Below are 72,089 nucleotides of genomic sequence, written 5' to 3'. Positions count from 1 at the left end.
TCACCTGTCATATCTGAAAATTGTTCTAGTTCTGAAGCAGCACTTGGCCCCAAGGCAATGGTGTGAATGATTGATCCACTGTTTTTCACCTCTGTAAGGCACCTGCTCATGCTCCCATCCTCTCCATCTGTCAGCAGTACAATTTCAGAACCATAGAGACTAGTGTATTTTTGTTTAATCACCTGAATTGAAAAGAGAATATCAGGTGTTAGCAATAGGATTTCATTGTAAATGTTAGCTGCCCTAGCACAGGTAGTGTCTATGTCAAGGGAAATTGTTATAAGTGTAAGACAAAATCCTTTCCTTACAAGTGTGAATTGTGCTGCAAGTGGAGACTGTGTTATGTGGCAATGGCTGAATTGAAGGTGTCTGAATTATCCTGCCTGTACAGAGCAGGATGGTTCAGGGGAGAGGTGTCTAAGGGTACCATATTCCTTACATCTCTTCCAAGAAGCTGTAATCTGTGCCCCCACTCCAGGTCCTGCTGCCAATAACAGAAAATGCACAGGGCATCTTCCAGAAGCCTGAATATGTCCCTCAAGGCTATGGAAAGCTACCTTGAACACAGTTCTGTTCTGGGCAGTGGCTTGAGAAATCACAGCCTACCATGATGCCATTTTTATGTAACCATGTTTCAGAATGAAACCATGATTAAAGCATAGAATGCTAGAAGATTAAGGTTGAAAGAGATCTCATGAAGTCATCTAGTCCAACACTCTGCTCAAAGCAGGACCAACCCCAACTAAATCATTCCAGCCAGGGCTTTGTCAAGCCAGACTTTAAAAACCATTAAGGATGGAGATTCTACCACCTACCTAGGTAACTCATTCCAGTGTTTACCACTCTCCTAGTGAAATAGTTTTTCCTAATATCCAACCTAGAACTCCTCCACTGCAAGTTGAGACCACTTCTCCTTGCTCTGTCATCTGCCACCACTGAGAACAGCCTAGCTCCATCCTCTTTGGAACCCCCCTTCAGGTAGCTGAAGGCTGCTATCAAATACCACCTTACTCTTCTCTTCTGCAGATTCAGTAAGCCCAGTTCCCTCAGCCTCTCCTTGTAAGTCATGTGTCCCAGCCCCCTAATAATTTTCATTGCCCTCTGCTGGACTTGCTCCAATTTGTCCATATCTTTTCTGTATTAGGGGGCCCAAAACTAGACGCAATACTCCAAATGTGGCCTCACCAGTGCTGAATAGAGAGGAATAATCATTTCCCTCGATCTGTTGGTAATGTTCCTACTAATGCAGCCCAATATGCCGTTAGCCTTCTTGGCAACAAAAGCACACTGTTGACTCACATCCAGCTTCTCATCCACTGTAATCCCCAGGTCCTTTTCTGCAGAACTACCGCTTAGCCAGTCGATCCCCAGTCTGTAGCAGTGCATGAGATTCTTCCACCCTAAGTGAAGGATTCTGCACTTGTCCTTGTTGAACCTCATCAGATTTCTTTTGGCCCAATCCACCAATTTGCCTAGGTCATTCTGGACCCTATTCCTACCCTCCAGTGTATCTACTTCTTCCCCCCAACTTAGTGTCATCTGCGAACTAACCAATGTTGAAATAAACAAAATTTAGAATGTCTTATAAGATTTTATATGATTTTGATCTTCTGCAAGATGCCTTGAGATTCCTGCAAAGCATTCTTATAAGATTGTCTCAATACAATCTTAATTTTTTTTGTAACATAAACATGGCAGGGCTTTGTTAATTTCTTAGGCCCTGAACCTGCTTTTGGTGAACTGAATAGATTGAGCTTCCTAAGTCTCTCACTATAAAGCACATTTTCCAAACCTTTAGTTGTTCTTGTGGCTCTTTTCTGAACCCCTACCAGTTTCCCCAACATCCTTTCTGAAGTGTGGACACCAGAACCAGTCCCCAGAGTCCAGTAACAGTCTCAGTACTTCTGAACTCAGAGGTGATATCACCTCCCTACCAGGGCTGGCTCTGGCTTTTTTGCTGCCTCAAGCAAAAAAAAAAAAAAAAAAAAAAAAAAAAAGGGAGGGGGGGCTGCCAGAACGGCAAAGCAGGGGGAAAAAAAATCCTGTGGCGCGGCCAGAGCAGAAAAGCTGGGGGAAGAAACCGGCATGGCTGGAACGGCAAAACAGGGAGAAAAAAAAACCAAAACAAAATGCGGTGAAGCCAGAGCCAGGGGACTCCCTGCGCTGCAGACATGCCCTGGTTAGGGAGGGGAGGGGGAGAGAGCGGGGGGGGATAGAGAGAAGGGGAGTGACCCGGACTTCAGCAGGGCGCTCACCATGCGACCCCTCCCACCGCGCTGCCTGCCGGGAGGGAGGGCTCTGCGCCTCTCCAGTTGGCGGGGAGGGAAGGACGCGGGCTGCCCTGCTGAGTTTGCTGCAGGGCGCTCCGCTCCTCCACGCTGCCGCCCCCTACAGGGCGGCTGGATGGGCAAACCAAAAAAAAAAAAAAATGCGGCTGTGCCACCCTAGGATTGGGCGGAATGCCACCCCGTAGAATCTGCTGCTCCAAGCACGAGCTTCCTCATGTTCAGTTGGATATCCACCATGATCCCTAATTCCATTTCATAGACACTGCATTCCAGGACACTTTCACCCTAATGTTTTCCTTCACCTCAAATCCTTTGCGTACTCCTTCGCAGATGTTAGTTCCTCCACTAGCTGTTTTAGGCAGGTATGCGATAAGATCCTGGCGTACATTCTCAGTGACTATTTGTTGTAGATTAATTTTAATTTGTGCTGTAGACTGGAATGTGACAATTCCAACCCAGGAACCTGTTTCGATAATCTGTAGCAGGAATATCTCTGCAGCTTGGTAGAGACGATTAATGCGGTTATACTGTAGGTGAAGAAAGGGACGTACTTAGAACTATCAAAGCTTTTCAAGAGAGAGAGCAAAATGCAAGAATTCAGCAATTACTAATGTTCAGTTTGTACAGATACATTGAAATGTACCTGCCATGGAGTAGATGAGAGATTTGGAGGGAAAATATAGGTGGTTTTCCAATTTTCCAATATCTGAGTACTCCAGCTACCCTACATATCACCCCTGCATATTATTTCCAAACCAGTGGTGATGTGTGCCATGTTCGGCTATCATGGAAGAGTATCTGCACACTGAAACCTCCAGGAGATACATAACAGTGTCAGCTAATAATGTGATCTCATGCTCACAAATAAGATTGTGTCACATAATTTATTTAGGTATTTATTAGGCAGCCTCAGAGAACAGTACTCAACCTACCTATGCTTTAGAATAGCCCTTCTATTTCACAAGCACCTGGCACTTTGAAAATGTGTTAAGTTTAGTGAAAGAATTTATTTTAAAAGTAAATATTTGAACAGATTGCTGAAAATCAGCTGAGAAAGTTTAACCTTGGAAGGTTTTCTCTCTATATAAAACTAGCTGTTATTATTCTTGATCTTTCCTATATTAAGGTTAGGGGATGGGCCGATTTTTATCTTTTTATCTCTGGAAATCTAGGTGCAGACCTTAGTTAACTAGTTTGCCTCTCAATAGCTTTGGGGTGAATTTGATGCTAATGACAGTAAAATATTCATAGAACTAGTTTACATAAGCTTTTCGAGACTTCTCATTTACTGTACCTCCACAGCTGCTATTCCAATCTGAAATCTCTCCAGAGGAAGGAATGCCAGCTGTGTCAAAAATTTTGGTTGTTTGATGAGGACAGATAATCATTAGAGAACAGCACACTCATTTCACTTGTGATCCAGAATTTCAAGTATTATCTCTAGATTGGTGCATTTACATCTTGGGCCTCTCAGTCACCAGTTGGGTGGTTTCATAGTATGTTGCCAAGTATCAGAGGGGTAGCCGTGTTAGTCTGTATCCACAAAAACAACGAGGAGTCCAGTGGCATCTTAAAGGCTAACAGATTTATTTGGGCATAAGCTTTTGTGGGTAAAAACCCCCACTTCTGCAGATGCACAGAGTGAAAATTACAGATGCAGGCATAAATATACTGACACATGAAGAGAAGGGAGTTACCTTACAAGTGGAGAACCAGTGTTGACAAGGCCAAGTCAGCCAGGGTGGATGTGGTCCTCTCCCAATAACTGAAAAGTTGCAATCCTTCAATTTTAAAAGTAGCCATTCTTAAAAAAAACCTTCAAAAACAGACTTCAAAGCAAAACTGCAGAGCTACAATTCATTAGCAAATTTAGCACCATTAATTTGGGCTTGAATAGGAACGGGGAGTGGCTGACTGACTACAAAAGCAATTTTCCCCTCTCTTGGTATTGACACCTCTTCATCGATTAATGGGAGTGGACCACATCCATCATGATTGAATTGGCTTTGTCAACAATGGTTCTCCACTTATAAAGGTAATTTCTCCCTCCCCACTTCTCTTCATGTGTCAGTATATTTATGCCTGCATCTGTAATTTTCACTCTGTGCATCTGAAGAAGTGGGTTTTTTTTACCCATGAAAGCTTATGCCCAAATAAATTTGTTAGTCTTCAAGCTGCCACCAGACTCCTCATTGCTTTCATAGCATGTGTCATGCATGACAGACATTTATCACATCATAACATCACTAGATAATTTGAGGAAACTGTCAATCTTTTCTAAACATCAGTCGCAGGAATGGAATTGTACTGGTGTGGCATGTTAGGAAGAAGGAGCATTGGCAGAGCAACATAGGGGAAGCTTACACAGAGTATAGCTGCACTATACGTTTTCAGCTAGTGTTTAGTGCTGTACTTTCAAGAGCACTGAATTCCATGCTGCTCAACTGTAGCTCATCACAAGATGCACCACTTACGTGAGATCCATATCTTTCTTTGTCATAAATTAAATAAAGTCATTATTTGATATTGACAAATACTGAACCACAAAACTTAAATCATATAAAACATTATCTAGTACTCTGTTGGCCAAAGAAATAGCCATATGGCCATTTTAAGCACCCTCCTGTACATTTTGGTTGAATTCATTACTGTGGATCTTCATCAAATATATTAAGAGACCTTTTCAACCTGCTTTAGCCTCATAAATTATGTTTCTGAGAGAGAAGATAAATCCCATGCACCATCCTTGGCAAATTTTTCTAATAGACTTTATCAAAACATCATCATTTGACTCCTCAGTGCAGTTGTGTTGATGGTTGAACTGAAGACCCAAAATGTTTTTTAAAATAAAGCTATATTAATACACATATACTTCATAATAATATATGTGGAATACATGCCAATATAGTACTGTTTTAACCTGCATGAGTTGGGATACTAATGTTATTCCTTGTTGGTAAAATTTTGAGTTACTAGGCAGGTCATTCCAAAGAAGCATTCATAAAATCTTTCTACCACACGAATATATATTCATTATGACAGAAAAAAGTATTTTTGAATGTTTTAGAGAGGTTTCAATTATTTGATGTTGGGGCTATTTTTTACCCCTGCACCCGTAAAGCCAGGTACCTTGTTATCATTATTCAATCTATACAGGGCTCATAAAGACTTATAAAAATTACATACTTTTTTCCCAGGCATAAATATACTACAATTTTAAAGCAAGATCTCTGGGGCCTCCCTAGGGCATAAAAGGGTGTCATGCTCCTCACCGGGATGCTGAAGACCTTCTCTTCCCATTTATATACTGGTGGGAAGATCCTATTTCTAGCCCTGAAGGTCTGTGAGATAATACACTTCAAAGTTGTAATATTTTTGAGAACAGATGTTGTCACTGGCTCAGGGTTGAATGTTTGAAACAAATAAATAAGCGACGAAGAAATATATTGAGGAAAGAATACAACAGAGGTTCATATAAAAAAAGCTCTTGGAAGCTGAGCAGTGGTTTGGACTGTAAGAATAAAAGCTGGGGAGATGGATTTATGGGCAGGACAAATAAACTACAGAGATGTGACAAATTTATCACATGATTCTCACTTCTACATGTTATGACATTTATACATATGAACACACAGCTTATTCAGGGAGATTATATTGGATTTACTGTAAGAATGATAAATTTGAGGCCTGAAACAGATTGAGTCTCTTTAAGGACTCATGTCACCTACAGGGACCTCTGCAAGATAAGAATTATGCTAAATAGCACAAATTTTAATTAAAAAAAGTCTCACTCTGCTTAATCTAGCATCACTTTATGACAACCCAAATTCTTGACTCTTTAGGATGAATGATTATGAGGGGAAGTATTTCATTTTTATTTTGCTATACACAGTGACTTTCATATTTATTTTGAAAATAATTTGTGAGTCACATAGCACAAAACGTGCATGTATGATATATTTTCTGTTTTGGGCAAGGGTGAAAGCAAACAGGTATGGGATGGGACGGCATACTGGTAAAAAGTGGCTGCCAGTACTGGCCCATACCCAGCTGACTTCAAAGCGCTGCCCCAGCAGCAGCGCTTTAACATCGCTGCCCCTCTTGCATCTCCCATCGGCGGCCCTGCTGGGTTCCTACCAGCAAGGCCGCCAACAAGGGGGGCAAAAGGAGCAGCTGCCCTGGGGCCAGCAATTTAAAAAGGCCCAGGCCTCTGGCCGCCTCTGCCTGAGCCCTTTAAACCGCTGCTGGAGCCCTGGGCGGAGCGGGCCAGGCAGCGCAAATGGGCTGTCTGGGGCACGCCCCCACCAGTCCCTCCCCTTCTGCCCAAGGCACCAGCCCCCATATCGGTAAGTCCTGTGTTTTACTTTCACCCCCGGTTCTGGGGAACTACAGTAGTTCTGACATTCTGGAGCTGAAGCTAAAAAAAGAGCAATAGTTATATTTTGTAAGGAAAGAGAGACTAAGTCTGGCATATCATTTTTAGCAATTTGATGTGTTTCCTTTTATCAATCCCTAAATATCTATAACTGGAAAAATAATGACATCAATTTTTCTAAAATAATAAACATGATTACTGAAATGTCGACTGAAGAAAATATTGTGATATATACACACCTCATTGTTTTATAACTGCCTGTTTCTAAGTATTTCTGTTAAAAAGAGAGAGAGAGAGAGAGAGAGAAACATATATGTTAGTACTTACCCCAGCCATGCTCCCAGAAACATCAAGTACTAGACAGACTACTCTGTCTTTGGTCTGCAGCAACGAGAAGGAGGTCTCAAATGGAGGACTTGTGCTATTTATTGGAGAGGTGTTACTGAAGTCAGAAGAGTTCATAATTACTTCCCAGGTGCTTTTGTAGTTGCATATTTTGTTCTGCATATTTGTAGCCTTTTCATTATGAGTACTTTGATCACAGAACTCAACCACCTAAAAAAGCCAATTGGAAGAGAAGAATGATTACTGAAAAGCAAGTGAACACATGTGGTAGCAAATCACAGTCTACTATTGTTCTATTGCTCACAATAACCACAAATACAGAAATTCTTTGCCTGCTCTAAAGGCTACAGACCATATAATCTGTCTATGTCCTGTGCCCTGGAGGAAGTCAAAGAAGCATGTTCCTAAAGAATCTGTCTCAGGGTTTACACTGAGCACAGCACTGCAGCTCAAGTGGCCATACCCACATTAGCTTTAGTCCAGCTAATGTAGCTACAGATAGCACTGAAGATTTGGCAGCCTAGGCTTCAGCGTGTCTGTACAAGCTCACCCAGAACCCTGAATATATACTCACATTGCCAGCCTGCACGGTGTCCATTCCATCATGCCTTTGCTGCTATTTTTAGCCACACTATCTAGATTTTAAATTAGCCCAGAGATGCCTACCTGAGCTTCCATCATACTTCTGATTCAGCTGTAGACATGCAATGTGTCTACTTACCCAGTGTTGTGAGGCTGTCCAAGCAGTGCAGACATCATCAATAAAGTTCATAGATATGTAGTTACTATGGTGTCCCAGTACTTTGATACATAAGGAACCCAACTCACCTGGGACACAACATACTCTACCAGTGGAAGATCATGCAGAAATGGAAAAATTTGCAAACAGAAACTCTCTGCTCTTCCTGACTGTCAGGAATACCTTTAAAGAGGATGAACAGCTTGCTGCCCTCTTATTAGTCCCAGTAGAGCAGAATTTATCTCACAGAATATTTTCGAAGCTCCAGAAGTAAGGTGCTGAGCATCTCTAGCAAGTTGCTGAGCATATTCAATTTCCATTTATTTTAGTGGAGTTGAAAATGCTTAGCACTTCGTAGGAGCCCTGTCACAAAAGGATAAGCCCCATCAATGTTGTAACAGAAAATGCCTCCTGTCTGGGTAACTTTATTTTTACCTGATTCAAAAGAGAGCAAAATTAGCCACAATCTTAGGGTATTTCCATATACCTATGATGGGACAGATACACCCCACACTGGCAATGAAAGGGTTAATGAGAGCCTGTGGACCCAATTGGCCCCACCACACTATATGAACAGCAAACAACAGGCATAGAGAGGGAAGCTAAAAAAAAACTTAGGTAAACTCAGGGCTCCCCAGGAAGGAAAGCAGAGGGGAAGGTTTTTTGGGCAGAGTGATGGGTGGAAAGAGGTTTGGAACTGTGAGTAAAGAAAAATACCCCGTTTGATTCCTGCTGTCTTCACAGTAACAGGACTTTATGTATATTATTTGTAAATAAACAGGATTGCATCAAAGAAATACTTCATTCCATATCAGTTTCTTCTAATGGAAACAACCTAAAACACCCCAAATATTGGCTATCCAACTGGGCAAAAAGCAGTAACAATACTTACAGAAGGGAGGCTTTGCATGTACATTATAGATGCTGGGGCATTTTGTGTTTTATCTGGTACAAATTTACATCCAGCTTCATACAGCTTTGTCTGTTCATCATATTTGCATTCACTTGTCGTGCTCTGGACTATGTATTTACCAGTGACATTAGCTGAACACCTAAAGGGGAGGAAAGATAGTAAGATGCTTAGCTAATAAGCCACATATAATCAACAAATAATAATCTGTTATTTATTATTTGAATCATGAAAGGCCCAGAGTCTCCAGTCAGCACTGGGATTGTATTGTACTAGCCATTGCACAAACACAAAAATAGACACTATCTCTGCCCCCCAAAAGTTTACAATCCAATTTACAAATGGTCAGAATAATAAAATACTGGTAGACTTTTTTTCCAGAGACATCCTCAAGTAATTATGTATAGCTTGTGAATCAAACACCCTCTATGTGATAAGAAACAATACAAGTGCCTCCACTCTTCCATCAATATACCTCAATCCAGACTTGAAGAACACGCTCCAGAGGTGAACTGGTATTACATTCTCCATGGCTATTCAATCACTGTATCTGTGACAGAGATCTAGGAGCCTAGAGCTGACCCAAAACTCAAGTTACTAGCCATTTCCCCCTGGGAGTGGACTTAACTGAGGGCAAGTCTACACTACAGCATTACATGGACACAGATGCACACTGTAGCATGTCTGATCAATACACGTTATGTGGAGGGCGCGCACTCTCCCATTGGCATAATTACTCCCTCTCAGTGCGAAGTGGAAGGTATGTGAACAAGAGAGCATCGCCTGTCAACATAGCACTGGTATGAAGACCATGAACTTGTGTTGCTTGTGGGATGGGGGCTTTCTTGACTCAGGCTGTAGTGTAGACCTGCCCTGAGAGATGGGTGTTTAATGCTCTAATTAGACATGGGGCTGATGTGCTAATGAGAGCAATCAACCCATCAGCTGGGAGCAGTTAAGAGGCAGGAAGGAAGTGCACAAGGGAGGATGCCAGGAGATACAGGGGCTCACGATGATGAGATCTTTCCCTCTGCCACCTCAGAGAGTGGACTATGGGGAACTCTTGTATGTTGTTGCCTAAGGCTGCACTGATGAACTGGTGGAGGGGACCTAATAAATAACACATTGATGCTTATAAACCTGGAAAGTGTCCAGCCAGTTTGTGGTGGTTGAAGGGGGGAGCAGGGAGCCCTGTCACAGTCTCCTTCAGTGGTGACTGCCACTTAGAATGACAGTTGCAGTACAGGAGTTTGATGATGGTGATACTTGTCCATTAGGAATTGGACAGAAAATACCAATTCATTTCACAGTGGTCAACAAGTGACTGGCAGATAGTAATGAGTTTTAGGCAAGACTAAACTGGTTCCAATTCACACCAGTGCCTGAGAAGCAAAAAGTTCTCTCTCTCATATCCAACCCTCTGAGATATCCAGTCTCACTCTGTTTTTTGTTTCTCATTGACAGAGTTGTACACTTAAATCCCACCCTCCATTAGATATGCAGACTCTAGAGAACATTATCATAAGATAGTAACTGCTTTATAGCAGGTCAATAATGGGGTATGTACCTTGACTATGTCCCTTTTTAATATTTAAAAAAACTAAACATGAACTAGTAGGAATGGTTTGGAACTTCCCAGAGGATCACTCCCCAGAGGAACTTAAGAAAACATTCTTATTTACTACATGCTAACTGCTATTTCATAAAGGATCGATAAATCAAAATGTAGAGAATGGTAACACAAATCTGCAATTGCACCTAAATTAAAAGCTCATTGAGTATTAAAAATATGATGGATTATAAACTGATAGTGACTGCAATTCATTGAGACTGATCTCCGGGCAGCAATATCATTAGTTAAACATTATCCTGTAGCTTCTTTTTTAATCCTATGAACAACAACTTGCCAAGACTCTTCGCTCAAAGTACAGACTGAACACAGACAAGTATGTGCCAAATGTCACTGAACTATTTAAAATGACATGAGCTGAAGACAAAATATAGAAACACCGGTACCTTGTTGCTTCAACACTTGCATTTCCAGAATTTATAGACACATAGAAAGGTGCATCATTATTGTATTCATCAAATACCCCCCAACGAAGATGGGCCCATTCATGGACAAAAACTTTGGCTGCGGAAGAGAAGGAGCATGTGTGAATTCTAAATGCAACACTTTAAAATTTACTTTATATTTCAGTAGGTCATTTAAACAAATTTAGGGCACAATCCTGCAATGAGCTCTGCTTGGATGGACTCCTGCACCCACACAGGACTCATTACAGGATCCGGGCCTTAAACCCAAACAGATCACTGTGTTCACATTAACCCTTCCAGAGTATTAACAGACCTAGGTAAAGATCTGACACCTCTGTTTGCAGACAGTAGTGTCTGTCTATTCCTGGTATAAGCAAGGTGTCTAATGTTACCCACGTCCAGGGCCGGCTTTAGGAAGTGCGGGGCCCAATTCAAATAGTTTTAATAGGGCCCCAGGCAGGGGAGACAAAAAAAAAAAAAAAGTAAAAAAAACACATGGGGCTTGTACTCACTGGGTGATGCTCCAAGTCTTCGGCAGCACTTTGGAAGCGGGTTCTTCACTTGCTCCAGATCTTCGGTGGCACTGAAGGACCAGAACAAGCGAACGACTCACCACCGAAGTGCTGCCGAAGACCCAGAGCGCCGCCAGGTGAGTAAAAATTAAAAAGGCGCCTCTAGCCAGAGAAGGGATTCTCACTGGGCGCGAGGCCCGATTCGGGGGAATTGGTGGAATTGGCCTAAAGCCGACCCTGCCACGTCTATTAAAATAATAATTCTTGACTCTTATATAACACAAGGGAAAAGGTGTACTGTATATTAGAAAACCTAGAGAAGTTAGTTTAACTTCAACTCTGAGTAAAACTAAGAATTACTTAGATAGTTGAAGGCAGATAAAGTGTGAAAGGTTAGACAACCAGAATACTTTTCCAGAAACCAAAATATCACATCAAGACAATCTAACCCCTTTCTTGGTAAAGCCATTGACATGAAGAATGTACATAATGTTGTCTAACTAAAACTTTCAACTAAAGATGGGCCAAGGAAGCAGCGCTCAAATCAGATTAAGTTTAAGCCAGAATTCAAGGTTTGAGTTCAATGCTTCACCAGGCTAGAATTTGGGTTTGCATTTGACTTTACTGGATTCCAATGAATTGTTTTAAGGAGATTTTTGTCCCAAAATGCCAGAAGTCTGATGAGATAGACTGTTCTTGCGAGACCACAAACCTATAAATTTTGATCTAATCTAATGCAGGTTCACCTTGGATTTGAAACCAAATAATCTTGCACCTTTACCAGGGTTCAGCTTTGAGGGACTGGTTTTGACTTAGCTCTATTTTAAAAGAAACACATAAATGATTGATTCTAACTTGTGTATGGAACAGAGATAAATAAATTGGACAGTATATTGGTTAAATGGGCGTAGGAGAAAGTCATTGTTAATGACAACAGGTTACACTGCACAAAACTGAGGGGTTTCTATTGGAGCTTTTTTATTTGCTTATTAATGGACTCACATGGGCAATGTGAAATCAAAATGGGAATACTGTTAATTCCTTGTGAATGTACACTTACAAGAAGGGTAGTTGGGAAAATATGACTTCAGAAGTTCCAATAAAAACCTTCAAGTCCTCAGAGTAGGATCCGCTCATGAGAGTTTGGTCTATTCTAGAATCCTCTGGGACTGGTTTTACCTTCTTGTTCCCCAGGTTACACCCACTGCAACTCTCAGATTAGCTAACTGGACTGTAGTGTTAGGACATATGGTATTTCCAAGTCACGGCAATAATTTAAGAGGAAAAACAACCCTCATTTACTGTAAAAATATGAGCCAAAATTTTCAAAAGAGACTGGTCCTTTTAGGTGCCCCATTTCTGAGTGTCCAACTTAAGACTCCTTAAGGGAGCCTGATGTTCAACACTGTGTGAAAAACCAGGTCCTTTTAAAGCGTCGCAGGTTGGGCAACCAAAAACTGAGATATCCCAAATTACTAGTCACTTTGGAACGTCTTGCCCATTGCATTTTTATAACAACAAAAGCAGAAAATTAAGGTCCAGCAGAGGGTGCTACCTCGTGATCCATAGATGTTATACAAATTGTCATTTAACAGGAAGTCTGGAGTGAAATGAATGTATCGTCCCTTTTCCCCACATCCTCCATATTGCAACGTGTAGGGATCATCTCCGTATTTCAAGAAAGGATTAGCCACGATAACGTCTGCCTAAAAATAAAATTGTCCTGTGTTTAAAGAGCATCAGGAAATGGAGGGTGGCAGATGATTTTGTTGAATGGGCTCATCTGCAGCTTTTACTCACAGAACACTCCCATTGATTGTTTCCCTGGGTAAGGATTGCAGGACTGGGCACGGGGGCAATATAAATTCTAAAGAGAGAAATTTATATTCCCTCGTTATTGGAAAAACTTAGGGCTTGTCTACGCAGTACAGGGAGGTGATTTCTGAAGTGCAACACTACATTAAAGTGCACCAGGGAATATTTAGCGCACACCAGCAGGGTCTACAAGGATCAATTACTGAGCAACACGTTAGAGTGATTTAGAAATCATACCTCCATAGTGTGCATTAACCGACCCTGTAGACAAGACCCTATGTCTTTAGCGTATGAACACAACAAATACTTTTGGTTTGTAATGAGCGCTCTAAGTCTTACCTTATCATAGGACTCTGTTTTTACACTTAAATACTCAGGTTTTGGCAGCCAGTGCAGAGGAATTATAATTTTTACAGCCTTGAAAAAAAATCTCTGTTTTGTAGCATTGAACAGGTAAGTAGAAGCCTCTTTGACCATGTACTGGTAGGGAAAGAACAGAAAAGATTTACGAATTACAAATTGAACGGTAGAAGCAATGAGTAGTTTAGCCTTGCCAGGAAACAAGAGTACATAAAGTAACACTCAATATGTGAAGACATAGAAAGAAACCAACCCTGACCAAGGGAAGGGCTGGGACAGATTATTTCCCTCATTGAGCAAGGAGAGACAAAACTGTAACTCTGAAAGATTCTGGAGTGCTCCTAGGACAGTGCAAGTATACACCATCCCTTGCTCAGGGCTTATGATAAAAACCACAATCTATCCCTGAAAATAAAACCTCCATCCAAACATGAAATTTCCTCAAAAAAGTTACACAGGCTTGAGATGCAGGATGGTTCAATCCTGGACCAGTCCTTTTCATTAATCTGTAAAGTGTACTGTAAAGGTGCTTGATGAATCAAATACAATAATAAATAATAACCTGTGGTTTCCTTTTTCTTCTCCCTGGGAGTTCTCATTTTTCTGCTCCACTTCAATTAGGTTCTACTTTCTTCATGCCTCTACAGTGGGCACTACTTTGTCACTATTTGCCTGTTCCCCTCCTCCTTGCTCCTTCCCCACCGCTCCTGAGTAGTTTGGGGGTTACTAGTTAATGGCTATGCCTGCCTCAGTTTATTCTTCCCTTTACAGCAAGTCAATGCTCAATGGCCAAATCATGTGATCATGGAGCAAAGATCTACACTGAGAACTTAAAGAATAACTAAAAACAGAAATATACGTATATATACACACACACCCATACATATACACACACCAAGGGTTTTTAAGAACACAGTGAATGCCTGCAAGGACGGGGGAAAGGAGGGATAAAAGCAAATGGCAAACATTATATGGAGGTTCAGTAATTGGCAATTAAATATCCATGTTCTGAAGATTCTCTAGTCTAAGGTACACACTGTTTGGAAAGAAGTAATTAAGAAGAAGGTGATACGTAGAATCAGCTTGACCCTGAGCCATAATATTCCTGTTAAACTTCAAGGGATGAGTACACTCATTTCATTAACAGCAGCACTTGAATAAAAATTCAAGTTAAGAACAAATTTAGTAACCATAGAATTGATCTAGCTCCCATGAAAATCAAAAGAGAAAATCTCATATTGTCATTAATGGGGGCTGGAACTGGTCTTTTAAGATTATGGCTAATCTAGAGGTAGATCTAACCCAGAAGTCTGAATATCACAGAAAGACATTACATATACCAAAGTTCTTACCTGTATGTTTCTAATGATATTGTCGTCTTCTGGTAACTCAGGGTTGATTGCAATAATAATATCCTCATAGCCACCATTTTTCAGCTGTACCATAGAACCTCTTACTACAGGTAGCAGAAATAAAAGAACCAAGCTCTTGAACACCCTCATTGTCCCTTTCCCCACAATTTTTGTTACAAAAATGGTGGCACAGCAGTGCTATTTATACAGTTGTTTATGGGCATTTTTATTTGTACATTTTGTATATTTTATGGCAAGTATATATGGATCTGCTGTATAAATAAAGTTTGTATAACTGTGCTCCATGTGATGGTGTCAGGTTATATATTAATACACTGGGGAAATTCCTGAAGACTGTAATAAGCTAAATCTTTATTTCCTTATCCATGTACAGAAGTGGTGCAAAATATAGTGAGTAGTTATCACGAGGCAGATATTACTCAGCAGTCTCAAACTTTATCATCGAGCCATCTCCATCTCCCTTTCAGCCTTCACATACATACCCCACTGGCGTTCTGTGAGTGCTCAGGGTACAGGTAACTAGCTCCTTTCTCCCATCTGAGTGTCCAGTAAAAGGCTTCAAATGCCAGGGAAGCTGGGTCTCCCAGAATGACAGGGGGAATCAGAACACCATTGATATCTATAGTGGCAGGGCTAGCTATTAAGTTTCCTGCTGCCCCAAGCGAAAAAAAATTTGGCTGTCCCAACCCCGGCTCTGGGCTCCGCCCCCCCACACCTGCCGCCCCAGTCCTGGGCTCCCCCCACCAACCCGCACCCCCTACCACCCCAGCCCTTGGCTCTCCCTTCCCCCATACCGCCCCAGCTCTGGGCTCTGCCCCCCAACTGCATCCTCCTTCCGCCCCAGCCCTGGATAACTGGTAACGCTCCAGGGCAGGTCATTCAGCAGGAATTTTGGATGTGCACAGAACACAGACAGGATTGGTTCCCAGATGGTTACAGAACTGCAGTAAACTGGAACAATTTCAGCTTGTGTGATTGGAGGATATCTGGGTGCATATTATAAGACTGTCCTACATAAATGAGGAAAAGTTGAGATCCTTTATTATTCTTTTGTTCCACTCTTTGTTTCTATGGGGAATTTGCCAATGCAATATCACTGTCTTCCTTTTAAACAAATAAAACTAAAAAAAAGAGGCAATGGCTGTTGAAAATAGCAATTCAAGTCCTAAAAACTACTGGGAAGCATTTCTTGCTCAATTTTATCCTACTTTTTCTACAGCAAATTACACTGGATCAGTATATTTGATTTGGAAGAAATGAAGTAAAAGCTGCCCAAAACTGAGCTTGAGCACTCCTGAATTTTGAGGGTATTCAAATCTGGAAACAGGTGCTAGATTCCCTTTCTGAATATTAGCTAAATCTGGAAAGGAAAAGTCAATTTCTGCTTCCATGACTCAGAAGTGGAAATCCTCCTACGTGCCTGGTACTGTATTTAAAGCTGCCCGGTTCAGTAGAACCTCCCTCCCTTACTTTTCATTTTAAATTCTAGTGGGATCCACATACCTCCCTTGCTAGGCTTCAGGTAGAGAGGGGCACTGTCCATTTAGACCACCCAATTCCTTCTTTGGGGGCTGCAAGGTGAGGTCACACCAGTATCCCTAAGCCAGTCTGGGGATGTCTTCTGAAGGCTTTGGCCCAGATATCCCCTTCTACTCCTTGGGCACACTTGTTCCCCGTTCACAGTGCCACCCCGCTCTAGCAGTGAGCTCTCCATTCACAGCAAGCTGCAGCATGAGGTTTCAGCTACCATACTCCCTCCCCCTCCCTTTCCTGTTGATAGCGGCCAAGGGAATGCTGGAAAATGTAGTTCTTTCTCTGCTTCAGGGCTAGCTCTATAGGCAGGGAGCTAACCAAGGAACTACAGCTCCCAGGGCCCCCTGTTGGTTGTCAGCTCCCAGGCTAGATCCCTGCCAGCTGCCGCCCCTGTAAATGGTGTGCCTCAAGCACCTGCTTGCTTTTCTGGTGCCTAGAGCCACCCCTGTATAGTGGTCTGGGGAGCAAAATATCTCCTTTTCATTGTAGAAAAGAGGCCTGACTTTCCAAAGAGTCTGGCATCATGGACCTTTCCAGACCACCCTACGTCAATATTGATGCTTCTGCTGCAGTAATCAACAAATCTTTGGAGGACTTCTGATGATGAACTCTGAGGCCTAGTGTGGTGGGCAAACCATACACTGGTCCCATCAATGGCTCCAGTACAGTTTGGGAACCCCAGCCATGCAAAATCATTGATGATCGTCTGTGCAGTGCCCTAGCCTTTATGACCTGTGGCAGCAGCATCCTGTTAATAGCTGCACACACTTCCATGACAACAGCCCTGACAGTTGACCTATAGACACCAAACTGGTTATCTAGTAATGGATAGCAATCTGGGGTGGTGAGCTGTCAGATGACGATGTACATATGCTTCTGCAGGCTGAGGGGAACTCTTGGTTGGTTGCTGCAGCTCCAGGGTGAGCTCCACTGTGTTTGGCTCAAACAACCTTTTGAACTTTACCATTTACTCATACTAGTTCACTTCTAGCCCTCCTGGATTTCCTTCTGAGTGGAGGTTTGCATCCCTTCTGATTGATTCCATTGATTCCCCAAGTAGAATCCATGCACAGCCCACATCTACTTGCCACAGTTTTACTTCCCTCTCCGTTGGTCCTTTGTACAGTTCACCAAGTAGCATTCCAGCCATGGGCATGACATTCTCCCCTCCCCAATAGATTAAAGCACTACCCTAAACTTAAGAACATCATCCAGTCCTACATAGAAAGTTTTATTGCAGCATAGCTTATAAATCCAACTGTACAATTCTATTTTCCATTTCAGTGGAAGCAGGAAATATGGTTCTGCACAGATTTCAGTTGTGAACCCTGCACGCAAAAAGGCTTAGATTGCTCTTGTAAAAACAGATTTAGTTACATCTTATCAGTAATGTCAGTGTGCTTTAGAAAGAATATAAATGCTTTTAAAAAGCCATTTTAGACAAAAAGTAAACTCAAATAAACAGGACCAACCATAAGCATGCATGTGACTTTAGCAAATATAGTAAAAAATAAAAGATTTCCAAGCTTAAAATGGTGTGACTTTCCTTTCCATTCCCCACTTTTCATCTTCCATTCTTTCACTCTTAATCATTTTGACCTCCTCCCTTATATCAGTTTTGTGACCTTGTATCTTTCTCTCCTTCCCTCTGGATCCCATCTTCCAGTGTCTCTAGTATTTTCCCCATCCCTCCTCTACCTAACATAATCAGACTGTCTCACAGCAATAATATCAAATCATATGCAAGGCACTTGACCCCAGCCTGGCAAAACTATTAAAATAATTCCCCTCATTGTGTGTAATGGGGCTTGTCTCTTTAAATCATGCACACAAAATCTTCAACCCTTACATGTGTTCACTAGGGCTGCCTCTCTTTCTGGAAACCAGCAGCTACAGTCTCCATGATGGTGTTTGCACCAAGAAAAGAAGGAAGCTTAGCACAGCTAGTCCCACCCCCACCCCAATGTGGTGGAGGCAGGTTGAGTTAGGAGCAGGAAGGGAAAGCTGTGTGGAAGCTCTGCTTAACCAAGCCTTGGAGTGAAAGGCAAGTTTTCCTGGGTGCCCCACCCCAGTGCTGGAGAGCATGATGACTGGGGGAAAATACTCAGTCTCTGTGGCTTGGTATGTGTTGTAGGGGGATGCTCAGAAGTCCCCCTGACAGCAGGGTGGGAGCAAGGATGAAAACAGCTCCCTCGGGCCTTGGCATTTCTCTTCCTTCTGAGTCTCCCCTCATTTTAACCCCTCCCCATTTCTTCTCTTAACTGCTTTCTCTTTTCCCTCTTACCTATTTCCTTAGCCTCAGAGTAACCCAGAATCCTATTTTTTCTCTTCTTCCCCTCTCATCCTACCTGCACGTACAGTAAAAGTTGGGGAATTCTTAAAGCCATCCTGACCTAGGCTTGGATTCAAGTTGTTCAAGTGTCCATCAGCCTTCTCTTGACCTACAGCTCCAAGGAGAACAGATCTTCAGGGTCACCAGTCCCTCCTCTGGCTGCCCCATGTCCTTCATGCTTCCGAGTTTCTTTCTCCATGTTCCAGCTGAGCTCTTTTATTCCAGACTCCTCTGCTTTGGTCCATTTCAGCTTTTCCCCCTCATTTCTCCACTTGTTTCCTTTCCTTCCCATCACCTCTTTTCACGTCTCTTTTCCACCCCTGCTGCTCCTCTGTCCCTCTTCCCACCTGCACTAGCCCAAAAGTGTTCAAAGCACCAAACCAAATGAACCTCTCTTTTTTAGACTCAGACTGTAAGGTCAAAAGGGACCATCATGATAATCTAGTCTGACCTCCAGTACATTGCATGCCACAGAAGCTCACCTATCCACTTCTGTAATAGACCTATAACTTTTGGCTAAGTTACTGAAGTCCTCAGATCATGGTTTAAAGACTTAAAGTTACACAGAATCCACAATTTACACTAGTTTAAAGAGCAAGTGACCCATGCTCCATGCTGCAGAGGAGGGCAAAAAGCCCTCAGGGTCTCTGCCAATCTGACCTGAGGGGAAATTCCTTCCCAGCCCAGATATGATGATTGATTGAACCCTGAGCATATCGACAAGACCTACCAACTAGACACATGGGAAAGAATTCTCTGTACTTACTTAAAGCCCTCCCCATCTAGTGTCCCATCATTGGCCATTGGAGATACTTGCTGTTAGCAGTCACAGCATGGCTCTATGCCATTGTAGGTAGTCCCATCATACCATCTCCTCCATAAACTTATCAAGCGCAGTTTTGAAGCCAATTAGGTTTTTTCCCTCTCTGCTTCCCTTGGAAAGCTGTTGCAGAATCTGATGGTCAGAAACCTTTGCCTAATTTCTAGCCTAAACTTGTTGATGGACAGTTTATATTCATTTGTTCCTGTATCCACATTGGTGCTTAACTCGAATAACCACTCTCACTAACTGGTATTTATCCCTCTGGTGCATTGATAAAGAGCAATCATATCTCCCCTCACCCTTCTTTTGGTTAGGCTTAACAAGATAAGCTTTTTTCGTGCTTTTATATGCAGTTCAGACTGGGCTTGTCAGCAAACAGCCACACTACTCCCACTTCAATAAAACAAAGAATAAAAGTAAAAAGTCTGTTGGAGAACAGTACAGTAACTCCTCACTTAAAGTCATCTCGGTTAACGTTGTTACATTGCTGATCAATTAGGGAACATGGTCATTTAAAGTTGTGCAATGCTCCCTTCTAACATCGTTTGGCAGCTGCCTGGTTTGTCCACTACTTGCAGGAAGAGCAGCCAGTTGCAGCTAGCTGGTGGGGGCTTGGAACCAGGGTGGACCAACAGCCCCCCATCAGCTCCCCACTCTCCTAAGTTCCCTGTGCTGCAGCTGCCCAGCAGGCTAGCAATTGTCAGGCAGTTCAGCTGTCCCTTCCCCTACTGCCATGTACTGCTCCTGCTCTCTGCCTTGGAATTGCTCCCAGAGACTCCTGCTTGTTGTGCAGGGGGTGGTGCCCACTTCCCCTCTGCTCCTGCACCCCACTTACCCCTTCTCCATACAGAGCAGGGAGGGGATACCAGGGTCACCCAGAGTGGGGGGCAAGAGGAGCAATTTGCCCCAGACCAAGGCCCTGCAGGGGCCATGCAATCCCTGGCCCGGTGGTCGTCCGAGTCTTTGGCAGCATTTTGGCGGCGGGGGGCCCTTCAGTGCTGCCAAAGATGCAGAGCGACTGAAGGGCCCCCCGCTGCCGAAATGCCTCCGAAGACCTGGACTGCTGCCGGGTGAGTACAAGCACCTCAGCTCCCCAACTTTGCCCCAGGCCCCCTGAATCCTCTGGGCGGCCCTGGGGCACAGAGACAGAGAGAGACAGAAAGAGCCTGAGGCAGCAGCTGCTGTCTCAACTTCCTGATCCACTTAAAAAGCCAATGCATTTAAGAGTGTGTCAGCTTACTTAAAGGGGCAGTGTGCATCTCTCTCTCCCACACACAAGGTGTGTCTGTCTCTGTCTGCTATGCTGTCTCCCCTCCCTCCTGTTCATGCTGCCTTGATGAGAGGCTACATTAACAACCTGTTAACTCTTGAGGGCTCAGCCGAGTGCTAGTTCATCATTTAGCAGCAAGGCATTTCCTGGGAAATATTCCTCCCTCTTCCATCCTCTAACTTCACCACCTCAACCAAACTTCACAATCATCATAGCTGTGAACAGTATTAAATTGTTTGTTTAAAACATATACTGTGTGTGTATATATATATAGTTTTTTGCCTGGTGAAAAAAATTTCCCTGGAACCTAACTCCACCCCATTTAAATTAATTCTTATGAGGAAATTGGATTTGCTTAACATCATTCCACTTAAAGTCGCATTTTTCAGGAACATAATGACAACGTTAAGTAAGGAGCTACTGTATCTGCCATCTCTGATTTACATGCTGAATCAGTTCTGCCTCTGCAAATACCTGACTCCGAGGGTGTGTCTTCACTGACAAAAAAAAAACAAAAAAACGTGTATGGTTTAAAACAGGATAACTTATGTGCGTTAAGTATCCCACTGTAAAAACATAGTGGAGACAAAGGTCTTTAGTTTTACTGTGGGGTAAACTAGGTGAGTTACTGTATGCACAGGTGGGGTAAAGTGCTTAGCTTGTGCTAGATACTATAGGATATGACAGAGAGAAAACTCTCCTGTATTTGTTATCTCCCCATAAAAAACAAAAATTTTAAAGGTGCAGCAGACAGAAAACAAAACCATATTAGCGACATAGCAACATATACCATGCTGCGGAGCCGTTGACTAATCAAATGGGTAACAAAAACAGCATTGTATTAGATTTGAATTTGGCCAATTGTTTTCAGTGGTGGTAACATTAGAGGTAGATTTGGCTTAGTATGTGAAAGGCTACATTCTTTACATTTGTTTGAGGATGACAACAACAAGCAGACCAATACACTGTAACATTTAAGTTTTTCTGAAACATTTTCAAGTCTTCTTCAAATTAACACCGTTGAATTTTATGCATGCTGTAGCAGGGTGCTGGTGAAAAACCAGCAAATTAGCCCCTGCCCTGTCAACTCCAATCAAGGGAAGCAGATTGAGACTGATGGAAAAGCCTGATGCTGTCCTGAGGATTGGCAATACCTGTTGGCCTGACAAGCCAAGGGCTATAAAGGCTGAGAGAGGGCCAGAAGGCAGAGGGTAGCCAGGGAGAAGTCAGTCAGGGAGGGAACTGAAAGCCTCCTAGCTGAAGGCTGACTCTGCCTGTAAATGAAGTGACTAAACCTGTAAAGCTTGTATATAGATGGACACTGGTGATGGGACAATGTTAAGTAAATAAAAAAAGGGTGTTGCACCACCCTGAAGCCTCTCTGAGCCTTATTGGGGAGAGCAAGCGGCCCCAGGCAGAGGGGCAAGTTGTGAACCCTGTTACAGTGCACAAAGCACAAGTTTCTTTATGAACAGTGGATAAAAAACAAACAGATCTACAAGAACAAATGATGGTTGTGTGTGAAACTTCACTTTTTGTACATACAATTTTTTATGCAAAGTAATAGGTACAAATGTAGAGGCTGCCTTTTGCTCCCTTTGACATTTTGGCAGAGGTATTATAGTAATGTACATACAGTGATACAGTTAAAAGCTCATTGTTTGCACTATAAACCTTGATTTCTAGTAAAAATGGGCAAAAGAAGTGGCATGTGGACTAGGTTTCAGTTATCATTTGAGTTGAGACTGACTCATGTCTATCTTTAAGGTTCAATGGTTCCAAACTCTTGCAAGTATTTTTGCGAGTTTGACTCCAGTAGGCTGAAAACAGATTTGCCGCTGCATGTTCTGAGAGAACAAGTTCCTTAGGTCATAACATTCCTGGAAAACATCTTTCACTCATAGACTTTAGTCTCAACTAGCACTAGCACTGCGTTTATCTGTGAATCAGCAACGAGGTGAGGACCAGCATGAAGTTTATTCGTGCCTCAGCACATCCTCCACATGGGAGCACTTCTACACCAACTGTTAGCTTGCTGTGCCCTCTGGCTGCCATGACATCTATAAGAGCTGAATTATAGACATTCACCACATAGGCCACTGTACATCTTCTTTTGCATATAGATTTAAGACTTCATCTCATTCAATTTAATTACAGCTTTTTCATCATTATGTATAGATTATGTAATCAAGTGGCATAAAGCTTTAGGTGGCATGAGTTAGGGTGTATCTATGTAGTACATACAATGTAGTTTTAATTTGATCTGTCCATTCAAGCATGCAGTATCATACTGCTACCAAATCACCATGGTTTCTACAGATCTGCAATATGGGTTTCCAGTAATTTTTATACACTCATTTTCAGTGCTAATTAAATTATTTTTGCATATTTCTTGAAAGTAGCTAAACAAATACTAGAAAAATAGGTACACATCATTCAACATTTCATCTTAAGTCACGGTAGCTTTGTTGCAGTTTCTGTAATAATCACTTTCTTCCTTTTATTTGAAGCACCTATGTTTGCACTTGTAATAAAGCAAACAGCTGTTAACAGCCGAAATCCTATCAACACTATTACTGAAACACCACACTCAATATTAGCAGTGAGATAATCCACTGGGGGAACAAACTTCACAGCTTGGGCTACATTAGATATTTCAGAGTGCAGGGAGGCTTTAACAATGGCCCATACAGCCACATAGTTTATAGTATATTTTCTGTTGCAAAGCCTTTGCTCTAAATACAAATATTTCCTTGTACCCAGCATGCTGAGGTGTCAGAGTGCAGGTATGCACTGGAATAGCATTATCAAAGTTGTCTTAGTTCCAGAGGACTTTCACTTGTTCTTATTTAGAAACTTGCAGCTGAAAATGGAAATATTTCAGAGATTATACAGCATGTATTTAAACCTGTAATTAAAACTGTTGATCTGTTCCTTTAGAAGCAGTCAAATTGTTAGCAGCACAAGTGAGCGCCTATTCCAGTCACTCAATTCACCCATCTGAACAGTGAAGGTTGCATACTAGACAGATCCCATAACAGAACACTTGCTCAGCTAAATTGAGGGAGACTTGAGGAAACACTCGTGAACTTTAAATCTCACTGAAGACAAAGATTCATGATGTTGAATTTAATAGCCAGAATGGGCTAATTCTGTCCTCATAGAAAGCCTCACAGCCCTACCAACTTCACTCAGTTCAGCCTAGAATGAGGTAAAAATGTAAGTAAAATTATTGAGTCAAAGGCTTTCACTCTTCACTCCATTCTCTCCTTTCACATTTGGAGACCACATGGCTCCCTTCTGTGGCTGCTCAGAAAGCAGTATGACAATATTATGAAGGTAAGGCCTCCCATCACAGTTGCAAGCACCACTTTTGCAATTTTTTAAAATCCATTGGCCTAATCAGTCTAAAATCACCCCAAAACCAGGAGTTAAATCCTGGCCCCATTGAAGTTAATCATAGAACTGGAAGGGACCCCAAGAGGTCATCTAGTCCTGTTCCCTGCACTCATGGCAGGACTAAGTATTATCGTCTAGACCAACCCTGACAGCTGTTTAACCTGCTATTTAAAAAAGATCTCCAATGATGGAGATTCCACCACCTCCCTAGGCAATTTATTCCAGTGCTTAACTACCCTGACAGTGAGGAAGTTTTTCCTAATGTCCAACCTAAACCTCCCTTGCTGCAATTTAAGCCCATTGCTTCTTGTCCTAGCCTGGAAGGATAAGAAAAAACATTTTTCTCCCTCCTCCTCCTTGTAACAACCTTTTACATACTTGAAAAAGGATCATGTCCCCTCTGACTTCTCTTTTCCAGATTAACCAAACCCACTTTTTTCAGTCTTCCCTCATAGGTCATGTTTTCTAGACCTTTAATCATTTTTGTTGCTCTTCTCTGGACTCTCTCCAGTTTGTCCACATCTTTCCTGATGTGTGGCACCCGGAACTGGACACAATACTCCAGTTGAGGCCTAATCAGCGCAGTGTACAGCAGAAGAACTATTTCTCATGTCTTGCTTACAACTCTCCTGCTAATACATCCCAGAATGATGTTTGCTTTTTTTGCAACAGCATTAGACTGTTGACTCATTTAACTTGTGGTCCATTATGACCCCCAGATCCCTTTCAGCAGTACTTCTTCCTAGGCTGTCATTTCCCATTTTGTGTGTGTGCAACTGATTGTTTGTTCTTAAGTGGAGTACTTTGTATTTGTCCTGACTGAATTTCATCCTATTTACTTCAGACCATTTCTCCACTTTGTCCAGATCATTTTGAATTTTAATCCTATCCTCCAAAGCACTTGCAACTCCTCCCAGCTTGGTATCATCCACAAACTTTATGTTTACTCTCTATGCCATTATCTAAATCAGTGGTTCCCAAACTTCTGCAGGGAAAGACCCTGGCGGGCCAGTTTGTATACCTGCCGTGTCTGCTGGTCTGGCAGATCATGGCTCCCACTGGCTGCGGTTCACTGATCCAGGCCCATGGGAGCTGCTGGAAGCAGCAGCCAATACATCCCTCGGCCTGCGCCGCTGCTTTCAGCAACTCCCAATGGCCTGGAGCAGCGAGCCGCGGCCAGTGGGAGCCGCGATCAGCTGAACCTGCGGGCATGGCAGGTATACAAACTGACCTGGCCTGCCAGGGGCTTTTCCTGCAGAAGCGGCAGAAAAAGTTTGGGAACCAGTGATCTAAATCATTGATGAAGATATTGAACAGAACCAGACCCAGAACTGATCCCTGCAGGACCCCACCTCATTATGCTCTGCCAGCATGACTGTGAACCACCAACAACTAATCTCTGGGAATGGTTTTCAACCAGTTTTGCACCCACCTTATAGTAGCTCCATCTACATTCTATTTTCCTAGTTTATGAGAAGATAATGCAAGACCATATCAAAAGTTTTACTAAAGTCAAGATATACCATGTCTACTGCTTCCCCTCCTCCATCCACAAGGCTTGTTACCCTGTCAAAGAAAGCTATCAGGTTGGTTTGATACGATTTGTTTTTGACAAATCCATGCTGATTGTTACTTATCACCTTATTATCTTCTAGATGTTTGCAAATTAGTACAGAAATTAAGTACAGAAGTTAAGCTGACTGGTCTGTAATTCCCCAGGTTGTCCTCATTTCCCTTTTTATAGGTGGGCACTCTATTTGCCCTTTTCTAGTCTTCTGGAATCTCTCCCTTCTTCCATTACTTCTCAAAGATAATCGCTAATGGCTCAGATATCTCCTCAGTCAGCTCCTTGAGTATTCTAGGATGCATTTCATCAGGCTCTGGTGACTTGAAGACATCTAATTTGTCCAAGTAATTTTTAACTTGTTCTTTCACTATTTTAGCCTCTTCTGATCTACCTCATTTTCACTGGCATTCACTACGTTAGATGTCCAATCGCTGCCAATCTTCTTGGTGAAAACCAAAACAAAGAAATCATTAAGCACCTCTGCCATTTCCACATCTTCTGTTATTATTCCCCCTCTCTCCCCCCGCCCCCCCACATTGAGTAACAGGCCTACCCTGTCCTTGGTCTTCCTCTTGCTTCTAATGTGTTTGTAGAGTGTTTTCTTGTTGCCTTTTATGTCTCTAGATAGTTTGATCTCATTTTGTACCTTGGCCTTTCTAATTTTTGTCCCTACATACCTGTGTTATTTGTTTATAGTTGTCCTTTGTAAGTCGACCTAGTTTCCACTTTTTTAGGACTCTTTTTTTGATTTTTAGATCATTGAAGATCTCCTGGGTAAGCCAGGTGATCTCTTGCCATACTTCCTATCTTTACTATGTAGTGAGATAGAGACATTATTAAGGGCACAACAGTAAACTATGAAAAACTGCCAGCTGTCTTCTATTGTTTTTCCCACTTAGACTTGCTTCCCATATGAAGTACTTGAGACTTAGTATAAAATGATAAGGGTTTGATATTTGCTAAACCTTTGTAACAATTCTGAATGTAAGATGATTGATTATGATTCTTCAGTGCCATTGGGGTACATGGCACGTTACACATGTAGAGACAGGAGAACTTCCAGCATCTGCTTTTTTCACAGGCAAAATATATATCCATATAATATGTATTCCTTCTAAGGTTCCAGCCACATCACAAAAGCAGTTTTCTAGGAAATAATGGTATAAAATCTAAATTAAACACTAATTTAACTACCCCATTTTTTCTGCTGTGTTGAAAGGGCAAAATTTAGTTAAAACAATTTCTGAAATGCATCCAAAACTAGTATCATCCAGCTGGGCAGATCTTATATTTATGAAGATCTCTTGCAAGGATGTCAATGCTTTAATGCCCTTTAACACTGTTTGAGAGAATGTGATGCAGTTATTTATTTCAATATATCCACAATAGCATTTGTTACATGCCTAACCCCGCAATACTCCATTTTACCATTTTCTTTATAAGCGGATATATAGGTAGAATGACTCCATGGCAATGTGGGGTGTGGTCTGACAGTTTTGTTAGCTTGTTGAACATGTACTTTCAAGTTGTATCTGCCATTTTCAGAGAAAGAATACCTGGAATAGGCACCATCATTCCTGATAATGTCAAACCCTAGACATACACAGAATTAGCAGAAAGAAATTACTGCATTAGTTAGTTCTTCATTTGTTACAAGGAAACTCAAAGGCAATGACAAGGGAAAATTCTGCTCTGACTTAAATCTCATGCAACTCCATTGACTTCGGTGCTGTACAAAAATCAGAGAGTAATTTTGCCCAGGCTCTTTATAAAGTGACCAAGAGAATGCAATCAGAAACTAGAAATCTTGCTCATCACCCTGAGGGATACTGAATTTCATGCTGATTTCTCAGCATGGGAAAGTCAAGGGATTTTCATCCCTTGAGCTGATTGCTTCCCAGCATGGATGATCATACAACTATATTATTAAAGTCAAGTGAGCCAAAGTCAGACCAGTGTTAATTATTGGCTGCACATCGCTGTTGGCAGGTCACTGCTTGATGTGAACTACGAACACAATAAAACCCTATTTACAGCCTGTCCTTTAAGGCCTTGCACATCAGCAAAAGACAGCCCACAGCACATTTGTTCCCCTGGCTATACACCATTAAAACCAGTGCAGATGTCAAAAAGCCAAGTGTGTGTGATTCAGCAGTAGAAGTACTTGAATAAATTGCATATAACAGATGGCAAGTCAAGAGTACCATTCTCATTAAAATCCTTACTTTTCCTGAGTGCCTCACACATAATTTGTGCTTTCAGAAATTGCTGAAGATGATTCAACTGCCACAGGAGTGGTGCCAGCGTTTCTGGCACCCCAGGCAGAATTCAGGGGGCAGCATTTTGTGCGCCTAGGGTTGCTTAATGGAAGTGCCGGCCCTGAACTGCCACACACTGCAGAAGCAAGAAGCTCCATGTCATTTCTGAAGCAACAGCTAACCTCACTGAGGAACACTAGGAACAACCACCGAAAGCCACCTGACTGCCATGCTTGGGGCAGCAAAAAACAGAGCCGCCCCTGTGAATCAGCTGGCTGGACCTGGAGTCAAAACTTTGAGACCATTCCTAGCTGCCACATTTCTGCCATCGCAGAACGTTTGGAATGAAAGAAGTATTTTTATCTACAACATTTATTTTAAATTGGCTTTGTAAATTTTATCAAATCTTTTAAAATCCTTTTGTTGCTACACATCAGACAGAAAACTAAAAAGGAAGAAAATGGACCCTCCGGATAGCAGTGAGGGTTGCGGGATATGGAGGTAAATTCTACTGTAAAGGAAATTAAAATAAAATGGGTTTAAGCTTTAAAGTGAGTCTTTTAAATCTAAAGATACCAATTCCTCAGCTCAGTGAGTAAAATAAAGGTCATGAAATTACAATGTGGAAGAGTCGTCGTCACTCTGTTCAATGATTCCATATGTGAATACAATTTTAATAATTCATGTGTCACATGTTGGTTATGATCAAATGACAAAGGAGATAAGTTAATTTCTTCTTTAGCAATTCCTGGCATTTGAAGACAAGCTACCTGCAACATTATCAGCCTCAAAATCTTTGTTGGTGTAGTTTTTTCCCCACTGGGACCAAGGAGAGTGATCTTTGTTGTAACATGGCATACTGCTGAACCACCAAAGACAGTATCTTTTCCCATTGTGCTATCAGTGGTCACTGTCTTACTGATCTACTTATAGCTCTCAGTGCTTTCACCAGTACTTTCAATCTATCAGAAAAAAAAATAAAAATTACTAGATATCTATCTGTCCTAAAAGCACATTTTGCCCCAGATAAGACCTTCCAGTTTACCTTTAAAAATAACATCCGATACTGAAAAAGAGAAAAATACATATTAAGAAATTTGTCTTCATAATAATGTATAGTCCTGATTTTCCTCTTGCTCTGAGTATATTTCAGCAGTAATTCCAATGAAGTCAGAGAAATTACACCAGTGTAAATGAAAGGATATTTAGGCCCACTGGCTTTCTTCCCATAATGGTGCACCCAGTTCCCTCTACTAGATGGAATTTCTGACAAGATCAAGTGTATGTTGGGGTGGATACAGTGGATTTGGACTTTCAGACAGCCTTTGAAAAGGTCCCTCACCAAAGGCTCTTAAGCAAAGCAGGCAGTCATGGGATAAGAAAGAAGGTCCTCTCCTGGATCAGTAACTGTTACAAGATAGGAACCAAAGGGTAGGAAATAATGGTCAGTTTTCACAGTGTAGAGAGGTAAATAGTGGGGTCTTCCATGGATCTGTACCGGACTAGGGCTGCTCAACATATTCATAAGTGATCTGGAAAAAGAAGTAAAACAGAGAGATGGCAAAGTGTGCAGACAATACCAGTATAGTTGACTGCAAAAGTTATAAAGCTGACCACAAAAAGTTACAAAGGGATCTTACAAAATTGCTTGACTGGGCAACAAAATGGCAAATGAAATTCAGTGTTGATAAATGCAAAGTAATGGACATTGAAAGACAATCCCAGCCCTACTTACAAAATGATGGGATCTAACTTAGCTGTTACCACTCAAGACAGAGATCTTGGCCTTATTGTGGCTAATTTACTGGAAACATCTGTTCAATGGGCAGCAGAAATAAAAAAAAAATGAACAGAATGTTAGGAACCATTAGGAAAAAGAATGATAATAACTCAGAAAATATTATAAAGCCACTTGTAAGTGATGCAGGACTCACCACTGCGGCACCTCCTGCTAGTCTCTGTCAGGATTTAGCTCATCCAGCTTCCGGAGTGCCCTCTGAAGGCCAGGGAACCGCCTTACCACTGGCCCCCATGTCCCTGCCAGGACCTCAGTGTCCCTTTAACTTCGAGCTGCCCCCTGGCAGTACCCCCCCAGTTCTGGGTCTCCCCTCCCAGAGGAACCCCCACCCACTATCTCCACTTCACTTCAGTCTTGGCTACTGCCCAGTCTCCATCTAGCCCCCATTTACTGGGGCAGGCTGCAGTGTAAGCCACTCATCACAGACAAAGGGGTTCGGACCTGCTGCCTCTGCCTACCCATGGGCTGCCATGTTGCAACCCTGTACCTATTCCGCCTATAGTCAGGCCTGCAGCCTGGGGCTTTCCAGGCCAGAGATCTCAGCTCCTTTGGCCCTTCCCCAGCCTCGTTCCCAATCTAGATGTCTTGTTTAAGTCCCTGCAGCCAGAACCTTCACCCTCTACAAGCAGAGGGAGACTGACTGGGCCATGGCTCACAGCCTCTTATAGGGGCCAGCTGGGCCTGATTGGGAAGTGGCCCCAGCTTTTACTGCCTTCTCCAATCAGCCCAGGCTTTCCTTCCCTGCCTCAGCCCACTCCCAGGGCTGGCTTTAATCCTTTCTGGGCTGGAGCGGGTGACCACCACGCTACATACTATATAAATCCATGGTACACCAACACCTTGAACACTGCATGTAGTTCGCGTTGCCCCATCTCAAACAAAGATAATAGAATTGGACAAAGAACAAAGAAGGGCAACAAAACTTATTAAGGATATGAAACAGCTTCCATATTAGGAGAGATTAAAGAGACTGGGAATATTCACCTTACAAAAGAGACCACTTCTGAATCCTGTTCATGAAATACAAAGATGTTTTCTACTATATTGGATTTATCTATACAACCATAACATCACAGCTATCAATGCAGCTGTAAAATCATATTTTAAGTACATGACAGGGAAGTTTCATAGTAGATCTGGTATGTACTGTACAAAACAGAGCTCTGTTTTACAGGTGTAAATTTACTTCTACTTCAACAAGACTATATGAGCCTGATAAATTTTTGCTCTGTGTGATATGTAACATTCAGCCATTTTGTCCTACATGTTTAACAGTTGAAGCAAAATGCACAATATAAGCAAAAAAATCACCCCATTGCCACCAATCCCCTAGCCACCCCCCTCCTCTGCCAACGACAGCCCCGGGATGCAGGGACAAACTTAGGGCCCAGTTCAGGAGCAGGAACCGGGCTGTGAGTGGCCGCTGAGCATGGACCGAAGCCCAGCCACCAGGCCCAACAGCGGCCTCCAGGGCCACCACCACAGGCACTGCCCAGGCCTGACCCACAGTCTGTGCTGTGATGACTGGTCTCAACTTGTTCCCACGATTGGCACCTGCACTGCACAACTCCGGTTGAGTGACCAGATGTCTCAATTTTATAGGGATAGTCCTGCTATTTGGGGCTTTTTGTCTGATATAGGCAACTATTATCCCCCATCCTAATTTTTCCTACTTGCTATCTGGTCAACCTAGGCTCAGGAAGGTGCCCGTGTCGGCAGCCAACTTGTTCATACAGATTAGTCTAGTGTTGGTCTTTATAGGATGTGATGTTGCATTAACAATAAATAATTTTTTTTAGTTGAAACATAACTTTGTAAACATATTGCCCTTAAGGTGCTTACCCACCCACAGCAGCAGTAATTACTGGCTAAGCTTGATAAAACTGTTTTGCCTTCCCTTTGCCTATGGTCAATCTAATGCATTAGGATAGGAAGCAAATTCCTAGAAGAGGAAGTATCCGAAACAATCAACTCAGTCTTCTTATGTCCTTTCAATAGTGGGATTCTAGGAAGGGGATGGGAAAACAACCCCCTCCCCCCCCAAAATAAAACTTTTACAAAGTTGCCATTGTGCAAAACAGTTATTGATCAAGACAGGACGTGAAAGCTATTGTGTAAGTACTTGCTCTGCTTGACTGCAATTTACCATGCTTTACCTTTTATTTTAGCAAGTTTATATCTTTGCGGATTGAATACTGCTTTCAAACGCTTTTTCTACTGTTGATTTAGCTCTAGTTTGTTGAAAATATTTTTAGTAACGTAATGTGTCATTGGTTCATGATTGTTTTTCAAACCTCAGAGGAGGCACACGCTCCTGTAGAGACTATAGTGTATGGAGAGTGAGAGGAGCAGGGTTCTGTACCTAGTGCTGTCACCCTGAGACTTTCTGAAAGTCAGTTAGGCCAAAGTTCTCAAACTTGAGCACCTAGATAAAAATGGACTTACTTTCAGGTGTACAGTCCCTATAGCTGCCATTAATCAAGTGGGAGTTGTGGTTGCTCGTTGCCTCCACAGACCAGACCACTTATATCTCTACATATGGATTGAATAGCCAATTTTGTGTGCCATTGTTTGAAAGACTGAGATTTAAAAACTCAGTTAAAATGGGGGCTGAAAGCAACTGCGATCTCTGGATAGCAATCGCTGTAGATTGAAGCTAGCCCCTCATTATCAGCTCAGTATTCCAGTTACCTCGTCTCGCCCCAACACCTAACTTCTCTGAGAAGTAACTGATCTTCCTGAAATTTTGCATTCCTTCTCTCATTCCAGGACAGAGTTTTTCTGGGAAGTTTGATAAAAAAAGATAAATTAGTTAAAGCATTTTAAAGTTATGGTATTTTGAAAACTTCCCAAACATTCACTTCTTTTCGACATCCAGAATTGCTTGGCTGATAAACTCAAAATTTGTTTTATGGACCTTGCTGAGGAGAGATGCCTTTTAGTTTTCAGGGGCGCATGACAGATGTAAAGATATAAAAGACCTGTTTTTAGGTATACAGGTCACAATCCAATACCCCTTAAAGTCAATGGGCGTGCTTCCAGAATCCTTCCATTAACTTCAGTGCGTATTGGATCTGGCACATAAAAGCAACATCCATTGAATAATAGTTATAAATATTTATAGTACAAGGGCTTTTTAAATAACTTAAATGTTTATAAATATGAGCAGCCCTTTTTCTGACTCCAGCCCCTGACTGTGTGAGAAGTAGGGGCATGACCTGACAAGCAGGAGGCCATGAGACGCAAGGCTTTTACAAAAGCTAAGACCCTTAGATTCAGTTTAATTTCAATGGAAACCAATTTAAAAAACAAAATGTTCTGCAGTGTTTGTAACCCCAACATCGTACTAGCACAGGGGTTCTCACATTCTTTATAATGTGGACCCTAACTCCTGCTATTTCTACCTCCCCTCCCCACCCATGATCACATAACATCCCTGTGGCAACTACAGCAATTGCTTACATAAAAGAGTCACACTGAGAAAGTAGTTATGTATTTGTACTTTCTTTCAATGTAATTTAGCAGATACAGATGAGAGGAAGAACCACCTCCTTGTGACCAGCTGCCAATTCACAGACTGCCAGCCAGCACTCTGCAGAATAGCAGTGGTCTAGGGACCAGAGTTTGAGAATTGCTGTGCATGAAAATCTGAAAGTAAATTTAATTAAAAACTGACTAGTCTGTTTTCATTGTCTCCACTGAGAAAAATACAAAAACTGAACAAGCAGCAAGAGTAGACCCTGGGCTCAATTCTAGTCTCATAGGACCTATCACAGTACCTCTTTGGTGTTGGCCTGCAGCCCTTTTCCTGGGTTCAGTTCTCAATCTGTCCAACTGGGCCTGGCACAGTATCTCAGTTATAGCCCCTCCTGGGCTAGCTTTCAAAGTGTCTCTCAGCCCCTTCTGGGCTTGCTCAAATATTGTCCTTGCTCTGAAATGGAGCAGTGCCCCAGGGCTTCTTCCCTGCAGATTCTCCACTGGTTGCCCCAGCTCAGCCCCTCTCTACTGTTCTGTTCCACCCCTTCCAGGGGTAACAAAGTTCAACAATTACTGAAACTCTTCCAGGACTTTAGCTCCTTCTCTGGGCTCAGAGCTTAAGCCACTTCCCTAGTGGCTGTAGGGGGGAAAAACCTATATAAAGGTTTCTCAAACAGAGGTCACTGCTTCTGTAGGGAAAGCCCCCGGTGGCCCGGGCCAGTGTGTTTACCTGCCCCGTCTGCAGGTCCAGCTGATCCCAGCTCCCACTGGCTGTGGATCGCTGCTCCCACTGGCTGTGGATCGCTGCTCCAGGCCAATGCGAGTTGCTGGAAGCGGCAGCCAGTAAGTCCCTTGGCCTGCACCACTTCCAGCAGCTCCCATTGGCCTGGAGCAGTGATCCACGGCCAGTAGGAGCCACAATCTGCTGCACCTGCGGACAGGACAGGTAAACACACTGGCCCGACCTGGCTCAGCCCCCATAGGCTTTCCTTACAGAATCGGCAACCCCTGTTTGAGAAACCCTGCCCTATATCTAGCATCAGCCTGCTGCTTCCCTTTACCTACAGGCTGTGTTTCCCTGGACTGTATCCTTCTCAGCCCTAGTACCTTCCTTGCTTTTCTGTCTCTAGCCAGCATTGAACTGTCCAGCCCTGCAGCCAGTCAGGAGCACCAGTCTTACTCCTCTGGCTCTAGCCAACAACTGATCTGCTCTGTCCAGCAGCTCATTTTTATATGAGCCTGATGGATTATGATTGGCGGCTCCCTACAGCCTCTCTAGACAGCTTGGAGGAAACACCTCTACTGTTCCCCTTCCTGCGGCAGGGTGTGGTAGGACCATGAGGCCTCCAGCAGGGGGCCTCAGTTCCTGCTACACCCTATCACACCTCCTTTGTAAAGTGCTTTGAGATCTACTGATGAAATGCATTACACAAGAGCTAAATATTAATTAATTAATATTATTACAAGAGTGTGCACGAGCATACTTAGGAGCACTTTCTACCTCTATATAAAATATGTATCTTTCACTCCACCACAGGCTGCCCTTCCAGCTAACCACCGCTAACAGGCGGTGGCAGTCCTGGTGAGTAGTCATGGTCCCAGCCCACATGTCCTTTGGAATGGACAGCACTGCCAACACTGAGCCTGAACCAAAGCTCATTGAAGTCAGTGGATCAGTGGATCAGGTCCACTGTTAACCTCTCCTATTGCACTCAGGAAACATAAGCAGCCAAATTATTGATGCCTCCCCTAGAGATGTGTTGGAGGTGAAGTTGGGGTTGCCAACCTTCCAGGGTTGTCCTGGAGTTTCCAGGAATTAAAAACTAATTAAGCTTTAATTAAAGATTATGTCATCTGATGAAGCCTTCAGGAGTACATCAGCCAAGCTCTTTGAGCCAAGATTGTCACTTACAATGTGTGTGAACATGAAGTCCCAATTGCAGTTGGGTCCTCAAGGCATTTGTGCAATATAAATGAGAAGAAAAAGAAGAGCCAATCACTGCTAGTGAATGAAAACTTGAATCTATCATCTTTGATTGTCCCACTAAATAAGTATTTATATGAGAGATCAGAGCATCATTGAAGGAGCTGTTTTGGTCTATTGGGTAAATATTATGTGATTTTTGGAAACGTAACTGGAGAACTTTTATGTGTCTATTTTGAAAATCCACTAGATTTTAGTGTAACCAAAGCATCAAACTGCTAGGCAGCTCTTAACTGGAGAACTAGAGAAGGGATGTCTGCGGAACAATATTTATGGACACAGTACATCTGCGGACTGCTATGTTTTCTTGTTACGCTAGGAAATATTAACAGGAACAATTTCACCATTGTTTACTCTGACTCTGTGACATAGTTCCTACCAATATATAAACACTTCTGAGAATGAGGAGCTGGTAGTACCCTCCAATTTAGAGGTAGGATGAGCAGGCAAAATGAAGTGCTACTGAATAGGTAGAAAGCAGGTAAAACTAGGGCCACTTGTAGGGTTGCTAATTTTGGTTGGATGCATTCCTGGAGGTTTCCTCTCATTACATAATCTTTGATTTCTGGAGACTCCAGAACTCTCCTGGAGGGTTATCAACCCTAGCCACTTGATGAGGTTAATACCTTTGAAAGCTGCTTTGTGACTGTAATTTTTCTCTTTATATCTCCCCACAAGAGGTCTTCCTAGCTTTTCTCCAGAATGTGACGACTATTCTTTCAGACACAGAGGAGTGGTTCTGGCTCTCTCCAGGGACCATCAGGGCTGCTCTCAAATCCACCAGAGAGATTGTTGCAGAGTGCTACTAAGTGCTCCCTCCCTAGGTTGAGGGCATTTTCTCTTTATAGAGCTCCTAGCTTTTGCATTGTCAGGAATGAAGGACCAGTCTCAGACACAGATCTCCAGATAGTGATGACAGTTTAATCACCAAGTCAAACACTCCTAGGCCCACAGGCCAATTTTTCTATCAGGAAACAGCTCAGATATATGTGATTGGGCAGGTCATCAGATGAGAAATCCCATGTTCATGGAACATTTCTCATTAGGGCAGATATTAATTGACAAATAAAAAATAAAACACAATCCACAATTCCCATGATTTGTTCTGTTTTACTGATCTTTATGCCTAATACATTGCACCTCCAAGCCTACTGTTTACTACACTCTGCTAATCACCCTCTTGTGTCCCATTCACCTATACCCAAAACACATGAAGAAAACCACCAACATGCACCAGAAAAACAAAACTGGGGAGTCATATTGCCTTTACATGTAGAAGAGCAACTAAGAGAAAATCAATTTCTGAATTTCATTTCATGGCATTAAAAAAACCATCTGGGAAATATAGAAATTGCACTAACCAATCAAACACCCAGATGCCTCTCTCAGACAGGGCTTGTTTTCACTAGTGATTTGCAGTTAATATGTTTGTAAAAGTTAACCTGGAGATTCCCCAAATGTTTGTTCCAGGCAGGGCCGGCTCCAGGCCACAGCGTGCCAAGCGCGTGCTTGGGGCGGCATGCTGCGGGGGCGCTCTGCTGGTTGCTGGGAGGGCGGCAGGCAGCTCCGGTGGACCTCCCGCAAGCATGCCTACGGAGGGTCCACTGGTCCCGTGGCTCCGGTGGAGCATCCGCAGTCACGCCTTTGGGAGGTCCACCAGAGCCGTGGGACCGGCGAGCGGCAGAGCGCCCCCCGCGGCGTGCCGCCATGCTTGGGGTGGCGAAATTGCTAGAGCCAGCCCTGGTTCCAAGCATAGTCCAAAAGTGGTAACTACCTTGAGCTGTCAGTTAATTAACTTATACAAAATCTAAGTGTAGGCATACCCATGTTCGCCAATACATCTATATTACTAAGTATACTTCAGTGGAAGCAGCAAGAAACCCCATACTGGACTGTGACATTTCCCCAGGTGTAATCTAGACGGTTGAGTAGTTGTGTCTCCTTAGCTCTCCAATTAGGGTGCCTTTTGCACTGCTTCACTGCACGAACAACTACTCTGGCCTGTTTATACACAGCCTCTAGCCTGCAAAATCACTCCCAGCTGAATTATATGCATGCTTCTAGCCAGGCACTCCTGAACTGTATTGCAGAGTGACACCAGTGAATTCCCAATCCAAGACTTGTCCCCAGAAATGCGCATCTTATACAGCTCAGCTTTTTCCTTCTGTACTGTACAAGCTTATAGAAAGTCCATCATTTCATAAATGGAAAATTATATGCATAAACCCTGCTATCTCAAATTAAGTTTCTCAACCACTTCAATCCAGACATACACTGGTTTAGATAAAACAAGCTTATTAACTACAGAAAGATAGATTTTAAGTGATTACAAGTAATGAGGCAGAAAAGTCAGAATTGGTTACAAAGAAATAAAAGGTAAAAAGCAAACTAATATCTAAGTTAACAAACTAAGTAAATTTAAAGCAAAAGGTTTCTCTCACTATATGCTTACAGCAGTCTGGTTGGATTCCTTCAGCCAGGACTCCTCCCCCCAGTTCAGTGATGCTTCTTTCATCTTTCAAATGTTGTTGATGCCATGAGTAGAGATGAGGGCAGAGAGGTTATTTTAGGGCTCTGTTCCACATTTTTATATCTTTTCCTCTTCTTTGACAATCATCTTAGGCTGAGGTTCAGGTAAAGCCAGTTTGTTTACATGGGAACCCCCAACTGTTCCATTTCCAAGATGTAAAGTTCTTACTCACACCCTTCTTCCTGTCAAAGAATGGCCACTTGCCCTGTTGATAGTCCATTTGATTGCATTGACACCTGGCTGAGGCTTCAGTTTGCCTTTTGTTTCTAAGGAACTGGTCTGGGCTGCTTTCCCAGGCTTGGACTATCCCTTAGTAACATCATACTTAGAATCTTATATCTTTACATACAGTGTTGCCACACATATTTTACCAGAACAATAATGATCTGCAAATTATCAGTTTTCAAATTATACCTCACAAGGCATAGTTTGTACAAGATTTATCATAGTTTTGTAAAAGTGGTGAACAGAAGGGTACACAGTGTGTCACATGGACAATTATGGAATAATTTAACCCATGGAAAAGTTCCTCCCTAGCCCTTGTTTGTGATGAGCTGATAACCTGAAGCATGAGGGTTTATGTCCCTTATAAAATAATTTCACTCCATCTAATGTAACTATGGATGTTTTCATTACCCATAGAATGGATGATCCTTTCCCATTTTTGGAGGGTCATATCACACAGCATGATGTTGCATGTTGGGCTTGCAGGATATAGGAAAGATGGGTGAAAAGCCATCTGCTGAATAGCTTTTCCTCCTTGATGCTGCGGGCAATTGCTTCTACATATGATGTGATAGGTGGCATTCATGCTAATTTGGCATGTATTGTCTTCTCTTCTACTATTTTGCTTTTGTTCTTTTGTTAATAGTTTAGAGTTGAAATGTTGCGCATGTGATTGGTGATTATATTAGGAAGAAAGTGTTTTCCATATGCTTATTTGTGGATACTGTATGGCCCTGATTGTGATAATAATTAAACACCTGCATAACTCTCCTCCCATGAGTAGAGTTGTGCATGTACTTAAGCATTTGCAAGATCTGGGCCATCAGAGGTATATACTTTGTTTCCTACTCACTGAACATAACTGAGAGGATGTGAAGGTATGTATGAAAATGACAGATTACAGATCTATCTAATTTCTTATTAAATCTCACCTTTTCTGAGAGCTAAGCAACTGGAAGACAAAAATAGAAAGACATAGTTTTTGCTACTTTTTAAAAAAGAAAGCACAATAATATTGCAAAATTCTTGCAAGATTAGAATTAAATTCTACATCTAGATTGTAATTTATATTCATGTCTTACTCTACTGAGTACATGCTTTTAAATTCAGTATTTAGTCTATGTACATGTACTGTAACATAGCAAACTCATTGAAAGCAGAACAGAAATACACATAAATGTACATCTATTTTAAAGTCAATTGACTTAATTTTCAAATGTATTACAAAATTATATAAGTCTCTCCTTAAGTATTTTAAAAATCACAAACAGAACAAATCAAGATAGAGTCCGACTGAACTTTCATTTTACAATTAGTTTTAGCACATGCTGAGCTCAGGGCCTCCCCTTCTATTTTTCTTGTTTAAAATGCAAACAGTTACACTTACAGCTATTGATACAGCTATTACAGACCCAGCTACTATTAACACTATTGTTAAAACATTAATACCTTCATTGATAACATCATCATTAGGAGCACCATCAGGCGAGGATTCCTTTGGAGGGACAAACAAAGCTGCTTGTGCTATATTCGACATTTCTGAGGTCAGAGAGGCATTATCAATGGCACGTATTGCAAAATAGATTATGGTGTCATTTTCTGTTGTGACATTTTCTGGTTTAAACTGAAATGATTCTTTGGTGCCGGCAGGTTTAGGTGCCAGACTAGAGATATTCATGGAAGTAGCATCATCAAAGGTGTTTCTTAGGTCCAGAAAACTTTCTCTCATTTTTATTATGTATCTGTTAGCTGGAAAAAGAGAAGAATACAAGTAAGAGTGTGTTAGTATGCCTATTACACTATCTGTAACTGCAAGCATAGTACATGATTTGTAGAACAGTTTTGTATCTTTATCAGAACTCCAATGATACTCCATTACCATCCCTACCATTTTCCCCACCTTCGCTATTGATGGGCCTGCTTAATTGACTCCCATCCTTCCTCTGAAGAGCTCTGGACAGGAATCCTGTTAGAACTTGTCTGTTTCACAGTTTAATTGAGTGAGCAGCAGGAGACCAAACCCAAAACTTCAAGATAAGTCTTCCACATGGCAGTGCAGAAAACTGCCACTAAGCTGCCCCACATCCAGGGCCAGCTCTAGGATTTTTGCTGCCCCAAGCAAAAAAATTTTTGGCCGCCACCCTTTTTCTTTTCGTGCCCCCCTGCCCCCGGCCCCGCCACAACTCCACCCCTTCCAAACCCCTTCCCCAAATCCTCAGCCTCGGGCGTGCCGCATTCCCCCCCATTGCTTCCTGGGGGCCCCCCCATGACCTCCCACCCTAGCTCTCCTCTGCTCTGTGTGCTCCCCCAGGTATGCTGCCGCTCCATTTCTCCCCCCTCCCTCTCAGGCGAGGGAGGACGGAGAAGCGGAGCAGCGGCATGTTCAGGGGAGCAGGCGGAGCGGAAATGAGCTAGGGTGGGGGGGCACAGGAAGTAACGGGGGGTAGAGGAACCACTCCCCGCTCCAGCTCACCTCCGCTCCACCACCGCTGCCTCCCCTGAGTACCCCGCTGCTCTGCTTCTCCTCCCTCCCAGACTTGCTGCGTGAAACTGCTGTTTCATGTTCAGCAAGCCTGGGAGGGAGGGGGGAGAAGTGGAGCAGCGGTGGCATGCTCAGGGGAGCAGGTGGAGGTGGAGCGGAGGTGAGCTGGGGTGGCGAGCTGAGGTAGCGGGGGCACTTTTTCCCCATGCCCTGGAGTCGGCACCTATGATGGCCAGTGCCAGAATGCTGCCCCTAGAAATGTGCCACCCCAAGCACCTGCTTGTTTTGCTGGTGCCTGGATCCGGCCCTGCCCACATCCATGCCTCCCCTCCCTACCCGCTCCCCCTATCCCTCCCATGCCCATCTACACAACTTCCTTCAATTGTCTCTGGTGAGTATGCAAGTCAAGTATAAGATCAAACAGTACATTTAAAAAACACAGCAGTACAGGGATATATCCCTGCATCCTGTTCAGCATTCCCTCTCTAAAAGCATAGACTAAGAGATAGGAAAATGCCTGCTCCATTTGCCAGCATAGTTAGAATATCAGGGATGTTGCTGCAAATGTGTCTGGCTTCCACAGTTGTTATTTCAAGGCTGTTTGGTTCTGTTCTGCTGGTGGGTTTTCCAGGTCTTTGTTTGAGTTGAGTTCTACCTCCTGCCCCACATCTTCTTTTCTATCTCTGCAGAGCTGGGGGAAGGGGTAATAAAAGAGTGCTATTCCAGCTCTACACCATCACAGGATCCTCCTAAGTGAGGTTATTCTTCCATTGCTGGCTACTCTAGCTATACCGTTGTTATGACCAGGAGGAGTAGCGCAAAGTTGCCACATAGCAGAACCTAGACCAGTGCTTTGGGGATTTAATGGAGTTGTTGGTTTATTCTCTGGTGAGCTGGTTGACAAGAGCTGTAGGGGTATGTAAAGTTTTTAATCTGAGACTGCTCTCTGTGTGACTGTAAGACTTCTATCTTAACCCCTCTCTGGCTTGTGCTGATGTACACAATTGAGTCATGGGACCTGGCTACAACATACTTAATATGTGTATTATAGCGGAGACCTTGGTGTGTCCCCATAAATGGATTAAAGTCTTGGACTGTCCATGGTGTAACTGTGTCCCCTGACTTACGTATAGTTGCAGAGTAGACAGGGGCTAAGCCTTGGAAGAGTCACTGGTGACTCTAAACATATTGGTGAGTATGTTTTTGATTTAATTTGTTTGTCTTTTTAAGCTAGTATTGGCTGGTTGGTATAAAAGTTTTGCATTTCTGCCACAAAAGTGTCAGGGTTTGGGAATATTTCATGTTTCTCAAACATTTTTTTGAAGATTAAGAGGGACTAACATTAATATCATATTGAACAGGGAATTTACTGGTTATGCCAAGGCCTGATCTACACTAGGAAATTTTAGAGAGAAAATCTAGCGGAGGCCAGGCCAAATGGTCACATTTTTGCAGATGGGAAAGACAACTTTTGTCATCTGCTTAGCTGGCTCATTGTATGTAATTTCAGATAACTGACAATAATGTATCACTTCCAGCTGACTAAAACAAAACTTCCAACTTACCTTGTCCCACATCAAAGTCATTCCCAGGAGCTGTCCAAGACAAACGAATTTTATCTTCTTCAGACTGAGCCTCAAGGTCAATAATTTTACAGGGTGGGAACACATCAGTAGTTCCTCCTGAAGGAACATTTTCCATTACAAAAGAACCTCCTGAGGCAACTCTATTGAAACTTCCTAGCTTTGCTTGAATTTCATCATCAGTAACTTCAGGTCTCGGTGCATTCATTTTAATTTCACCTGTCCCAAAAAAGATAAAAAATTACTCATAATATTTGACCATTACAAAACTCTAAATCATAGCACACTTTCTTTTTATCTAGCATTCCTTCTTGCTTTAATCTACCTTTTTCTTTAGCTTATTCAAACGTAGTGCAAAAATTAGTGAGGCTCAGACAGAAAACAAAGTGAATTTCAAGACCTGCATCTTTGCACAAAACTAAGGCAGACCCTAAAAGCAAACCAGATTTCAAGGATAGTTGAAAGTAGCAACAGTGCTTATTATCAGTTAGAGTATTTAAGGTATTAAGCAGGTGTCAGTGGAAAGTGGTTATGATGAAGTAGCTTCCACCCCACTCTTCCTTGGTATTGCAGGCAGTGAAGAATTACAACCTTGGAGGCATTTCCTTGCTTTGTGGATTTAAGTTGAACATGTTTTTATGTAGACTTTTAAAATTCAGTATAGTCCAGGGTTTCTCAAACAGGGGTCACCACTTCTGTAGGGAAAGCCCCTGGTGGGCCGGGCCAGTGTGCTTACCTGCCCCATCAACAGGTCTGGCCGATCACTGCTCCGGCCCAATGGGAGTTGCTGGAAGTGGTGGCCAGTAAGTCTCTTGGCCTGTGCCGATTCCAGCAGCTCCCATTGGCCCTGGGCAGCGATCCGCGGTCAATGGGAGCCACAATTTGCTGGACCTGCGGACGGGGCAGATAAACACACCGGCCCGGCCCGCCAGAGGCTCTCTCTACAGAAGCAGCGACCTCTGTTTGAGAAACCCTGGTCTACCCAGAATCAGATTAAATGACAAAAAGTAAGTTATTATTTTTCCCCAGAGTTGTTAACCAAGTTCCATCTGCAGGGCCAACTGTTCAACTGTTCTCTTCAAAGTACGTCTCTAGTTACACCTGTACAATCCCACCGATGGCCACAGTGTTGTATAGATGTAAGGGAGCATGGCATTTGGCCTGCAGATTATGGAGACAATGCACAAACCAGAAAGAACACAACTTGATATTCAGAACCTCAGCATCTGCAGGGCTGGGAGTTAGAACAGCCATGTTGCTAACCTCTAACTAGCCAAATTTGTTCTGGAGCGATTGAGACATAACAGTGTAGAATTCAACAATACTATTTTAACAAAGTCACTTCAGAATAAGCTATATTTGAACGTTGAATTAGTTGTATTTTTTGCACTTAATTTCCCTGGGGCTTTTAGTCAAAACCGAAATGCAAAAATAAGGGAAAGAGGAAAAATATACTAAGTTACACACACCCTCACACAAAGTGTTTTCTACTTCATAAATGTTCCTTACCATTTTCTATGTAGCCTGGAACATACAAGGCTTGACTCTGCCTATGGCGACGTCTGACAATCATATCTTTCCCTTGGACACGCACTTTTAAGTTGTATCTGCCATTTCCTTTGAAAGATGTAAAGTACTTTGAATAGATTCCATCATTCTTGGTAATATCAGCACCTTGACATACAAATGTTAATAATTAATTATCCAAACAAGATACCTTTTGTTAAGAAAGATCTTTTCTTACTGTTCAGTTCATAAACATACATTGGACCTGCTCTTGCTTCTACTGAAATCAATAAGAGTTTTGATATGGACCTAGGTGAAAACAGGATCGATCCCATTGTGGTGACATAAGCTCATATATTTAATGGGAGATAACAATGTAGCATTGAAAAATGTAGCTGTGTATTTACTGTTATTTTAAATAATAACCACTAGTTTACTATTTCTAAACTACTTAGTAATTCTCTGTAGTTTTCTGTGGTCTGTGGAGCCCTTCTTGGTGATCTGCAGACTAAAACTCTTTGAGATTGAAGCAATGGTGGAATGTAGGGTTGTGGAGAGGAGAGAGCCTGCAGTCTGAACTACATGGTTCAGAGAACAGAGAAGTTGGAGAATGATCACATCACCTCTGTAGGCACAGTAGATTTAAAAAAGGAGAATAATAATCTATATAATTCATCCTTATGAAGGAGATGTTTTTAACATAGCTACACTGCCTATAGTATATAGCATGTGACAAGTTTAGAAACAGACTCTCACTCTCTTGTTCTGCCTCCTGCATCCCCTCTGTAAAATACACATAATTTCAAACAGTGAGTACAGCTGAATCAGGCCCACAAGACCCCCTTCGATCCCTGTGCTGGCTATTTGCATCAAGGTAACTGCATAGGAGAGGAAGAAGACTCTGCACAGCCACTACACACCCTTCTTCTTGGCGCAGTTTCTCTCTCCTCCTTCCTAACACACCCAACAGTGTAGCTGTGTCAGCATGTCAGGGCACACGTGCTCCACCACTTTAGACCCAGTGCAGTTTATTCCCATTCTGAAGCAGTGGGAAGACCAGAGTCACAGTCTCCACTCACTTGCTGCCCCTAAGTCTGTGCTTATGGTATAAGCATGACTGAACCCTTAGTGATAAGCTTGGAAGTAGCATGCAGAGGCCGATTCTAAAACACATACCACAAAATGGGGATTGTACAAATTTCTAGACAAAAGGTAAGGAAACTGTGGTGAAGAAGAGAAACCACCCAGAAGCATGGAAGGGGTTAAAGAGAACCTTTGGGCCCAGCTAGCCCCGCCCTGTTATACCTGCAGCCAATGTCAAGCCTGGAAGGGAGAGAAAAAGAGGGATCCTGGCTCAGTTTGGGGCTGACTAGTGAAGAGACAGGAGCTCGCTGCCTCCCTACCTGAGGGAAGGGTCACTAGGCTGCCAGCTGAGGCAGCCACCAGAAACCAAATATTCTCTTCCTGGCCAAAGGAGCTGGAGAAAGAGGTCTAGGAGCATGGGGCCTAAGAGAAGCCCAGGGGAACAAAGCTCAGACACCTTGTCTGCCTGGTCTGGAGGAATCTGCAACTGCAGCAGGATGCCACCCAGAGTCCACAAGGGGGCGCTACTAGAGACAAGCCACCACAGGAACTTGGACTCTAGGGGTCACACCTCAAATTGAAGGGACAGCAGTGGGAACTAGCCCAGAACTACGGGTCCCCTACTCAGGGATTGACTTGCACAGGACCCTGGGCTGGGATCCACTGGAGTGGGAGGGCCCGGGTCTCCCTAAACTCCTGCCTTAAAGACTGAGGCACCTAAACCACAGAAGCAGGGGACAGAAAGTCAAATACTCCAACCTCCAAGTCCCCGGTACAGAAACCTCTAATAAGATTACCTGAACCATCATCAAGGAGTTTGAGCTCCACTGCAGATCCAGTCTGTGGTTCAACAGTGGCCATCACGGTTGCACCAAGAACAGGCAAAAATCCTTGACTAACTTCTGCATAAATCACCATTGGATTAGGGAAGTTGTTTGTATCCTTATTCATGTGGGCTTTCACAGTCACTGGAGGCACAGCCAAAGATGCCGCTCGAGAGGTTACTATCATTGATATGACTTGAGAATCTGTGTGGTTATTTTGAATCCAATAATACCAATCCCCCACCTGCAAGTCAAGTATATGGAGTATAAAAATATAATATAAGACTCCATTAGTCTAAGGACAGTTTTGTGTTTCCCTTAGTTAATTATTATCTTAGTTTAGCGGAGATTTTCCAGGGCACAAAAGGCAATTAGGGGACCAGAGCTGAGGTAATTTGGGTATCTTACTCATGATTCTTCGTGCTCTCAAATGTTTGGTTTCTTTTAAATTTAACCTTATGTCTGAATTTGCTCAGTTCTAGTGGTGGATGTTTGAAAATTATCATATTCTTGGAAGGACTGGAACCCGTATATTATTGATATGCACCCTCAACCTTAACTTAGTGTTTTGTCTGGGAGTCTTGTATACTTGAGACGCGTGTAGAGCATAATAAAAAATTAGGAGGAGCACAAATGACAGTTAGACAACCATTGCAAGTCAATGGAGTTACACCAAAGATAAAATTGGTTCATTAGGAATATATATTTATAACTTCTAAAAAGAGAAGTGGCATTTTAGATTATGAAAATGTTAACATGTTCGGATAATAAAAGAGTTTAGTCTTTACCTCTGCAGTGCCTGCTATACTCAGTCGAGCTGTTCGGAGGTTTAGATTACTAACTGTGAAGTTTGACGTTCTATATTCTTTTCCTTTGGGGTCCCGCAGTAAAATGTCTGGTGGAGATGTGATTCCATCCCATGTAACTACAAAGAAGGTGTCTTTTCCCACAGTGCTATCTACAGTCACTGTACCATTCATCCACTGCTTGACTGCGACACTCCGAGCTGTACTTTCAAGCTGGAAGACAAACAAAATATGTTTTATGGGTAGTTAGCAGATATAAACTTAAAATACCAGTAATTTCAGAGCGGTTCATTTTCCTCTTAAAGGGCCGAACAAATCAATATTTTGCATATTCAGAGGGCACCTTGACTGGCTGGTGGACAACTGGCCCACTGCTGGCAGAGGGGACAGAGGAGGATTAATGCTGGCATCACCCTGAGCAGATCTCTGCTGTTCTATGCAGAGCTCAGGGTTGTGCAAAGGAGGCAGGAACCTTCTGCCACTGTGCCTCCACACCTGGGGAACTAGCAGGAGGGTGAAGGCCACTTGGGCTAGCCATTGAAGGGAGTGGAATAATGAATCCCGGAGCACATTTTTGGTAATGCCCATTTGCAGAGTACAATTGCTTAAGAATGTGAAAATATAGTAACCAAGGGTCTCCTTCCACTGTTCTTTGTGGTCTGTCTACCTAGCTATCAAATCACTTCTGTGCAGGAGATCAGTGCTACATTTCCTCTGCAGCTGTCAGCCTGCTTCCAGAAGGACAGCACAATGAGAGAGCCATACAACCACAGGTAGGGACAACAGAGAATAATGAGAGACACAAACAGAAATAACATAAACAACAGGGAGACACACAGAAAGAAGAGAAACAGGGTGTCCTTTACCAACATTGGTATTGTACGTGTGGGCCACCAGAATTTACAGATGAGCTACCAACAGGAGTTTTATAGTGGCCCACTGGACTACCAGGCTGCAAGTAGATTTGCTCACTCCTGTTTTACGGATTACAAAAACTAAAGATAGGAAAGTACTTTTTAATAAAATATCTTTCTGTTTAGGATAAAAATTGGAGATTAGATACTGGAAGGCAATTGCAAAGATCACGTGGGTGGACATTTGTGTCAGGTGCTCAGATTGTACTATAGTGATGAGATTGGTATAAATGCTTAGAAAGTGTGATAAATTCTTTTTTAATAGCTGATGTTACTATCCCAGAAAATAAAGAAACATTTTGTTCTCTTTCTCCTGATGTGACAGTGGAGCTACTAAAACAGAAGACCTAATAATTCAGGATTTCAGCTATCTCCAGATGGAGTGTGAACATGTCACCTCCTCTCTCCATTGTGCGACAACAGAGCTAATTTTGATTCCATTAGGAGTCTTGTTACATGCTACAGAACTGAAATCACTGATACCAAGGTCTAAGCTTTAGATCTGTTTTGGGCTAGTGGTGCACTAGCACCAAGGCTCCCCTACTATCAGCTAAAATCATGAGAGCTGAAGTCACTAAAGAGCTGAGATCTCTGAGAGCTGCGTTAAGTAGGGGAGGGGTCTGAAGACAAGTCGGTGAGCAGCTAGCAGGATGGCTAGCAGAGAGGAGCGGCTAGCGGAGAGGCGTGGTGAGCAAAGCAGATAGCAGAGTGACTGGCGGAGAGATGCGGCTGGCAGTGAAGACTGCAGCAGAACCCCACGGAGAGGCGTGGCAATCAGCCATCAACCCAAGCAGTGAACATGTAAGATAATAATAATAAGGGAAATATACCCATCTCCTAGAACTGAAAGGGACCTTGAAAGATCATTGAGTCCAGCCCCCTGCCTTCACTAGCAGGACCAAGTACTGGTTTTGCCACAGATCCCTAAGTAGCCCCCTCAATGATTGAACTCACAACCCTGGGTTTAGCAGGCCAATGCTCAAAACACTGAGCCATCCCTCCCCCTGCTAGATAGCCCCATACCTCCCCCTGCTTCCACCCAGGCTGAGAGGTAAACTCTGCAGAGGAACTTCTGAACTCTGTGGGCTACACTGACCATCAGAAACAGCGTGTGGGGTGACTGTTGGAATGTTGGACTTAAGACGCTGAGGGGAAAAGGACTCTGCCGAACTTACTTGGGGGTAGGTCTTTTGCTCATGGTTTGTGTTATGAATCCCGTTTGTGGTGTTTCCCAAACATAATGCTGCATTGTTTCCCTCCTTTATTAAAAGGCTTTTGCTACACTCAGGCCAGGTCTACACTGCGACTTTAAATCGGTTTAATGGCCGATATACCGATTTAACGCTGTATCCGTTCACACGACGTCGTCATTAATATCGAGTTAAACGGCTCCTAAATCGATTTCGGAACTCCTCCCAAACGAGAGGAGTAGCGCTAAATTCGATAGTGATAACTCGGATTAGGGTTCATGTGGATGGAAATCGACGATTGGCCTCCGGGCGGCATCCCAGAGTGCAGCACTGACCGCTCTGGACAGCATCTCGAACTCGGATGCAGCGGGCAGGTAAAACAGGAAAAGCCCCGCGAACTTTGAATTACATTTCCTGCTTGCCCAGGTGGAGCTCTGATCAGCACGGCTGCAATGCAGTTTGAAATCGAAAAAAGAGCTCCAGCATAGACCGTACGGGAAGATACTAGGTCTGATCGCTGTATGGGGAGACAAATCTGTTGTATGCAGCTCCGTTACAGAACACGAAATGCAAAGCGTTTGAATAAAAACTCCAGGATACACAGCGCGGTGTGACAAGCGTAACGGGAGCCAGAGAATCAAATGGACGCTCATGAAGGGAGGGAGGGGGTACTGAGGACTCGAGCTATCCCACAGTCCACAGCAGTCCTGAAAATTATTGCATTCTGGCTGAGCTCCCATGTCGTAGGTTCAAACAGCAGTGTCTGGCGTGGTCAGGAACAGCTCCTCAGTTATTTCCCCCCACCACCACGTGAAAAAAAAAAGGGAAAGAGTGCTGTGCTAGGCGTTTGCTCAATGCACTCGCGAAAAAGGCGCCAAAGGGTTGTCTGCTGCCTTCACAAAAGGGAGGGGTGAGGCTGTACCACAGCACACCCGGGCAGTGTTTCTGCCCATCAGGCACTGTGCTCTCAACACGGAAGTGGGAACTATGGGATAGCTGAGGAACAGCTCACCACAGTGCACCGCTCCTGAAATCGATGGAGCTTTGGACCATAGACGCAACAATCGAATTCGTTGATCACAACTGTGGACGCGCTAAACCGATTTTATTAGATCTGTTTTGTAATATCGGTTTAAGCTAATTCGAAATAATCGTGCAGTGTAGACATACCCTCAGACTCCGTGCTTGCGAGAGGGGAAGTATTGCCTCTTAGAGGCGCCCAGAGGGGTGGTATATAATTGTCCCAGATTACTGGGTGGGGGCTCGAGCCGGTTTTGCATTGTAGTAGTGAAACAGAACCCCTAGATACTGAACCCGGCCCTTGTTGCTGCCAAGTCTGACGGGCAGAAGGGTTACATTTATGAATGTATATATGACATAACTAGAATGTGTTTTATGCTACATATGCTATGTAACATATCTATGTAAAGGTTATGATCTACTGAATACATTCCTCCTATTTGTATGCATGAATCATTTTTGTACTTGAAGTTAGGAATATTGGCTCTATACTTGCTTGATTTCTATTGAGAAAGGAATGTGCACATTAAATGCCCAATAAAGAACCACTTAAGCCAACAATGAACTTGAAGATGCCAAACCACATCTAAGCTTTCCCAGGAAAGTGGCTTGGCAGGTAAAAACTGAGTCATGCAAGGACATGTGACTTGCCCATGTGACTCCAAAACTCCATCTTGGACCTGGACTTTGCATAGGAGAGAGGAGGGGGTCTCCACCCACAACAGAAAGTCTATTTAAACCCCTGGGAGACCCCTCCATTTTGTCTTCAGCTGGCTGAAGAGAGAACCTCTCCACCCCCAAGGATACCTGAAAGAAACTGGAACAAAGGACAGTAACTACAGGGGGTGTGAGTAATTGCTAGACCCAGACTAGCAGGAGACTAGTCTGTAAAAGGAAGCTTACTGGAACTGGTGAGGTTTTATTTGTATTCAGTTTTTTGCACATAGACTTGCGTGTTCTATTTTATTTTACTTGGTAATTCACTTTGTTCTGTCTGTTACTACTTGAAACCACTTAAATCCTACTTTTTGTATTTAATAAAATCACATTTTACTTATTAATTAACCCAGAGTATCTATTAATACATGGGGAGAGGGGGCAAACAGATGTGCATATCTCTCTATCAGCATTATAGAGGGCGAACAATTTAAGAGTTTATCCTGTACAAGCTTTACATAGGGTAAAACTGATTTATTTGGATTTTAGACCCCATTGGGAGTTGGGCGTCTGAATGTTAAAGACAGGTCAGGTTAAACCTAGGGGTAGTGGGTCAGACTGTGTTGGAGCGGACGGGCATGTCTGGCTCAGCAAGACAGGGTGCTGGAGTCCTAAGCTGCCAGGGCAGGAAAGCAGGGGCAGAAGTAGGCTTGGCACATCAGTTGGCAGTTCCCAAGGGGGTTTCTGTGATCCAACCTGTCACACTATTCATTCCCTCTGAAGCATCTGTTGCAGGCCACTCTTGGAAGACAGGATACTGGGCTAGATGGATCATTGGTCTGACCCAGTATGGTCATTCTTATGCTCTTAACAAGAGCTCTATACATTTGTAGAGAAGCTAAGTAGTCCATGAACAATGCTATGTTAGTCGCTGGGCATGATTCAGATAAAGTGCAGAACTGGGTCCATAGCAGAGATTTAACAAAGTGAGGGATGAGTTGTTAAGTTACAGAGAGCACAACCCAAGAGCTGTGATAGAAATAGGAGGAGGGGAAAACTCAGTACTACTAGCCTCAATTATTTTGAAGAAATCGTTGCTGAGTTGAGATAGATCATGAGAAGTGTCAGGAAAGCTGGGAATCAAAATGTTATCTATTGTTTAGAAGAGAACCAGTCAGGGTATTTTCCTTTTTATTGATAACGGTGTTAAGTAAGATGCTCTGGAAGACAAGATGACTTGTTTACAGCATTTCATACAGGAGTGGCTGAACGTTCTGTGTTATTTCTGCCTACCTCTGTCTATAAGTCCCTTTTGAATAGCTAATTGTGAAAATTTTTAATTCTTTGTTTCACTGGCTATTTCATTTCATTGCTAATATAACAGACCACAAAAATTCCCACAGCCATTTCCAAATATCGCTTTATACTTCAATTTTAAGATCAGCCACTGGCAGTGCAATAGTTATGATTACTTTAGTGACTACTAAAATTACTACTATAGAACAGTAACTGATTAATAATGTGAAAAAAAAATGAAACTCAGACCTGAATAGATTATTCAGAAATATTTCCACTTCCTGATGAAATTCCACTGAATGCATCAATAAGGCCATTGGAGTCAACTGTATCTGTGGCATAAAACCTTAAGCCTCCTGAAATGTGATGGTTAAAATAATCAGAATAGTCATTTACTGTAAAATAGTAGGTTTTTCTTATGTGCCTTATTCTAGTTTGACTGTTGCTATAAAGCACAGTGTTAATTTGATAAATTAAATCTTGTTCCTTTACTATCCTTTGTTCATGGGAGAGGAAGGGAACCACTAGTGCTGGGTAAATCAATTAATAGAAACACTTAAAGAGTTCCTGCAAAAAGCTAGTCTGACCTGGGAAATGATATCATCTGTTCACATTTTAACTCCATCTCGCTTGGTCACGTCTAACACTTCATCCAGCACACTGTGCTGATTCACTTACAGGCTGTTCTTGGTAAATCTGGACTTCCAGCCATGCACTACCTGTAAAGTGCAATCCATTCTGAAAGACACCTCTGTAAAAATAACATTGTAGCATTCCATGATTATTGCTTCTCAATGACTCAGATCAAATCTGCTTTGTTTACCAGTTAAAGGTTTGGGCCACTTTCATATGTGCTTAGTATCCAATGGGAATTTCTGCTGCTCAATGTCCTTGGAAATCTGGCATTTGTTTCAAACAGTGAGTCCTGGCCACTGAGACTGGGCTCTGAAAGATCAGCTGGGTTCTTTCTGGCTCACACATCAGTCATTAGCACTAAAGATTCTGTGATCAGAACTTAGTGAACTATTCTGTTAGAGTACACAAACCAGAACTGAATTCAGGTTGTTCTCTCACAACCATGTTGGCCGTACAGTGTTAACAAGAGTAAAAAGCAGTACAATCTTACTGAAGTCCCTGAAGCAAGCAGATGTGACTCTGAATACACAAAAGGCGCATCTCTGTTGACTAAGGAGGTGCAATTTATACATAATCACTATTCGGAGTAAAGTTACAGTCTAAATCAACACATGGAATTCCCATTGGTAGGTGCCCTGTACTGCAGCATCACCCAGCACCAGAGGTGAAAGTAAGCTGGTATGGCATACTGGCAAGAGCCAGTTTGCTGTACTGGGGCAGTCTGGCTTCCCCAGTGGGCAATTTAAAGGGCCTGGGGCTCCCAGCAGGGGCTGGAGTCTCAGGCCCTTTAAATTGCCACCAGAGACCCACTGCTGGAGCTCTGGGGTAGGGCTGCGGGGCTCTGGGAGCTATTTTAAAAGTCCAGGGCTCCCACTGCTTCTACTGCCCCAGCCCTTTAAAGAGCAGCAGGAGCCCCACCGCCACTACTCCAGGGCTCTGGTGGCTCTTTAAAGGGTTGGGGCAGGCGGTAGAAACAGGGGAGCCCCGGGACCTTTAAATAGCCCCTGGAGCCCAGGGTTAGTGGGGGGCTCCAGCTGTCTCTGCCACCCTGGTCCTTTAAATAGCTGCAGGAGCCCTGCTGCTTCCCCAGGGCTCCAGCTATTTACAGGGCTGAGCGTATCTTTCTGTTTAGAGAAACATCCTGCAGTAATATAATTATCAAACGTTGCTATTTAGCAAGGTGTTAGCAGGTTACAATTTTTTTAAGCAAGGACAGATAAAGATAATAATTGCTCCCAATATTGTTGTGTTTATTTAGGTGAAAATAAACATTCTGTAAAAATGACTGGAATTAGGTGACTAAATTTGCTTTCTTCTCATATTACAAGCTGTAAACCACTCTAGTTTTACATTTCATGCTTCAGGTATGCAAGCCAAAAGCCAGGTTAGTTTAGGAAGTTACTCACCTGTCATATTTGAAAATTGTTCTAGTTCTGGAGCAGCATTTGGCCCCAAGGCAATGGTGTGAATGATCGATCCACTGTTTTTCACCTGTGTAAGGCAACTGCTCATACTCCCATCCTCTCCATCTGTCAGCAGTACAATTTCAGAACCATAGAGATTAGAGTATTTTTGTTTAATGACCTAAATTGATAAGAGAATTTCAAGTATTAGCAATAGGACTTTATTGTAAATGTTATCTGCCCTAGTACAGGTACACAACAATTTTCCTTGATGTATATGTGTGCAAGTGTAAGGCAAAATCCTTTCCTTACAAGTGTGAATTGTGCGGGAGGTGGAGGCTGTGTTATGTGGCAATGCCTGAATTGATGGTGTCTGAATTATCCTGCCTGTACAGAGCAGGATGGTTCAGGGGAGAGGTGTCTACGGATAACATATTTCTTACATTTCTTCCAAGAAGTTGTAATGTGTGCCCCCACTCCAGGTCCTGCTGCCAATGACAGCATATGCACAGGGCATCTTCCAAAAGCTTAAGGCTAAGGAAAGCTAGCATGAACGCAGTTCTGTTCTGGATAGTGGCTTGAGAAATCACAGACTATCACGCTGCCATTTTTACATAACCACGTTTCAGAATGAAACCATGCTTAAACCAATGTTAAAATAAACAAAATTTGCAATTTTTTATAAGACTTTATATGATTTTGATCTTCTGCAAGATGACTTGAGATTCCTGCAAAGCATTCTTGTAAGATTGTCTCAATGCAATCTTAATTTTTTTCTAGTATAAACATCACAGGGCCTTGTAAATTTCTTAAGCCTTGCACCTGCTTCTATTGAACCAAATAGATTGAGCTTCCTAAGTCTCTCACTATAAAGCACATTTTCCAAACCTTGAATCGTTCTTGTAACTCTATTCTGAATCCCTTCCTGTTTCCCCAACATCCTCCCTGAAGTGTGGACACCAGAATCAATCCCTGGATTCCAGTAATAGTCTCAGTACTGCTGTACACGGAGGTGAAATCACCTCTCTGCTACTCATTATTCTCTCCTTATACATCCAAGGATCACATTAGCTCTCTTAGCTATATCACTGTACTCAGAGCTCATGTTCAGCTGGATATCCACCATGATCCCTAATTCCATTTCAGTGTCACTGCATTCCAGGACACATTCCCCCCAATGTTCTCCTTCACCTCAAATCCTTTGTGTACTCCTTCGCAGATTTTAGTTCCTCCACCAGCAGTTGTAGGCAGGTATGTGATAAGATCCTGGCGTACATTCTCAGTGACTATTTGTTGTAGATTAATTTTAATTTGTGCTGTAGAATGGAATGTGACAATTCCAACCCAGGAACCTGTTTCGATAATCTGTAGCAGGAATATTTCTGCAGCTTGGTAGAGACGTTTAATGCGGTTATTCTGCAGGTGAAGAAAGGGACATACTTAGAACAGTCAAGGCTTTACAGCAGAGACAGCAAAAAGCAAGAATACAGCAATTACTGATGTTTATTTTGTACCAAAAAATGGAAATGTACCTGCCATAGAGTAGATGAGAGATTTGGAGGGAATATATGGGTAGTTGTTTAACTTTTCCAATATCTGAGTACTCCAAACTACCTGATGATAGCCCCGGCCATATTCTTTCCAGACTAGTGGAGAGATGTGCCATGTTTGGCTATCATGAAAATGTATCTACCGCCAGGAGATATATAACAGTGTGAGCCAAACAGCATTCTAATAATGTGATCTCATGCTCACAAATAAGATTTTGTGTCACATAATTTGTTCGCAATTCTGAATCTTCAGCCATTTACCTAATCAACCTACTTATGCATTAGGAAAGCCCCTGCATTTTACATATTTACTGGCACTTTGAAAATTTGTTAATTTTCATGAGAGAACGTATTTTAAATGTAAATCTTTCAACAGATTGCTGAAAACCAGATAGAAAAACTTCCCAGGGTAAATTTTCTCTTCTCTATAAAACCAGCTGTCATCATTCTTGATCTTTTTAAGATTAGGGGTTGGGCCCATTTCTATCTTTTTATCTCTGGAAATCTAGGTGCAGACCTCAGTTAACTACTTGTTTGCCTTTTCATGGCTTTGGGGTGAATTTGACAGTAAAGAGAGTAAAATACTCATAGTATTAATCTACATAAGCTTTTCCAGACTGCTCTTTCACTGTACCTCCACATCTGCTATTCCAATCTGAAGCCTCTCCAGAGGAAGGAATGCCAGTTGTGTCAAAAAATTTGGTTGTGTGATGGGGACAGATAATCATTAGAGAGTACCACTTTCACCTGTGATCCAGAATCTGAAGTATTATCTCTAGAGAGAAAAGATTGGTGCATTTACATCCTGTGTCTCTCAGTTCCCAGCTGGGTGATTTCATAGCATATGTCACATATGATAGACATATATCCTGTCATAACTTCACTAGATAATTTGGGCAAATTGTCAATCTTTGCTGAAGATCAGTTTCAGGAACGGAATTGTATTGGTGTGGTACGTCAGGAAGATGATCTGTTGGCACAGCAATATAGGGCAGTGCTTTTCAAACTGCGGGTCGCAACCCAATACTGGGTCACGGAATGTAAGGCACTGGGTCGTGGCAGCTCTGGTCAGCACTGCTGACTGGGCCATTAAAAGTCCCATGGGCATTGCTACCTGCCTAAGGCAGGCTAGTCCCTACCTGTTCTGACACTGTGCTGCACCCCGGAAGCAGCCAGCAGCAAATCTGGCTCCTAGGCAGGGAGGCCATGGGGCTCTGCGCACTGCCCCCACCCCAAGCACTGGCTCCGCAATCCCATTAGCTGGGAACCAGCCAATGGAAGCTGGGGATGGGGAGGGGTGCCTGTGGGCAAGAGCTGTACAGAGCCACTTGTGCACCTCCACCTAGGAGCCGGACCTGCGGCTGGCTGCTTCCAGGGCACACCACAGTCTGCGGTGCCAGGACAGGCAGGAAGCCTGCCTTAGCACCCCCCACTGCATGCTGATCGGGAACTGCCCAAGGTAAGTCTGCACCCCAACCCCCAGCCATGAGCCCACCTCAAACCCAGAGCCCCCTCCTGCACCCCAAACCCCACATCTCTCACCCCACGGCAGAGCCTGTGCCCCCAGCCCAGAGCCCTGACCCCCCCTGCAAACCAACCCCCTGTCCCATTTCTGTTGGGTCACAGGCATCAACAATTTTCTTCAACTGGGTTGTCAGGAAAAAAGTTTGAAAACCATTGATGTAGGGGATGATAACACAGGGTATACCTGCACTGTAACTGTTTTCAGCCAGTGTTTAATGCTTTACTTTCAAGAACACTGAATTCCATTCTGCTCAACTGTAGCTCATCACAAGATGCATGTGGCAAAGTACCTTCTCCTCCTCAGCAGGCTCATTCCTTTTTAGCCTTGGAGACACAGACTTGGGCAAAGCAAACCTTTCTAGGTAGCACATGGTCTGGCTGATCCTTCCCTCAGTAAGTCCCTTGTGCTTGTTTTCTCCCCTTCTGGGGACAGGGCACAGCCATCCTTGCTGGAAGAGATCAGAGCCTTGCTGCACCTAATTTGTTGGCAGCTTCCCTACTTCTCTCACTCTCCTCCCCCTGCTTCCAGGCCAGGGAGAGTTTAAAAAGGTCTCCAGCAGTTGGAGCCAGCTGAACCTAATTAGTTCCCTGGTAACCTCTGTTCCAGCCAAACCTTATTTCCCCCTGGTTATTTCTCCTCAGTGGATTAGGAGAGGTCTTTTAACCCCTGGGACTAATTATTACCCCTCCCTTTGTAGCCATTTGTCCTGGGTTTGCCACAATGCACCACTTACTTGAGATCCATATCTTTCTTTGTCACAAAATCAATGAAGTTAGTATTTGATATTGACAAATACTGAACTACAAAACTGAACTCATATAAAACATTATATCATATCCTATAGGTCAGTGGTCCCCTAACTTTTCTCTCGCTCTCCTCCTTTACCAGTAATAGAATATGTCTGTGTCCCCTCGGGCCACAAGCGGACCCACGGCCACCGGACAGGAGCCCAGGGCCCAGGGACAGAGCAGGGCTGAGTGGCTTTCCCTCCCTGCCCCCTCATGGGGGCTGGCCCAGCCCTCACCCCAGACATTCCTCTGTGTCCCTGCAGTGGGGACACGCCCCACAGTTTGGGGACCACTGCTGTAGGCCAAAGAAATAGATATATGCCAGTTTAAGCACCCTCCTGTAAATTGTGATCAAATTCATTATTGTGGATCTTTATCAAATATTTTAAGACATCTGCTCAACCTGCTTTAGCCTCATAGATGTCTTTGTGAAAGAGAAGATAAATCCCATGCACCATCCTTGGCAAATTCCTTACCATATACCAAGGATTTTTCCAACAGACTTTATCAAAACATCATCATTTGGCTCCTCAGTGGAGTTGTGTTGATTGTTGAACTGAAGACTCAAAATATTTATTTTTTAAAGAAAGCTACAGTAATACACTTTATACTACATAATAATATAGTAGAACCTCAGAGTTACTAACACCTTGGGTATGGAGGTTTGTAACTCTGAAAAATTCATAACTCTGAACAAAACGTTATGGTTATTCTTTCAAAAGTTTACTACTGAACAATGTCTTAATACAGCTTTGAAATTTTACTATGCAGAAGAAAAATGCTTCTTTCCCTTTATTTTCTAGTAGTTTACATTTAATATAGTACTGTACTGTATTTGCTTTTTCTGTCTCTGCTGTTGCCTGATTGTGTACTTCCAGTTCTAAATAACGCTTGTGGTTGGCTGGTCAGTAACTCGTCATAACTCTGAGATTCTAAAGTGTATATGGAATACATGATAGTATGGTACAGTTTTAACCAGCATGAGTTGGGGATACTAATGTTGTTCCTTGATGATGAAATTTTGAGTGACTAGGCAAGCCGTTCGAAAGAAAGGGTGATAAAACCACATCAATATATATTCAGTATGACAGAAAAAAAAGTATTCTTGAATGTTTGAAGAGGTGTTTCAATTTTTTTTATATTGGGACTATTTTTTATCCTTCTACCTTTAAAGCCAGGTGCCTTTTTTATCATTATTCACTCCATACAGGGCTTATAAAGATTTCTAAAAATTACATATTTTTTTTTCAGACATAAAATATCTTGTCCTCCCAGAGAAATATCAGTGGGAAGGTCCTATTTCTAGCCTTGAAGATCTGTGAAATGTCAAACTTAAACGCTGTAATGTTTTTTGAGAACAGATGTTGTCACTGGCTCAGGATTGAATGTTTGAAACAAAAATAAGGGATGAAGAAATTCTATATATTGAGGAAAGAATACAACATATATTGATATAAAAATAGCTCTTGGAAGCTGGGTAGTGGTTTGGAATGTAAGACTAAAACCTGGGTAGGTGGATTTATAGGAAGAATGCAGCTGAAGATTGTAAAGGTACAGGATAAATAAACCGCAAAAATGTGACCAACTTATCACATGGCTATCACTTCTACATGTTATGATATTTATACATATGAACAGACAGCTTATTCAGGGAGGTTATATTGGATTTACTATAAGATTGATAAAGTTGAGGCCCAAAACAGATTGAGAGTCTCTTTAAGGGCTCATGTTACCTACAGGGGCCTCTGCAAGATGAAAATTGTGCTAAATTTAGTACAAGTTTTAATGCCTCTGGTTAATCCAGCATCACTTCATGACAACCCAAATTCTTGACTCATTAGGATGAATGATTATGAGAGAAAGTATTTCATTTTTATTTTGCTATACACAGCGACTCTCATATTTATTTTGAAAATAACTTCGGAGTCACATAGCATGAAACGTGCATTTATGATATATTTTCTGTTTTGGGGAACTACAGTGATTCTGACATTCTGGAGCTGAAGCTAAAAAAAGAGCAGTAGTTATATTTTGTAAGGAAAGAGAGACCAAGTCTGTCATATCATTTTTAGCAATTTTGATGAGTTTCCTTTTACCAATCCCTAAATATGTATAATGGGAGAAATAGTGGCATCAATTTTTCTAAAATAATAAACATGATTGCTGAAATATTGACTGAAGAAAATATTGTAATATATACACACCACATTGTTTTATAACTGCCTAACAATTTCTAAGCATTTCTGCTAAAAAAAAAAAAGAATGTATATGTTTATTCTTACCCCAGCCATGCTCCCAGAAACATCAAGTACTAGACAGACTACTCGGTCTTTGGTCTGCAGCAATGAGAAGGAGGTCTCAAATGGAGGACTTGCGCTATTTATTGGAGAGGTGTTACTGAAGTCAGGAGAGTTCATAATTACTTCCCAGGTGCTGTGGTAGTTACACATTTTGTTCTGCAGATTTGTAGCCTTTTCATTATGAGTACTTTGATCACAGAACTCAACCACCTTAAAAAAAAGCCAATTGAAAGAGGAGAAAAATTACTGAAAAAATAAGCATACACATGTAGTAGCAAATCCCAGTCTACTATTGTTCTATTGCTCACGACAACCACAAATACAGAAATTCTTCTCCCACTCTAAAGGCTACAGACCATATAATCTATGTCCTGTGCCCTGGACGAAGTCAAAGAATCTGTCTCAGGGTTTACACTGAGCATAGCGCTGCAGCTCAGGTGGCCATACCCACATTAGCTTTAGTCCAGCTAGTGTGGCTACAGATAGCACCAAAGATTTGGCAGCATGGGCTGTACAAGCTCACTGAGAACCCTGGATATATACTCACATTGCTAGCCTGCACCAGTGTCCATGCCACCATGTTGTTGCTGCTATTTTTAGCCACACTAGCTAGATTAAAGCTAACATGGAGATGCCTACCTGAACTTCAATCATTTTTCGGATTGCACTGTAGACACACAGTGTGAGGATGCCCTGGCAGTGCAGACATCATCAATAAAGTTCACAGTCATGTAGTTACTATGGAATCCCAGAACTTTTATACATATAAGGATCCCAACTCACCTGGGACACAACACACTCTGCCAGTGCAAAATCATGCAGGAAGAGAAAAGTTTGCAAAACAAAAGCCCTCTCATCTTCATAGCTGGCAGGAATACTTTTAGAGAGGATGAATAGCTCGCTGTGTCTTTCCCCCCTTGCTACTCCCAGCAGGACAGAATTTAGCCCACAGAATATTTTCGGAGCTCCAGAAGTAAAGTGTGGAGCACCTCTAGCAAGTGGCTCAACAAGCTCAATTTTCATTCATTTTAGTGGGAGTTGAAGATGCTTACAACTTAGCAGGATTGGGCCTGTCACAAAAAGGTAAGCCCACTCAGTGTTGCAACCAAAAATGCCTCCTGACAGGGTAACTTTATTTTTACCAGACCCAAAAGGGAGCAAAATTAGCCACAATGTCAGGCTACATTTCTGTACACCTGTGATGGGACAGATAGGCCCCACACTGTCAATGAAAGAGTTAATGAGAGCCTATGGACACAGTTGGCCCCATCCCACTACACCAGCAGCAAATGTCAGGCATGGAGAGAGGAGCTAAACGGAAACTTAGCTAAACTCAGGGCTTCCCAGGAAGGAGAGCAGAACTCCTTCTCCAGAAAGAAGTCTGGTTGCAGACCAGAGGCTAAGCCAGCTTGCTGGCCTGACAAGCTCCTGCTAGAAGGGACAACCAGATGCTGGGGGATCAGCAGAAGCATGGACTGTTTGGAGCCAAGCCTTGAATAGAAGCATTCGGTCCCATGCAAAGTTCATTGGACAACTCTGTTTTGAGTTGTATTTTTGTTGTTGTTGTTGTTCCTGATTCCTTTGGAAGGGGTAGGACTGAGCTGTGCCTTTGCAGGAGGACAAAATCAGTGCTACCTTGGACCTCATATACACAGCACCATACCAGTGGAGACCAGCAGCTAGGTGAGTCATGCTCTAAGGGGCAACAAAGGGGTACCATGGAGGCAGCCCTTGAAGAACAAACTTGAGGGAGAATGCAGGCACACATCTAGCACTGGGGGAAGGGAAGAGGTCAGGACTTAAAGAAGAGACTCCACAGCAGTATGGACCTGGAGCAACTACTGAAATAAATGGCGGAGTAGCACATCCACCAATAGCAGCCGCAACTGACTTGAGACTTAGCTGCTCAGCAGCAGCAATAACAACAGCTGATGCAACAGGGCGTGACCTCACTGCAGCCTCCCACATTGGCCGGACTTCCACCATGGGTCTGGTGGACACTGACCTTGCCGTGGCCCTGGTGCCAGTCAGATTCATGAAGATGGAGACTGAAGATGATCCAGTGATTTTTCTTGAAATTTTTCAGTGGGTGGCTGTGGAGCATGGTGGCCATCAGAGCACTGAGCAGTCTTACCCGTCACCAACTTGACCAGAACAGAACCACAGACTGCCCATTGTGGGCTAAACCCAGTGATAGCATGGGATTATGCCTCCGATAGCAAGGTTTATGCCTGAGGCAAAGTGGCCATTTTAGACTCATTGGATCTATCTGAGGACTTGGCCCTGCATGATGGCACAGAAACTATAGGACTTGTGCTGGTGGTGGCTAAAACCTGAGACAAGGACAGTGGTTCAAGTGGCTGAAATGGTTTCCCTTGAACAATTTACTGGACTTAGTACGAGAAATGTGGGAGGAGCAGGGTCCCTAAGCTGCAAATATTGTGCAGTACGTCCTTGCTCTTCGCGAGAGACTAGAAGCTTTAGGCACCTTTGAAAGGGAGAACCTCCTGAATGCCGAGTGCCCAAGAGACTGCCTACAACAAAAGTTCAGAGAGTCAAAACCTTGGGCCCATTGGCAGGGCCCTTACAAAAATATTTGCCATGTAAATTATGAAATGAGACAGCCTGATAAAAGAAAAACAAAACAAATTTTTGGTGTCTGTGACAGTGCTGGGAATGAACAGCTGAGCCAGTGCTCTGGATGCTTAAACACTAATTAATTCCCCCCAGAGTGGATCTGATGGGGCCTAATTAGTGGATAAGAATGGGTTAGGGAAGGACTAGTGAGCAAATTGACCCATTAATAAAGGTGGCAAAAGGTAGGACAGGAAGGCGGTACAGGGAAGAAAGCAGCAGGCTGGCAGAGCCTGAATCAGGAAGGATCTCTGGGTAGAGAGATCTCTTCCCTTTCCTCTTACTGACAGAAATGAGAAACTGAAACCATATATAATTATGGCATCTGGATGAGTAAGGTGGTGGGAGAAGCAAATGTAAATAAACCTCACTGGGGTGTTTGACATTTGACACCTCCTAGGTAGTGTAGACAGAGCAGAAGTCAGGAGTAGGATGTTGCCCTGTCACAATCTCAATCTCTTAAAGCCACGTGACCCTTCTGCCTGACAGCAACAATGGCCAGGTCAAAATCTAGGGATTCATCTTCACATTTCAAAACAACTATCTCAAGCCCCCATCAACTAATCTGGGAAAACCAAACACCATCCCTGGTGCCTCGAAGAAGCACTACTTTCCCATGCACAAGCACTGAGTCTGTGTATAACTAAAGAAAATTTATTAAAAAGGAGAGGGAACACAGCATTACCTTGGGAAAAGACTGCAACATGTAAAAGCATGTAAGCCATGAGTAAACACCCACCCCACAGTACACTGGGCAGTGACCTTTGTCTCTGTTGCCTTAAGGTATGAACAGAAAAAAGATCTTTCAACTGAGTCTTTAAACACAGGAGAGGGGAGGGTTAAATGGTCGTAAAGATGCTTTAAACATAGTCCACACCATCAAGTAGTAATACCTGTCCCTACTCGTCCCCTCTTCACTTAAATTTGGCATCCATACCACCTGCACAGAGAGTGAGATTGATTTTACGGTGATCTCCTCAAACAGGACATGCTGCCCTTTATTCATACAATAAGGAAAACAAAGTGAATTTTAACCCAAAGCAGACAAGACTGATTACTTTGGCAAAGCAGCTCTGTCTGCTGAATGCCATGGCAGTGTAGGTGCGTCTATGCAAATAAACACTGCTCCTGAAGTCTTTTCCCCCAGTTCATCACCAAATGGCAGGGTAGAGTTCATTCAGATCCCAGCTTACACCAGCTACCCTCCAAAACCAGAGTTAGGGCCACAGGCAGCCAACATGTTGGCTCTTGGGATGGTCTGTGCCATGGACAATCAAACGCTGGAACAAAAGGTCTAAGCCCAACAACTGGTACTCTCCATACCGTGTTTTCTGACCAACTGAGTAAGAACTATTACACTTCCTACCACATCCAAACTAAGGCTGAACAGCCTCTTGCATAGAAGATGAGGGAGATCATGAAGCAGAAACTCCAGTACATGCTGGACCTTGGGGGAGGGGGGTGACAGAAGAGACCCATAGACTGGAAAAGTCCAAGCATGTTGGTTCTTAAACCCTATGGACCACAAAATTTTGCACTGATATTTAGAAAAGTCTATGCACCTCAAAGTTTGATGCATATTCCAAGCCACACATTGACAAGCTACTAGATCGGTTGGGTGAGGCCAAATATATTACCCCTTGGATCTCACAAAAGTATACTGGAAAATCCCACTCACTCTGGAGTGCTGAGTAAAAACAGCCTTTGTCAGCTCCTATGCCCTATATCAGTTCCAGGTTCTGTTATTTAGCCTACAGGGGGCTCCATCAATGTTTCAACAGCTAATGGACCAGTCCCCCTAGTCCCACAGTGGTTATGCTCTGTTCTCCCTCGATAATGTCATGGTCTATAGCTGGAAAGACTTCCTGAAGCACATGGTTGCTGTAATCTGGTCCCTCAGAGTGGACAGACTAATGGTGAACTCTGCAAAGTGCTGTACAGTCAAAGACAAAACTACTTTCCTGGGGTACACCATGAGGAAGGGCCAGGTACAATCTCTGGTAGACAAGGTCCAGACCTTGAGGGACTGTCCACTCCAACCAAAATAAGCAAATGCACCAGTTTTGGAGGCTGACAGGATACTACTACCAGTTTGTACCGGGGTTCTTATCTATAGAGGCCTTTCTCAGAAATCTCAAGAACAGCAGCCTAAGAAAGATCCATTGGATGGAAGCCTGTGAGAAGGTCTTTCAGCTCCTAAAGGGTAACCTCTGAAGGGAGCCCATTTTATACAGACTGGATTTCACTGAGGAATTTCTCCTACACACCGATGCTTCTGAAGCTGGACCAGGGGCTGTCTTGTCTCAGATAGCTGATGGTGAGGAATATCCCATCCTGAGTTACAAGTTGTTCCCAAGAAGGCCACTCCATTATAGAAAAAGAGGACTTAGCTGTGAAATGGGACATGGAGGCACTCCAATATTACCTTCTTGGCAATTAATTCACCCTGGTCATGGATCATGCACCTCTCCTATGACTCCATGCCATGAAGGACATCAACTCCCGACTCATATGGTGATATCTGTCTCTTCAGATCTTCTCCTTCTGTGTCCAGCATAGGACTGGGTTGCTCACTGAAATACAGACTTTTTCTCTCAGTAGAGGGGAGCTGGCAGGGGAGAGCAGTGCCCTAAGTAAGACTTGGGTGGGGTGATAAGCAAAGAGGTCTCATGCTGGTAATGAGAAGGTTGATGAGAGCCTGTCTATCCAGTTGGCCCCACCTCATGGTACCTTAAGCAAATATCAGCCATTGGGAGGGAAGGACTGGAAATGTTGGTCTTGAAAGCAGAGGGGAAGTTTTTTGGGCCGAGTGATGGGTAGAAAGAGGATTGGAACTGTGAGTAAAGAAAATACCGCCTGTTGTTTGATTCCTGGTATCTTAAGAGTAACAGGACTTTGTGTATATTCTTTGTTAACAAACAGGATTGCATCAAAGAAATACTTTACTCCATCATCAGTTTCTCCTAATGGAAACAACCTACAAGACACTGGCTATCCACTTGGGTCAAAAAGCAGTAACAGTACTTACAGAAGGGAGGCTCTGCATATACATTATAGATGCTGGGGCATTTTGTGTTTTATCTGGTACAAATTTACATCCAGCTTCATACAGCTTTGTCTGTTCATCATATTTGCATTCTCTTGTCGTGCAGCTGTTTCCTGTGCAGCTTTGAACTATGTATTTCCCAGTGATACTAGCTGAACATCTAAAGGGGAGATAAGATAGAAAAAGGTTTAGCTAACAAGCTGCATATAATCAACAAATAATAATAATTTGTTATTTATTATTTAAATCATGAAAGGCTCAAAGTCTCCAGTCAGCACTGGGATTGTATTGTATTAGCCATTGCACAAACAAAAATTTAGACACTATCTCTGCCCCCAAAGCAGGAGCGTTGCCAGCTTTTTTGCCTCCCTAGGTGGCGGAAGGTCCCACCCCCGAAATTCCACCCCCAACAGAGGCAGCAGAAGGTCCTGCCCCCAAAATGCTGCCCCCGACAGAGGCGGTGAAAGGTCTGGCCACCGCGGTCGCTGCCTCCCAAATGTTAGCGCCCTAGGCGACTGCCTAGGTCACCTAATGGGTTGTGCCGGCCCTGCCTCGAAAAGTTTACAATGTAATGTACAAGTGGCCGGAATAATAAAATACTGGTAGACTTTTTTTTCCAGAGGCATCTTCAAGAAATTACCTATAGGTTGTGCATCAAACACCATCTGTGTAAACAATAACAATGAAAGTGCCTCTACTATTCCATCAATATGCTTCAATCCAGACATGAAAGATACTCTCCAGAGGTGAACTGGTATTACATTTTCCATGCCCATTCAATCACTGTCTTTGTGACACAGATTTAGGAGCCTAGAGGTGATCACTAAGTTACTAGTTATTCCCCCCCTGGAATGTACTTGACTGAAGACAAGTCTACACTACAGCACTATATGGGAGTAGCTGCACAGCTGCAGCATGTCTGATGAAGTCGTGCTATGCAGAGGGAGAGCGCTTTCCCATCAGCATAATTACTCCACCTCGGTAAGAAGTGGAAGGTATGTGAGCAGGAGAGCATCTCCCATCAACATAGCACCAGAGTGGACAGCATGAAGCTTGCATCGCTTGGAGGGGGAAGCTTTCTTGACTTAGGCTGTAATGTAGACCTGTGGTGTAGACATGGGGCTGATGTGCTAATGAGAGCAATCAATAAACTGGAATAAAATTGGAATAAACTGTCTAGGGAGATTGTGGAATCTCCATCTCTGGAGATATTTAAGAGTAGCTTAGATAAATGTCTATCAGGGATGGTCTAAACAGTATTTGGTCCTGCCATGAGGGCAGGGGACTGGACTCAATGATCTCTCAAGGTCCCTTCCAGTCCTAGAGTCTATGAATCTATGAAAATAAACCCAGCAGCTGGGAGCAGTTAAAAGGCAAGAAGGAAGTGCAAGAGGGAGGATGCCAGGAGATACAGGGGCACATGATGAGGAGATCTTTTCCCTCTGCCACCCCAGAGAGTGGGTTATGGGGAAGTTTGTGTACATGGGTATGTTGCTGCCCAAGACTGTATTGAGGAACTGGTGGAGGGGACCTCATAAATAACACACTGATGCTTATAAACCTGGAAAGTGTCCAGCTGGTTTGTGGTGGTTGAAGGGCTGAGTAGGGAGCCCTGTCACAGTCTCCTTCAGTGGTGACTGCCAATTAGAGTACCAATTGCAGTAGAGGAGTTTGGTGATATTGATACTTGTCCATTAGGAATTGGACAGAAAATACCAATTCCTTTCACAATGGCCAACAAGTGATTGGCTATGGTAATGAGTTTTAGGCAAGACCAAACTGGTTCCAATTCAGACCAGTGCCTGAGAAGTGAAAAGTTGTGTATCCCATCTCCAACCCTCTGAGATATCCAGTCTCACTCTGCTTTTTGTTTCTCATTGACAGAGTTGTACATTTAGAAAAAAACCAAACCTTAGATACGCAGAATCTGAAGAACATTGTCATAAGATAGTAACAGCTTTGAAGTGCGGGTAATAATGGGTGTGTGCCTTGACCATGTCCCTTTTTAATATTTAAAATAAAACTAAACATGAACTAGTAAGAATGTTCTGGAACTTCAAGGATCACTTCCCCAAGGAACTTGAGAAAACATTCTTATTTACTACATGCTAACTGCTGTTTGATAAAGACATAGTAAATCAAAATGTAGAGAAAGGGGACTCAAATCTGTAATTGCATCTAAATTAAAAGCTTTACTTTTTATACTATTTGTATAGAAAGTGTGATGGATTATAGTGACTGCAATTCAATGAGACTGATCTGTGGGGAGCAATATTGTTAGTTAAACATTACTGTATAAGCTTCTTTTTTAATCCTCTGAACAACAACTAGCCAAGACTCTTTGCATGGGCTCAAAGTACAGACTGAAGACAGAAGACCATTATGTGCCAAATTTCACTGAACTATTTAAAATGTCATCAACTGAAGACAAAATATAAAATACACTGGTACCTTGTTGCTTCAACACTTGCTTTTCCAGATCTACAGACACATAGAAAGGTGCATCATTATTGTAGTCATCAAACACCCCCCAACGAAGATGGGCCCATTCATGGACAAAAACTTTGGCTGTGGAAGAGCAGGAGCATATGTGAATTCTAAATACAACACTTTAAAGTTTACTTTAAATTCCTGTAAGTCATTTAAACAAATTTAGGGCAGAATCCTGCAATGAGCTCTGCTTGGATGGACCCCTGCACCCACACAGCACTCACTGAGGGATCTGACTTTAAACTCAAACAAATCACTGTGTTCAGATTAACCCTTCCAGAGTATTAACAGACCTGGGTAAAGATCTGACACCTCTGTTTGCAGACAGTAGCTTCTGTCTATTCCTGGTATCAAGCAAGGTGCTTCATGTTACCCATGCCTTTTAAAATAATAATTCTTGGCTCTTATATAACACAAGGGAAAAGGTGTACTGTATATTAGAAAACCATAGAGAAGTTAGTTTAACTTCAGCTCTGGGTAAAACTAAGAATTACTTAGATAGTTGCAGTCAGATACAGTGTAAAAGGTTAGACAACCAGAATACTTTTGCAGAAACCAAACTATCTCACCAGGACAATCTAACCAGGCGTTGGTAAAGCCATTGATATGGAGAATGTATATAATGTTGTCTAACTAAATCTTTCAATTAGAGATAGGCCAAGGAAGCAGAGCTCAGATCAGATTAAATTTAAGACAGAATTCAAGGGTTGAGTTCAGTGCTTCCCCAGGCTAGAATTTGTATTTATATTTGACTTTACTGGAGTCCAGTGAATAGTTCTAAGGAGATTTTTGTCCCCAAATGCCAGAAATCTGATGAGAAAGACTGTGAGGTGAGATTTCCACCCTTTTAGGCCAAACACCTCTACATTTTTTATCCAATCTAATGCAGGTTCATTTTCAGTTTGAATCTAAATAACCTTGCACATTTACCAGGGTTCAGATTTGAAGGGCTGGTTTTGATCCAGCTCACATAAATAATTGATTCTAATTGGGTATGGAACAGAGATAAATAAATTGGACAGTATATTGGTTAATGGACACAGGAGAAAGTCGTTAATAACAGCAGGTTGCACTGCACAAAACTCAGGGGTCTATATTGGGGCTTTTTTATTTGCTTATTAATGGCCTCACATAGGCAATGCCCGTGGAGTCAAAAAATATGCAGATAAAATTAAAATGGAAATATTGTTAATTCCTTGTGACGGTACACTTTCAAGAAGCATAGTTGGGAAAATGTGACTTTCAGAAGCTCCAATAAAAACCTTCACGTCCTCAGAGCAGGATCCGCTCATGAGAGTTTGGTCTATTCTAGAATCCTCTGGGACTGGTTTTACCTTCATGTTCCCCAGGTTACACCCACTGCAACTCTCAGATTAGCTAACTGGACTGTAGTGTTAGGACATATGGTATTTCCAAGTCACGGCAATAATTTGAGAGGAAAAATAACCTTCATTTACTGTAAACATATGAGCCAAAATGTTCAAAAGAGACTGGTCATTTTAGGTGCCCCCCATTTCTGAGTGCCAATTTAAGACTCATCCAGGGAGCCTGATGTTCAACACTGTGTGAAAAAAACAGGTTCTTTTAAAGCATCGCAGGTTGGGCAACCAAAAACTGAGATATCCCAAATTACTAGTCACTTTGGAACATCTTGCCCATTGCATATTTATAACAACAAAAGCAGAAAATTAAGGTCCAGTAGATGGTGCTACCTTGTGATCCATAGATGTTATACAAATTGTCATTTAACAAGAAATCTGGAGTGAAATGAATGTATCGTCCCTTTTCCCCACATCTTCCATACTGCAGCGTGTAGGGATCATCTCCGTATTTCAAGAAAGGATTAGCCACGATAACATCTGCCTGAAAATAAAATGGTCCTTGTTTAAAGAGCATCAGGAAATGGAGCGTGGCAGATGATTCTGTTGAACGGGCTCATCCTGCAGCAATCACTCCCAGTGATTGTTTCCCTGGATAAGATTGCAGGACTGGGCAATAGAGGGCAATACAAATTCTAAAAAGAGCAATTTATATTTCTACATTACTGAAAAAATGTAGGGCTTGTCTACATGGTGCGGTAACATGCATTATATGGGGGTGATTTCTAAAGTGCAGCACTACGTTAAAGTGCACCAGGGAACATTTAGTACACACCAGCAGGATCTACAAGGACCAATTAATGAGCAACACATTAGTGTGTTTTAGAAATCATGCCTCCATAGTGTGCATTACTCCACTCTGTAGACAAGACCCTGTGTCTTACGTTTATGAACGCAACAAATACTTTTGGTTTGTAAAGAGCGCTCTAAAAAGGAAATGAAGGGTGGCAGATGATTCTATTGAATGGGCTCATCCTGCAGCTTTTACTCACGGAACACTCCTGTTGATTGTTTCCCTGGGTAAGGACTGCAGGACTGGGTACTAGAGGGCAATACAAATTCTAAAAATAGCAATTTGTATTCCCTCATATTGGAAAAACTTAGGGCTTGTCTACGCGGTACAGGGGGGTCATTTCTAAAATGCAGCACTACGTTAAAGTGCACCAGGGAACACTAAGTGCACACCAGCAGAGTCTACAAGAACTAATTACTGAGCAACACAGTAGTGTGGTTTAGAAATCATACCTTGTCATAAACAGATAGTTAAGGGTTAATGTCTCTTTTACATGTAAAGGGTTAACCAGCTCAGTGAACCTGGCTGACACCTGACCAAAGGACCAATCGAGGGACAACATACTTTCAAATCTTGGCGGAAGGAAGTCTTTTTGCTTTTTGGGTTGTTCTTTGTTCTCTCTTGGAGTTAAGAGGGGCCAGACATGCAACTAGATTTCTCCAATCTTTTTGAAACAGTCTCTCATGTTCAAAAATAGTAAGTACTAGATAGAAGGCAGATTAGTCTTTATGTTTGTTTTCTTTATTTGCAAATGTGTATTTTGCTGGAAGGATATTTTACCTCTGTTTGCTGTAACTTGTATCTTAAGCTAGGGGGAGGGAGTCCCTCTAGTCTATATAATATAAGCTTAACCTGTAAACTTTCCATTCTGATTTTACAGAGATAATTTTTTACTTTTTTCCTCTTAATTAAAAGCTTTCTTTTTAAGAATTGATTGATTTTTTTCCTTGTGTAAGACAAGGGGATTGAGTCTGAACTCACCAGGGAGTGGTGGGGGGAGAGAAGGTAGGGAAAAGGTTAATTCCTCTCTGTTTTAGGATCCAAGGAATTTGGATCAGTGATCTCTCAGGGAAAGTCTGGGAGGGAGAAAGAAGGAGGGGGAATGGTTTATTTCTCTCTGTTTTAAGACCCAAGGGATTTGGGTCTTGGGTTCCCCAGGGAAGATTTTGGGGGGACAGAAAGTGTACCAAATACTATATTTTAGTTGGTGGCAGCGTTATCAGATCTAAGCTAGTAATTAAGTTTAGAGGGGTACATGCAGGTCCCCACTTTCTGGATGCTAAAGTTCAAAGTGGGAATAAGACCTTGACATACCTCCATAGTGTGCATTACTCCACCTTGTAGACAAGACTCTATGTATTAACCATATGAACACAACAAATACTTTTGGTTTGCAATGAGTGCTCTAAGTCTTACCTTATCATATTACTCTGTTTTTACACTTAAATACTCAGGTTTTGGCACCAATGCAAAGGAATTATAATTTTTACAGTCTTGAAAAAAAATCTCTGTTTTGTAGCATTGAATAAGTAAGTAGAAGCCTCTTTGACCATGGCCTGGTAGGGAAAGAAAAGAAAAGTTTTATGAATTAAATATTGAATGGTAGAGGCAATGAGTAGTTTAGCCTTGCTGGGAAACAAGGGTACATAAAGTAACACTCAGTATGTGAAGACATAGAAAGAAACCAACCTTGGCCAAGGGAAGGGCTGGGACAGATTATTTCCCTCATGGAGCAATGGGGTAGGCTACAGCTAAGGAACTGCCCAGCTACTCAAATGCACACACCCCTCTGGAGTGCAAACCCAAAATTATACTATCTTGCATTGCACAGTGATCTGTACAGTATAAGCTCATGAAATTTGCCCCATCCCTTGATGTGGAGAAAGATATGCAACAGCTTTCTGCCCCAAGTTATGACTCCCACACACTGGTTTTAGACAAAGCAAAAATAAAGTTTATTAACTACAAAAGATAGATTTTAAGTGATTATAAGGGAGAGCAAACAGATCATATTAGATTACCTAGCAAACAAACAAAACAAGCAAACTAAGCTTAATATACTAAAGAGATTGGATATGAGCAGCAAATTCTCATCCTAAATGATGATAGGTTAGGGGTTTGTTACAGGAGGGGGTGGGTGAGATTCTGTGGCCTATGTTGTGCAGGAAGTCAGAATAGATGACCATAATGGTCCCTTCTGACCGTAAGTCTATGAATCTATGATTCAAGCAGGC

The 72,089-nt window shown here is 42.7% G+C and overlaps 1 protein-coding gene and 1 pseudogene across 1 annotated transcript in view; both read right to left on the bottom strand.

Annotated features, from left to right (window-relative positions):
• The window catches only part of LOC116824171 (calcium-activated chloride channel regulator 1-like), a 36,628-nt gene extending 21,745 nt beyond the window's left edge, over positions 1 to 14,883 (bottom strand). Inside the window, exons 1-8 of the mRNA XM_032779265.1 lie at positions 14,734 to 14,883; positions 13,361 to 13,501; positions 12,762 to 12,912; positions 10,674 to 10,791; positions 8,640 to 8,799; positions 6,991 to 7,218; positions 2,591 to 2,815; positions 5 to 182 (exon numbers count right to left, since the gene is read on the bottom strand). Of these exons, the coding sequence (XP_032635156.1) occupies positions 5 to 182; positions 2,591 to 2,815; positions 6,991 to 7,218; positions 8,640 to 8,799; positions 10,674 to 10,791; positions 12,762 to 12,912; positions 13,361 to 13,501; positions 14,734 to 14,883 (1,351 nt within the window). The remainder of the gene's footprint in view (positions 1 to 4; positions 183 to 2,590; positions 2,816 to 6,990; positions 7,219 to 8,639; positions 8,800 to 10,673; positions 10,792 to 12,761; positions 12,913 to 13,360; positions 13,502 to 14,733) is intronic.
• Positions 14,884 to 39,268: 24,385 nt separating this feature from the next.
• LOC116824169 (calcium-activated chloride channel regulator 1-like) lies at positions 39,269 to 71,408 on the bottom strand (annotated as a pseudogene).
• Positions 71,409 to 72,089: the final 681 nt, after the last annotated feature.

The sequence above is a fragment of the Chelonoidis abingdonii genome, chromosome 7 (genome assembly GCF_003597395.2).
Source record: "Chelonoidis abingdonii isolate Lonesome George chromosome 7, CheloAbing_2.0, whole genome shotgun sequence".
Taxonomy (NCBI): Eukaryota; Metazoa; Chordata; order Testudines; family Testudinidae; genus Chelonoidis; species Chelonoidis abingdonii.
Note: the sequence above shows the minus strand (reverse complement) of the source record. Positions and strands in the feature narration are given on the sequence as shown.